Source organism: Mytilus galloprovincialis, chromosome 13 (assembly GCF_965363235.1).
Source record: "Mytilus galloprovincialis chromosome 13, xbMytGall1.hap1.1, whole genome shotgun sequence".
Taxonomy (NCBI): domain Eukaryota; kingdom Metazoa; phylum Mollusca; class Bivalvia; order Mytilida; family Mytilidae; genus Mytilus; species Mytilus galloprovincialis.
Genome location: NC_134850.1, coordinates 64,822,766 through 64,894,854, shown reverse-complemented (window position 1 = coordinate 64,894,854; position 72,089 = coordinate 64,822,766). Strand labels below are relative to the sequence as shown.

Below are 72,089 nucleotides of genomic sequence, written 5' to 3'. Positions count from 1 at the left end.
TACGTCCTTGAGTTGTGGTACACAATTTTTCAGTGAAAATCATGAACATCAAACTCGACCATCATTTTGTCATCAGTAACAACATCTTAAAATTTAATAAGCATTGGTTGAATGGTTCATGAGTAAATGCAGACACAATTGGAAAAGGATTTTTCAATCTTTCAAGAACCATAACTCCTGAATAGGAAAAGTTAAAATCATCATTATTGAACTTGACCTCAATTTGGTTCTCAGTAACAACATATTCAAATAATAAAAGCTTTGGTTGAACAGTTCATGAGTAAGTGCACGAACAACATTTGCCAGCTGCCCGCTGCCCACCCCCATACATCCCCAATATTTCAATGTCATTCAAACTTTTATATTGATTCACAAGAAGTCATCATATTAGCCAATGCTGCTAAATTATCGACTTGAATAGATCCATACTGTCAACTTTTTTATTTCGGTCAACTCTGTTTTGTTTAAAATTGAATGATCTGTTGAAGCAATATTTTGTTTAAAGGGGAGACAATAAATGAAACTTGCAAATTAAGTCCCCTTATTTTCTAGTCCTTAAGCAAAATAACAAATTTATGTCTGAAATTCCTTTAAATCTTTTAAAACAATTTGTTAAACATTTGATTTTTTTCCACTTTAACTGTCGAGTTGTAACCTATATTTCTTCTTTAAATAAAAATCTACATCAAAGAAAATGTTTGATAGTGAAAACATGTTAAAACTTTTTTTCTCTCAATACTGTTGACATATTTTCATAAATGCTTTTGGTGGGGCTGGGTGAATTTGTCAGAAGTTCAGAAGTCTTAACAATGGTAAAATAGATTTGTAAATTTTGAGGTGGATTTTTTCATGAACGCCAATCATGTACATATTTTAAAAACATCCAAGAGTGTCAAAAGTATGGAAAGGGATTAATATAAGTTGCAACAACTTGTTTCCCAATCAAATGTAAGTAAATATGTTTAAACTAAACTAAGAAAAGAGCACTTTTTAAAATAACACAAAAAAAAGAACATTAGGTAGATAACCTAATCCGAAATAAAATTTTTTGTTCACTTTGAGACTAGGTCCCGAAATAATCTTGACTGGATCTGATTTCGTAAACAACACTTTTTAATTAAGGTGAAACTGAGGTGAAAAAAGAAATGAATTCATGTGAACTTTCTTATACAGTGGTATATGTCTTGGCAATTATCAATATGCAGTGCCCACACTTTTTATATGTTTATGAATCTTATATATATGTTTTAAAAACTTTAACTGTAGACTGTACATATGTAATGTTAACTTGAAAAAAAATGGTCCATTTATAAGTAAAATACGAATAAACAGGTACAAAATTTTAACAAAATTTCCTTCTAGATACTAGCTTCTGTTAAGTTTGGTACAAATCCAAAATAGTATAAGAAAGTTATTAAAATTTTAATAACTTTAACCAGAGTGAATGTGTTGTTTCCTGGCATTAAATATAAGTCCATTTATAAGTAAAATAGGGAAAAAATGGTATTTCATTTTTACAAAATTTACATCTGGATACTATCTTATGATCATAAACAAGCTTCCGTCCAAGTTTGGTTGAAATCCAGTATAGTTTATTAAAACTATTAAAGTTTTAAAAACTTTAACCACAGAAATTAAACTGAGAATGACCATGGGTGCAAAATACCAATATAAGTTTTGTGTGTTTCTGTAGGGAGTTTATTTTGCACCCTTGAACTATGTATCAAGAGACCTTACATACATTATGTAGCACTCATTTCAGCTTTTTCACAAGAATGTGCAATAATCTACTGGTCAGTACACTTTTTGCTTGTTTACTAATCATTGAGGTTACATTTTTCTATGAAAAGAGATTGTAAAATAATATAACTTACCGTGGAGCAACTGGAGGTAGGCCGTTTCCTAAAACTGCTACTAAGTCGTTTACTGTGTCCATTGCCATGTCTTTATGTTATTCGCTATGTATTTTCTATATGTGGGCTGAAAACAAAAATTGAAACCAATGGTGAAAATTTGTTCATGAAAAAATACAATCTAAAAAATATATGAAACAATCCTTAAATGTAACCACTTATTGTTAAGTTTTTACTTTTTTATAACAAATTTAAACACCTCTCTTAAAAAGTTGATAAAAATATTAATTTTCTCAACCCCAAAAAGGTAATTAATTAATCAACCCAACCAAAATAAAGACATATTTTTTTTAAATGTGACAAGAGCAAAACTTAAAAGAAACAAAAAATGACTTAAATTCAAGGACTGCTTCTAAAGACTTGACCACCTGACCACTGCATTCAACCAATCCTATGGCAGTCGAGTTCATCCTGTTTTGTAACTCAAAACCACAGTAATTGAAGACTTAAGCTAGGAGAAGAGGAATTCTGTTTAAACAAAAAAAATGTTATTTTCTCAAAAAAAAAGAAACCAATAAAAATATGTATTCAAATAATTCTATTGACCAAAGTCTACATATCTACTGAAATGACTGTTAAATAAAATATTAAAACTATTTAATTACCAATTCAATGACCAAACATTAGAAAATTCCTAATTCATTAACTGTTTTTGTAAACAATTGCAGATTGTTATAAATATTAAAATTTGAACGTACAAATTTCAAAATTATCACTTTTTACTAGTCCTGTTTTTATTTTCAAGCACAAAATAAAGAATTTAAATGAAAAATTATTTATATTTATTTTAAGAAATTTTTGCACAAGATATTCCTCCTCCTAAAACTGATGTATTTGATGAACATGTATTCCAAGGACAGACACAGTAGTACATCAGCTACCATTCATGGGGGCCCACCCCCCCTTTTGATGGAAAAATTTGGTTGATTATATAAGGAATCACTGAAGCATGACTGGAGCGGGCCCCACCTTAGGAAAAGTTCTGGATCAGCCACTGACTGCACATCAAGTGTTATTCCTTCAGCAATTGCATAACTCAATAAAACTTTTCATTCATGATAACACGTGGTCTCACAATAAAGTGCATAGGTGAATTAAGTAAAACAATTATAAAATTCATGTTTTCATGATCCTAGCTAAAAAATGTAATTATAAGTATTGAATGCTTCTTTTTGTAACTTCATAGGGTTGTAAAGGCGTTGAACGTGCGCACATTTTAACTAGAGGCTCTAAAGAGCCTGTGTCGCTCACCTTGGTCTATGTGCATATTAAACAAAGGACACAAATGGATTCATGACAAAATTGTATTTTGGTGATGGTGATGGTGATGGTGATGTGTTTGAAGTTCTTACTTTACTGAACATTCTTGCTTCTTACAATTATATCTATAATGAACTTTGCCCATTAGTAACAGAGAAAAATATTTTGTAAAAATTTACATAAATTTACCAAATTAATGAAAATTGTTAAAAATTGACTATAAAGGGCAATAACTCCTTAAGGGGTCAATTGACCATTTAGGTCATGTGGACTTATTTGTAGATCTTACTTTGATGAACATTATCGCTCTTTACAGTTTATCGCTATCTATAATAGTATTCAAGATAATAACCAAAAACAGCAAAATTTCTTTAAAAATTACCAATTGGAGGGCAGCAACCCAACAACCGGTGGTCCAATTCATTTGAATATTTCAGGGCAGATATATATTGACTTGCTTAACAATTTAACTCCTTGTCAGATTTCCTCTAAATGATTTGGTTTCAGAGTTATAAGCAAAAAACTACATTTTACCCCTGTTCTATTTTTAGCCGTGGTGGCCATCTTGGTTGGATGGCCAGGTCACGCCACACATTTTTCAAACAAGGTACCTCAAAGATGATTGTGATTAAGTTTGAATTAATTTGGCCCAGTAGTTTCAGAGGAGAAGATTTTTGTAAAAGATAACTAAGATTTACGAAAAATGGTTAAAAATTGACTATAAAGGGCAATAACTCCTAAAGGGGTCAACTGACCATTTCGGTCATGTTGACTTATTTGTAAATCTAACTTTGATGAACATTATTGCTGTTTACAGTTTATCTCTATCTATAATAATATTCAAGATAATAACCAAAAACAGCAAAATTTCCTCAAAATGACCAATTCAGGGGCAGCAACCCAACAACGGGTTGACCGATTCATCTGAAAATTTCAGGGCAGATAGACCTTGACCTGATAAACATATTTACCCCATGTCAGATTTCCTCTAAATGCTTTGGTTTTTGAGTTATAAGCCAAAAACTGCATTTTACCCCTTTGTTCTATTTTTAGCCGTGGCGGCCATCTAGGTTAGTTGACCGGGTCACGCCACATTTTTTAAACTAGATACCCCAAAGATGATTGTGGCCAAGTTTGGATTAGTTTTGCCCAGTAGTTTCAGAGGAGAAGATTTTTGTAAAAGATTACTTAGATTTATGAAAAATGGTTAAAAATTGACTATAAAGGGCAATAACCTCTAAAGGGGTCAACTGACCATTTCGGTCATGTTGACTTATTTGTAAATTTAACTTTGCCGAACATTATTGCTGTTTACAGTTTATCTCTATCTATAATAATATTCAAGATAATAACCAAAAACAGCAAAATTTCCTCAAAATGACCAATTCAGGGGCAGCAACCCAACAACGGGTTGACCGATTCATCTGAAAATTTCAGGGCAGATAGATCTTGACCTGATAAACATATTTACCCCATGTCAGATTTCCTCTAAATGCTTTGGTTTTTGAGTTATAAGCCAAAAACTGCATTTTACCCTTATGTTCTATTTTTAGCCGTGGCGGCCATCTTGGTTGGTTGACCGGGTCACGCCACACATTTTTTAAACTAGATACCCCAATGATGATTGTGGCCAAGTTTGGTTCAATTTGGCCCAGTAGTTTCAGAGGAGAAGATTTTTGTAAAAGTTAACGACGACGGACGACGACGGACGACGGACGACGACGACGACGACGACGACGGACGCCGGACGCAAAGTGATGGGAAAAGCTCACTTGGCCCTTCGGGCCAGGTGAGCTAAAAATGAAGCGTGTATGAAGCGCAGAAACAAAATGTACTTTGGTCAACACTTTTACACCCCAATGAAGTTACAAAAAGAAGCCTTCAATTCTTAAATATTGTAGCTTGTCAGTAATCTCCAAACTTTCTACAACAGCTTGAAACATCTCCAGCCAGTAGTATTTGGTATAAATATTCATTACTACAAAAGATTATAAACACAGCAAAAATTAGATGCATTTAACACTGTAAAATAGAAGTGTTTTGCTTGTATGTATATTACATTTAACTGTGTTTTAAACAGGTTTCTTTTGCATAGATTTAAGTTTGTTATGTTTTGATTTAATATTTCTGTGAATTTGCCATTATTTTGTCTGATCATGTTCGACTTGTGGTCAGTGATTTTGCATATAATGAGGGTTTGGATGGGGTTAAATGATTAAAGAATAATGCCCTTAAAAAATGAAGATTAGAGAAAAAAAGGGTTTAATTTTTTGAAGATTAGACAAAAAAGAGGTTATTTTTTTTTAAAGATTAAAGAAAAAAATTTGTAAGGGTTCCGCGGAACCCAGTGTCTCGCCTATTTTTGCTGTAAATCACAGGCTCAACAACAATGAGGAAAAAAATCAATAAAAATATTCCTCTTGTTACTATTTTATGATTGTAAGAAAATCTAAGTCCATTTGAAAGTAAATTACAGAAAAAAACAGAGTAATCTTTTTACAAACTTTACTTCTGGATACAATCTTATGATCATAAATAAGGTTATTTCCAAGTTTGGTACAAACCCAGGATAGTTTAAGAAAGTTATTTAAATTTTAAAAACTTTAACCACAGAGTGAATGTAATGGTTCCCTGCAGAAAAAACTAAGTCCATTTATAAGTAAAATACGGAAAAAATTGAATTTTATTTTTACAAAATTTTCTTCTGGATACTATCTTATGATCATAAACAAGCTTCTGTCCAAGTTTGGTACAAACCCAGGATAGTTAAAGAAAGTTATTAAAATTCTAAAAACTTTAACCACAGAGTGAATGTAATGTTTCCCCGCAGAAAAAACTAAGTCCATTTATAAGTAAAATACGGAAAAAATGGAATTTTATTTTTACAAAATTTACTTCTGGATATTATCTTATGATCATAAACAAGCTTCTGTCCAAGTTTGGTACAAACCCAGGATAGTTTGAGAAAGTTATTAAAATTCTAAAAACTTTAACCACAGAGTGAATGTTTTGTTTCCCCGCAGAAAAAACTAAGTCCATTTATAGTAAAATACGGAAAAAATGGAATTTTATTTTTACAAAATTTACTTCTGGATACTATCTTATGATCATAAACAAGCTTCTGTCAAAGTTTGGTAGAAATCCAGTATAGTTTAAGAAAGTTATTAAAATTTCAAAAACTTTAACCACAGAGTGAATATTTGTTGACGCCGCCGACGACGACGGAATGTAGGATCGCTTAGTCTCGCTTTTTCGACTAAAGTCGAAGGCTCGACAAAAAGGGGTGAAAATTAAATGTTTACAGAATAACAGACCCCCCATCCAGACCCTCATTTAATTTGTCAAGTCTCTCTTCATCAGTGGTCAGTGACTTTGCATATAATTTGTCAAGTCTCTCTTCGGCTAGTGGTTGGTGATTTTGACATTATTTTGTCCGTCCCTCTTTGACTTGTTGTCCCTTTATCTTCAACCTTTTTTGTTTTACGATCATGAAAGTTATCTCATATATATCTCTCAACAATTTTATATATGTATATTTCATTTTTTTAAGGAATTCTGTGTACAAAATCTGAATATGCTCAATATTTGATCAGTCCTAAAGAAAAACTTGTCAAATAATATATTTTAATCATTGTTGAGGGTTGTGAAGCCAGAAATTATAGAAAAATGTTTATCTCCAAATTGCATTTTTCCATCTTTAATTGCACAAAACAAATTAAAAGTAAACTAACTGTTCATTAAAATTTGAAAATTAATAAAAAAAAATTGCATACAAATAAGTTTCACAACTCTCAATGAAATTTTAAATACCACAGAGGAGGGAAACAAAAAGACAGGTCTTCAGCAACATAAATATGAAAACCAAGTGTTGCTCGAGATAAAAATTCAGCAAATTTGTGCCAAATTGTAACTTGTATTAAGCATCCAAAATATGCTTTTCCTATCCACCAAAGGCAATTAAGGCTACATAAAAAAGAAGATGTGGTATTATTTCCAATGAGAAAACTCCCAATATGAAACCAAATAACTTCAGTTTAATATTTTTGTGTTTTTCCATTAATGATTTTCACACACAAAAAAATCCTCTATGGTATTTAAAACAATATAGAGCTATACTCATGAAATTGATCAAGTAGTCAGCAGTCCAAAATCATGAAGATGTCCACATCTCTGTAGTTTCAATCTTTTAACAAAACAAATACACATCAACCATATTCTTGTTCATTTTTGCATCTACATCAGTTTACGAAATCGCGAACATAAAAATCAACAACAAAATATAAACATGTTAACACTTCAATTACCTATTTTAATTTGCAAAGATTTCCGGCGCGAAATCATTTTTATACCACGAGATCACATGACCAATTTTTGTAAAGTTTTGGACCGTAAAGTGTATACTTCACAATATATATAATATACACAATTAACAGAGTTCAAATTCGGAATCCCCTTAAAAAAATGAAAAAACAATTATGATAAATAAAAATAATGATCAAAATGTTAATTTCAACCTGTTTGCGGATAAAAAGAAATGGGTTGCCTGAATCGCCGATGACCTTGAACTTTGTTTGATAACTCAGAAACTGTATATAATCCGATTTCTAGTTCCCTGCTTTAAAAGCATCGGAGTAAACATAAGAAATTGACTCACTCTTATTTCTTATTTCTTTTTTTAAATGCTTGAAAGATGCAAGAACAATAATCATAATCTAATCAGTATAGTAAAGAACAGAACATCAGGAATACCCTCCCCCCCCCCCTAAAAAAAAACACAACAAAAAACTTAGTTTTTACAAGAATACGAGTAAGATCTTTCTAATAATTCACTTTTCAAGTTAGCGGTTTTATTTGTTATAAAGATGCACATAAAACGGATTATTTACCGCCGATCGAATCGATACGAAAAATCTTGGACGATTTATGCTAAAACATCATATAATCGTAAATCATTATGAAATAACTTTTCGGTGAACAAAGAGGGTTTGTACGCACTTTTAACGTCCCTGGACTCGCCACTGATTGTTAGAGTCGAGCGCACCTGGCACGTGCTGATTTGCACAAGATTTCCAACGATTACGGATAACAGATCATTGAAAAGACAAAATATACCATAATCTACATGAATTCCTTCGCTAAAGACAGATTAAATTATAACAAACAACATTGATCCAGATGTTATACCGAGACAATTAGACCCACTTCAATCTGTTTGAATACACGTCTATAAAATTATTGGGAAATCCAGCGGTTTTAGCCAAGAATATGATTCTGATCTCCTCTTATATTTTTGTCCATCTGATGAGTTAAGCCTTTTTCAACTGATTTGTATGGTTCGTTCTTATCTGCTTATGTTGTACTGTTATACCACTGTCCCAGGTTTAGGGGGTTGGGATCCCGCTAACTTGTTTAACCCCGCCACATTATGTATGAAGAAGATGAAGAAGAAGATGCTTTATTTCCATAAAATGGGCTCACATGGAGCATAATATCATCATAATATTATTCTTTTACGATTTCTTTTACAAATACGTATGTATGAGCCTGTCCCAAGTCCAGAGCCTGTGATTTAGTGGTTGTTGTTTGTTTATGTGTTACATATTTGTTTTTCGATCATTTTTATAAGTTATATCCGATTCGTGTACACCATACGAATCGCCGTTTTTAGTCAGGGTGAACATGTTGATTGCAGAGTTTGTTGTTCGTGCTGTATGAATGCTGTAGAATTGTAATGTTTATATTATATCGTCTTATATTTTACATGTGAGTGTTATGCAGTATGTTTTTTTTCTCATTGTTGAAGGCTATACGGTATGTATAATATATGTATCTGCCTCTAATTACTTACACCCCCTTCATTTGAACTGCGAAGGATAGTTGTCTCATTGACAATCATCACATCTTCTTATTCTTAAGTTATACTAGAACACACCCGTGATATCGCGGGTCCGTGACTGAATTAAAGTATATAACTATGCGCAAGCCTTATTTTAGTATAAGTATTGTCATCTGATAAAGTCATGCCGATTATAAGATACACAGTTTTCTCTGCTTTCAAATCTTTCTGTTTGAACGCGTCGAACTGGAAGTTATCAATTATTGGTAATATAAATTATTTGGAAAACAAAAGGTCCTGGAATGGAGTATTTTTTAATCAACAGCATTGTCCTATATTAGTTATAAATAAAGTTGAATTCTTTCATTCGCTGTTTTACGTCATGCCCGCTAACAAATTGAAAACTGTACCTATACGCCTTATTTTAGTCCAGATTTTTAGTATGCGTATTGTTATCTTAGAAAGTCTTGCTGATTAAAATACTACAATAGGTAACAATTTGACAATTTAGTAGTGTCAACCCTGTGATTATGACCCGTGTATATAGCATATTAATCCTGAATACACCGTTTGTTGGTGCGCCTGTCAGATGCGGAACGTACAAATAAGGTAATAGGTAACAGGTGAATATACTATTGGTATCGGTATCGGACTCGACCCGGAACTTCTTAATTATTGGCAATATTAATTACGTGGAAAACAAAAGGGCCTGGAGTGGTGTAATTTTTAATCTACACCTTTGTACTATATTAGTTATATATAAAGTTGAATTCTTTGATTCGTCGTTTTTACGTGATGACGACTGACAAATTGGACCTCGTAATTTTAGTATTATAGATGTATGGTGTATCTATTACTAGTAGTTGAAATTTGGCTTTGAACTACTTCTTAGTAACCAAGTACCGTGACAGTAGGCCTAAGCTTTGAATCGTGTATTTTTGGGATCTGCTTGTTGGCTTAGTAAGTTAGAACAATCTAATGAAAAGTAAGCTCTTTCAAACAGATATATACAGTTTCTACAATTTGTTTTGATACACCATAATCATTGCCCCGGTAGGCTACGGGAGGGTTTAGTGCTCATCAACATGAACCCCGTAACATTCTATATTCTATACGTGCCTGTCCCAACTCAGTAACCTGCAATCCAGTGGTTGTATTTCGTGGCTATCAGACGTATTTGTTTGGTGTACATTGTTGTAATACAATCAGGCAGGTGGTTTAGTTTTCCAAGGAACAGTTGATATTTTGCATACCTGAGCCTTTTATAACTCGCATACGGTGTGGTTTTGGTGGAGATGGTAAATTTACCTGTGTTTATTCACATATCTCTTCTTTGATCATTTCGGATAGTTGTCTCATTGGTAATCATCTCTCTTCTTTGATCATTTCGGATAGTTGTCTCATTGGTAATCATCTCTCTTCTTTGATCATTTTGGATAGCTGTCTCATTGGTAATCATCTCTCTTCTTTGACCTTTTTGGATAGTTGTCTCATTGGTAATCATCTCTCTTCTTTGATCATTTTGGATAGTGGCTCATTGGTAATCATCTCTCTTCTTTGACCTTTTCGGATAGTTGTCTCATTGGTTATCATCTCTCTTCTTTGACCTTTTTGGATAGTTGTCTCATTGGTAATCATCTCTCTTTGATCATTTTGGATAGTTGTCTCATTGGTAATCATATCTCTTCTTTGATCATTTTGGATAGTTGTCTCATTGGTAATCATCTCTCTTCTTTGACCATTTTGGATAGTGGCTCATTGGTAATCATCTCTCTTCTTTGACCTTTTTGGATAGTTGTCTCATTGGTAATCATCTCTCTTCTTTGATCATTTTGGATAGTTGTCTCATTGGTAATCATCTCTCTTCTTTGACCTTTTCGGATAGTTGTCTCATTGGTAATCATCTCTCTTCTTTGACCATTTTGGATAGTTGTCTCATTGGTAATCATCTCTCTTCTTTGACTATTTTGGATAGTTGTCTCATTGGTAATCATCTCTCTTCTTTGACCATTTTGGATAGTTGTCTCATTGGTAATCATCTCTCTTCTTTGACTATTTTTGATAGTTGTCTCATTGGTAATCATCTCTCTCCTTTGATCATTTCGGATAGTTTTCTCATTGGTAATCATCTCTCTCCTTTGACCATTTTGGATAGTTGTCTCATTGGTAATCATCTCTCTTCTTTGACCATTTTGGATAGTGGCTCATTGGTAATCATCTCTCTTCTTTGACCTTTTTGGATAGTTGTCTCATTGGTAATCATCTCTCTTCTTTGACCATTTTGGATAGTTGTCTCATTGGTAATCATCTCTCTTCTTTGACCATTTTGGATAGTGGCTCATTGGTTATCATCTCTCTTTTTTGACCTTTTTGGATAGTTGTCTCATTGGTAATCATCTCTCTTCTTTGATCATTTCGGATAGTTGTCTCATTGGTAATCATCTCTCTTCTTTGACCATTTTGGATAGTGGCTCATTGGTAATCATCTCTCTTCTTTGACCTTTTTGGATAGTTGTCTCATTGGTAATCATCTCTCTTTTTCTGACCTTTTTGGATAGTTGTCTCATTGGTAATCATCTCTCTTCATTTCGGATAGTTGTCTCATTGGTAATCATCTCTCTTTTTTTACCATTTTGGATAGTTGTCTCATTGGTTATCATCTCTTCTTCTTTGACCATTTTGGATAGTTGTCTCATTGGTAATCATTTCTCTTCTTTGATCATTTTGGATAGTTGTCTCATTGGTAATCATCTCTCTTCTTTGATCATTTCGGATAGTTGTCTCATTGGTAATCATCTCTCTTTGATCATTTTGGATAGTTGTCTCATTGGTAATCATCTCTCTTCTTTGACCATTTTGGATAGTTGTCTCATTGGTAATCATCTCTCTTCTTTGACCTTTTTGGATAGTTGTCTCATTGGTAATCATCTCTCTTCTTTGACCTTTTTGGATAGTTGTCTCATTGGTAATCATCTCTCTTCTTTTACTATTTTGATTGATTGATTGTTGGTTGTTTAACTTCCAGTGGCAATTGTTTCATGCATGTTCAGGACGAGAACAAGTTAAGAATAAATACAATAGGTATTGTCATAAAAGAGGCCAGCTGGGATGATGGTCGGGGAAATTTTGACTACCACTGAAAAATGAGGGTATATTGGATAGGGACAGAAATTTTGCCTTGTAACAGACCACCTACGGACCCAAAGTGTTGTTGCAAGGGTTCTTAACGTGTAAAGAGCGTGGCACTCTCTTAACACGCGACATAGGATATAACGTCCCCATTCTGACCGGACGTGACTCTCTTCTTTGACCATTTTGGATAGTTGTCTCATTGGTAATCACGCCTCATCTCCTTATTTTCATACTTAATATTTACTAGTGGATCAAGGTCAGATGAACCCTATAAGACGGACTAGTATACCGTATAATAATTTTATAAACCAAATATAGATGATCAATTATCTACAGTTTTTGAAAAACTGGCCTCATAAAAAGATTAAGCCATGAAACTGAAGTCAAGGTAAGATCCTAGTTAAAAATGTACAGTGTACAAGGAAAAATGAATCCAGTATATAGTGAGCCCTGTTATCAGGCATCATTTTGCTAACAGAAAATAGTGCCGACTTAGACAAACCAGAAGTCAAATTACTAAAACAAAATACAGTATGAAATATTAATTAAGTCTAGATTTATTCATCGATCGCTATTGTTGAATAGTACAAACGAGATCATGCCTACCTGGAGAAAATGGAAATAAAACCTGTAATTACTGTGTAACACATATTAAAATGTACTTATCTTTTGCTGTTCACACTCAACCTAATTTAAGTTTACGAGATAACCACAAAAAAACTTAAAATTTACATTTCAGGGGCTGCAACTCCAAAACAGTTTGAAAAATTTATGCAATTTTTAAAGAAGTTAAATTCAGCTTTTTGCTCGTTTAAATGAGCCCTAATCCTTTCTAGAAAAAAGCACACAAAATTGGAATATTGGTATTTCAGGCATAATAATTTCAACAGGTTAACTGAATTTTTCTGAAACTCTCAAACGAGATCCTTAAGTTTACGCAGGAACATATATATTAACTTAAATATACTGTTCCCAGCCTTATCTTTGGAAATAAATGGAGAATGTGTCCATGGGACACAGATAAAATTATTTTATGTGGTAATAATCATTGTATATAAGTTTCATAACATTTGTTTGAGGCAAACTTAACTTAGAGATTGGAAACCCAAACATTTAGCATGTTTTCCATTTGTAAAGGGGCATAACTCTAGAATGGTAAAAGTGACACTACCCAAATTCTGACTTGATTTATGTTTTGCGGTAATAATCATTGCATATAAGTTTCATAACATTTGTTTGAGGCAAACTTAACTTAGAGAACGGAAACGCAAATATTTAGCAATTTTCCATTTGTAAAGGGGCATAACTCTAGAATGGTAAAAGTGACTACCCAAATTCTGACTTGATATATGTTTTGTGGTAATAAGCAGTGTGTATAAGTTTCATAACATTTGTTTTAGGCAAACTAAAATCAGAGAACAGAAACAAAATAATCAGCAATTTTTCAATATATAAAGGAGCATAACTCAAAAATGGTAGAACTAACACTACCCAAATTCAAACTTGATCTGTTTTTTGTGGTAATAATCATTGCATATAAATAACCTGAAATTTTTTTGAGGCAAACTAAAATTAGAGAACGGAAACAAAAATTTCAGCAATTTTTCCAGTTGTAAAGGGGCATAACTCTAGAATGGTAAAAGTGACACTACCCAAATTCTGACTTGATTTATGATTTACGGTAATAATCATTGCATATCAGTTTCATAACATTTGTTTGAGGCAAACTAAACTTAGAGAACGGAAACGCAAACATTTAGCAATTTTCCATTTGTAAAGGGGCACAACTCTAGAATGATAAAAGTGACACTACCCAAATTCCGACTTGATATATGTTTTGTGGTAATAAGCAGTGTGTATAAGTTTCATAACATTTGTTTAAGGCAAACTAAAGACAGAGAACAAAAACAAAATAATCAGCAATTGTTCCATATATAAAGGGGCATAATCCAAGAATGGTAGAAGTAACACTACCCAAATTCAAACTTGATCTGTGTTTTGTGGAAATAATCATTGAATATATAAAGTTACCTGACATTTTTCAGGCAATTTAAAGTAAAGAGAACAGAAACAAAAATTTCAGCAATTTTCCATTTGTAAAGGGGCATAACTCTAGAATGGTAAAAGTGACACTACCCAAATTCTGACTTGATTTATGTTTTGTGGTAATGAGCATTTTGTATAAGTTTCGTAACATTTGTTTGAGGCAAACTAAAGTTAGAGAACAGAAAACTATTTTGAGATGTACAGACGGACAGATATACAGACAGAGTGGAACCAAGTGCTCCGCAGGACTCAGCTTTATACGACCGCAGAGGTCTAACCCTGCACAGTTGGGGCAAGTATGGACTCAACATTTAAGCTTGATACAGCTCTGAATTTAGATTGTGATCAAAATTTTAACATAATATTGGTTTCTGACACAAAACAAATGTCAAGCTCTTACAAATCTATTGCACAACTTTGTGCAATTAAAGATTTCTACTACAAACTTTTCAAAAATTGGGAATTTGAGAAATTTGGAGAAAAAAAATTGAAAACTACTACCACCCGCCTTTTTTTAAAAAATTTATCCAAAACCTGTCATTTCTTTATACATAATTTACAAGAAGGGTGAGGGAGGTAAATCTGAACATGCCCAACATTGTGTTTGTTTTTGAATTACCTACCTTCACTGCTTTTAAGTTGTCTTAATTGTCCATTGACCAGAAAAAAAAGTTTTTACCCCTTTTTTGCCCCTAATTACAAAACATTTTGAGCCATAACCCTCCAAAGTCAATACTAACCATCCCTTCATGGTATGGAAAATTGTGGTCTAATTTCAGAGAGATTCATACACTTAAACACAAGTTATTGTTCTGGTATAAATTTATAAAGATCCGTAACTAAAACTTAAGTTATTCTGGAAACTAAATGCGTCCTCGGACTACGACGCAGGTGACATGAAAGCATTATACAACGCAAATTTTGTTTGCAGTCGTATAAAAAGCCCATATGGGAAATAAATAGAGTGGAAATTGGCCCTTTTCTGCAGATCAAAATCCTGATAGTTTATAATATGGACTGACAGACAGATAATTTGGTAAAACACTATGCCTCATTCATTTCTTGGTGGGAGAATATTTAAATTTCTGAAAAGTACTCATCTTTGGCATCTTTTCCTGTATTCGAATGTTTACATTTTTGTCTTGCATATTTTAGGATTTGAGCATTGCTCGTGAAAGAATATCCACACACTTGTATTCAGTAAGAATTTTATTCAACGTGCCAACCATACAGACTGGAATAGGTGTTGTATATAATATGCATTAAAATGGAAAAAATAAGGACAGGAAGAAAATTTGATTATAAAGAACTTCATTACTATATCTATGATTGAAGCCTTCACAGAATTCAAAATGGTGACTTCTCTTTGTTAATCCAATGAATTTTCAGTTCAGATAGATGTTTTGTTTATGTAAGATAAATAATAAGACATAATATAAGTTTCATCGTTTATTTTACTCTTCCCCTTTTTCACATTACAGTATCATATACAATATCTCATTTGGAAACAAACTAAGAAATAAATACCTATTTATAACATATCAAATGTCAAATACTTCATTCAGTCAAGTATTTTCGAATTTTTATTTCAGTGTTAAAAACACTAAGAATATTTCACTATACATAATTATTACACATCCAAAAACAACTGAGTTTTCAAGAGCATCTTAGTAAGTGGGAATGACTTCAATCATTAAACCTGGATTTTTTAAATAATATTGCAGTAACATCTTCAACCAGAGGGGTTTAATGCAAAGTATTGCTGTCTTACAAAATAAAATGTAGGGTTCCATAAAATTTCTCTTCGTTTGGGTAAATATGGTTAGTTTTTTTATATGGTATTAAAACTGTTGATTTAATGGATAAGTTTTTTTTAGCCTTCAACATTATTTTCTATTGCACTAAATGTACTAAGTATGGTTGAAATTCCAAGTTGTATTATTTACTTAATATAGCTTGTTCTGTCTTGTAACATAAAAACATATATTTCACAATAGAAATTCATTATTCCATGACATTAAAATATGAAGACAATAACAGAGCACTTAATAATAAATATTCTTTCAACAAATGTCATACAATGTTTATGATTGGTGAAATGTAACAATGTCTATGATTGGTTCATTTCCTGATCACATGATTATAAGAGTTCAATCCTCCAGTAGGTCTTCATCTAAATTCACATCCTGAAAAGATATAAAAATAAACTTTTACAATGGATATAGTATGATATATCATCTTTCCAAATATGGAATACAAAAGTAGTCTGTGACTTTATAATGTTACAAGCTGGACATAAACATAAGAGTATCTCAAATTAAGAATTTCAGCTACGAAACTATGAAAGGTTTTCAATACACTTGACATCTTCCCAAATTTATTTTCAAGAGAAATTCAATATAAATCTCCAATCCAAGCCAGCGGAATCTTAAAAGAGGTTGGTAGAGGGTTATTTTTTGTGCAATATTTTCTGCCTTTTTATTTCATGTATTTTCGTGTTTTGTGGTTTTAATTTTTCATTTTCCCGTGTTTGGTTTAATGTGCATGCTTCGTGTTTCACCTTATATAATTTTCCGTGCTTCATGTGTGTACTCTTAATTTCTCCTGATTGTCCCACATTTGATTAACCAGGTGCTCCGCAGGGCGCAGCTTTATACGACCGCAGAGGTCGAACCCTGAACAGTTGGGGCAAGTATGGACAAAACATTCAAGCATGATACAGCTCTGAATTTGGATTGTGATCAAATTTTTGACATTACATGGTTTTTTTTACACAAAACAAATGCCAAGATTTTACAAATCAATTAAAGATTTCTTCTTCAAACTTTTTAAATCTAAAATTAAATAGTTGACACAGCATAGGTTTCTGACACAGAATGAATGTGGTCTAATGAACTTAAAAGGTTTTTTTTGCCTTTGAGCAAATCACTATGCTGTTGAATATTAATCCTCTCAAAAAAATGTTTGAAGAAATTTTCTTTTTATTTATGAAATCTGAAATGAGAAAAATTTAACCCCCCCCCCTTTTTTTCACATCCCCGTTTCCCTTTTTCAAAACTGATATCAATTCAAATTTCTAATGGAGTTTGCAACAATAACTACTCATTTAAATACATCATAAAATATTAAGATGTAAAAAAACTGCTTGTTATCACTGAATGGTAAAGATTATTTAAATTTATCAGTTGGTAGTAAAAAGTGTATATACATTGTATATTGTATATAACAAAGATTTAAGTTGATTCTGGACAAAGAAAGATAACTCCAATTAAAAAAATTCTTGCTATTGCACAAATAGGATATTTCTTGCTTACTATTCTGGACAAAGAAAGATAACTCTAATTAAAAAAAAATTTGCTATTTCACAATATTGTGCAATTAGATATTTCTTGCCATTGCACAATACTGTGCAATTGAAAAGACTTGCTATTGCACAATACTTAATATAATAATTTTAGATCCTGATTTGGACCAACTTGAAAACTGGGCCCATAATCAAAAATCTAAGTACATGTTTAGATTCAGCATATCAAAGAGGCCCAAGAATTCAATTTTTGTTAAAATCAAACTTAGTTTAATTTTGGACCCTTTGGACTTTAATGTAGAATTTGAAATTTGAAAACAGGACCAAAAATGAAGAATCTACATACACAGTTAGATTTGGCATATCAAAGAACCCCAAGGATTCAATTTTTGATGAAATCAAACAAAGTTTAATTTTGGACCCTTTGGACCTTAATGTAGACCAATTTGAAAACTGGACCAAAAAAACTTTAATAATCAAGAATCTAAGTACATTTTTAGATTCAACATATCAAAGAACCCAACCGATTCATTTTTTGTCAAAATCAAACTAAGTTTAATTTTGGACCCTTTGGACCTTAATGTAGACCAATTTGAAAACGGGACCAAAAGTTGAGAATCTACATATACAGTTAGATTCGGCATATCAAAGAACCCCAATTATTCAATTTTGATGAAATCAAACAAAGTTTAATTTTGGACCCTTTGGGCCCCTTTTTCCTAAACTGTTGGGACCAAAACTCCCAAAATCAATACCAACCTTCCTTTTATGGTCATAAGCCTTGTGTTTAAATTTCATAGATTTGTATTTACTTATACTAACATTATAGTGCGAAAACCAAGAAAAATGCTTATTTGGATCCCTTTTTGGCCCCTAATTCCTAATCTGTTGGGTCCTAAACTCCCAAAATCAATACCAACCTTCCTTTTGTGGTCATAAACATTGTGTTTAAATTTCATAGATTTCCATTTACTTAACCTAAGGTTATTGTGCAAAAACCAAGAAAAATGCTTATTTGGGCCCTTTATTGGCCCCTTATTCCTAAACTATTGAAACCAAAACTCCCAAAATCAATCCCAATCTTTCTTTTGTGGTCATAAACCTTGTGTCAAAATTTCATAGATTTCTACTAACTTAAACTAAAGTTATGGTGCGAAAACCAAGAAAATGCTTATTTGGGCCCTTTTTGGCCCCTTATTCCTAAAATGTTGGGACCAAAACTCCCAAAATCAATACCAACCTTCCTTTTATGGTCATAAACCTTGTGTTAAAATTTCATAGATTTCTATTCACTTTTACTAAAGTTAGAGTGCGAAAACTAAAAGTATTCGGACGCCAGACGACGACGACGACGACGACGCCGACGCCAACGTGATAGCAATATACGACGAAAATTTTTTCAAAATTTGCGGTCGTATAAAAAGTAAACCGGGACTAAATTCAAAGTCAGACCGAGATTGTATTAAATTATGTGTTCCCAGGCTATTAACTTATGAATAATATTTTTCTTTCAAATCAGTTGAAACTAGCGGACCCTAAAATGTGACTGCAGGGTCCTCATGTCTATTAGTAATGACTGCATGATCTCCGAAAACGGCTGAGTTATAACTTCTATTACTTTTTACCTTGATATTTATGTTATTTGATGTTCAGAGCCCTCCTCCCCTCTCTCCCCCTCCCCTAACCACCCTCTTAAAATAGCCATGTACCAATTAAAATCTTAGTTCCTTCCCATAAATGAAAATTTAATTCATACTTTATGTTGTATATTGCTAAAAAATCATAAAAGGAACAACATTGTAAAAATTCATTTACAGTTTTTGATTTGAAAAAGTATCATGGTGTATCATGAAAATTTCTTAGTGATCAGCATATGTTTTTAAATGCAGTTTCATGTCTACAAATTAAAGCACAAATTGATTAGGAATCCCCTCCAACAGCAATAAATCTTTGCAACAGTAAGATACAAATTGTTGCAACAGTGTAAATACTGATAAATGCTTTTGTGTATTTTTTATCATTTTTTTTACATCAGGAATAAGAATTGAAAAAAAAATCTTTTGAAAAAAGTATTCAATAAAGTTGTACTGTATCTACTGTCCTTTTTCAATTAAAGTTTTCATCGTATTTTAAATTGTGATGTCGATAGCCTGTCTGTGAACCCTGACTGACCCTTCTAATAAACTGTTGCCAGTATTTCCATAGCAAATGAACTTTGTAACTGCTCTATGAACTATCCCTAACCCAAGCAGCTGAATTAATTTTACATAAAATTAGAGATGTGAGATTTAAAGTTGTTGCAAAAAATAATTTTAAGTAAAAAAAAGAATGAAAATATAAGAGGGAACTGCATTTCAACAATTGTTTATTTCAGACATTTCAGCAACTCTTTTGAGGTAAAAGCCGAAATTTTACAAAAACCATTACATTTAGTGTACTGTAGTTTGATCGATATAATTTATATTCGGAATCATTCCCTGGACAAATAAGTTTATATATGATAGTTGGATAAAACAAATTCCTGTACTTAAATGACACAGTACCACAACAGATATTCCAGATTTATTGAAAAGCTTACACAAATGACCAAAAACAACTTCAAATATTTAAAAGGACAGGAACATGTCTTTATATTTTGTTGATTAACAATTCAAGAGATAATAATTTGGATGCATCATTTATTTTGCTGGGTTTTTATTTGATTTGCTTTGGATCAATTTTTCTAGATTGGTAGAACTCTGATTTGATCACTTGCTTGTAACAATAGAATTGTATACTGATTCAATCCACTTCATATTAGGTAATCTTAATAAGCAAGTCATTTAAATATTTAAGGACAGTAAACTGGGTTGCTAATTTATTCTCTTTTTAAGTTGTCAGTAAAAAAATATAATACAATATAATGCAATGCTATCCACCAGCTTCTTATCATGTTCATAAAAGGTTTAAAGGTCACTGGGGTTAAATATATACATATTTTAAATGATGACCAGCTGACACTGGATCGTTTTAATACAAAAAATTCATGAATATTAATAAAGGTCCAGTTATACATTATTTGACAGTTGAGAGTACATTTCTAAATGACAAGTAAAGGCAAAACATACATAATTTTGCAGTACTTAAATTTGTACAAATTTGGAAATCATTACAGTTCTTCTATTAAAGCATGCAAAACAAACAATTGATCAACTTGCTTGCTATATTTGTTTGGATGTTTGTAAACAACAGGTAGGTAGTCTATTTCAGTCTGTTTACTATTTACTGGAATATGATTGGACAATTAACATTAAATTCATTTCACGTCGATTCTTATTGTCCATTGACTCCATTCAAATCCCAGTATATATAAAAACAGACAGAAACTCTGCCTACCTATATTTTGCAAACAACCAAGCAAACTTAGCCAGCAGGTTGATCAATGTTTTGTTTTGCATGCTTTTATAGAAGAACTGTAAACTGCATCTGAATATTGAAAATAATGGAGAAGGACACAGATCTGATGATGCCCAAGCTTGCATACAACATTATAAAGGGACAAGCACATTAAAAGAGACGCTACCCAAATTTGATCTGAATTTTGTGGTAATAAGCATTGTGTATAAGTTTCATGACATTTGGTCGAGGCAGACTCAAGTTAGAGAACGGAAAATAATTTTGGGACGTACTTACATATAGACTGACTAGGGTAAAACTTAATGTCCCCTCCGCTACAGCGGGAGCGTAAAAAAATTTGTATAGCTTGTATAGGGTATATATATGAATACCTACATCATATAGTTTGTATAGGGTATATATATGAATACATCATTTAGTTTGTTAGTAGAAATTTTCAGAACAATCCTTTCATATCATGCTCTCTGGTATCTAAGTGCAAAATGGTGGCTTCTCTTAATTACAAAACTAAACACCCTTAAAATTTATGATGTCATCCAATCAAAACTGTTGTTACAAAATAAATTGCATTAGAAGGAACACATGTTAGGTTAGATTTAACATACAGTGACAAGAAGAACATATAATAAGTTCCCATTAGAACTAATTTCCTAATGCATGTAGAGTAAGACTTTGGTTAGCTTGTTTGCTTTGTCTGTATATTGTATTTACAATTGTAACTGAGATAACATTCATTCAAATTTAGATATAATATATACAGGTTTAACTCTGCCTATTGATATTGGTTGCAGATGTCATAGCAAGCAATCCAACCGACGTTTTACTCTACATTAGCTGGAAATTCCCCCAACACACTAAGGTTATCTATGCCTCACTCAGTCAGCATTAATATTGATTGACTTTTTTCAGGCACCAGACGAGTATTAGTATTATGTATATATTTTGAATAATTAATAAATATCGTATAAAGTATCAATTAATTATTATGTTAATACATTAAAATGAGGGATGCATTCATCCAGCACCCAAAATCTGTAACCAATTTCAAATTTCAGATTAAGTAATGAACAAAAATATGGAAAACTTTTTTGGCACAATTTAGGAATGTATTTTTCTCAGGCAAATCTCTAAATCTTCATCAAGGTTTGGCTGTGATTTTTGTTCTATTTTTTTTTTAGCATTTTCAATAAGGGATTAGATTCAAGATTCCTAAACATTTTGGTTTTGAAAATTACTGAAGTTATTTTATAGTAAAACTGTGGTAGAATGGCAGTAAAACTGCGGTAGGATGGCAGTTGTTTTTAAATGTACATTGTACATATAAATATTCATTTCATTTCCTTGAATCTGAATAAACACATGATCATGAGTAACAAGGGTTACATTCATTTGAAGGCTCAACATCCAACTATTAATTGAGTAAATGTTAATTAATTTCTCTGAAGGAATGATAATGGTAAATAATAATTGTTAATACATTGTTAAAAAAGATTTGTCTAACAACCAACCAAACCTGGGTCAAATAGGAAGTATATAATAATAAGGGACCTGTCCAACAACCAAGCAAGATGTTTGTTAATGAAAATATTCAATAACAGATCAATAAACTGTTTAAAATGCAGGTGCCTCAACATTTTGATAATGAAGAACTCTTTACAAAGGGAAGTAATCCAATACTCCTTTACAAGAACTAACTAAAACTACAGAAATATAAACTGCCATGCAGAAAACAGGTGCCCTTTCTTACCTCTGATAAAATTTTTTGGTCATCAATTCCCTAAAATGTAACAACTAAATAAACATGTGGAACTTCAACAAATCTATATTTGGGTTAAATGGAATTCTAACTAATGAAAAAATAACCATAAACTTTCATATGCTGATAATGAAAAAGTAAAACATCAAATTTAATAACAGAATATGAATGTTTAAAGGTCACCCTAGACTCTGGGCAGCTACTCTTACTATAAAGCAAGCTCTAACTTTCTGAGTCATCCTACACATACTACATGTATTATCATATGTTGCCAAACAGCTAAAAATAATCCTTTTATAAACTTACAGATGTATCTATATCATCATCAAATTTCATATTTTCTAAATCCAGTTCTAGTTCTTTCTCTATATCATCCATGCCTGCCTGTGATAGAGGTTTCCCTGAGGGTTCAGGTGGGGGCTCTGTAGTCTGTTTGGGTTCTGTAGATTGTTTAGGTGTAGCAGGCTTCTGTAATTATACAACAAAACACTTGGAGAACAATTCCTAGACATTATTGGATGTTTTATGTTGTGGTTCATAGGTACACTGTTTCAACAGAATAGCTTAAATTTTTTCAATGTTAACTAATTCTTTATCTAAAATAACATTGTTATATTATATAAATCTGGTCATTAGTTTTCATGCACATTTTGTCATGTCAATGATGTCAGGACCTTTTAAAGCGATTAATATTGGTTTTCTCATTGTTGAAGTGTATGGTGACCATAACTGCTAACATCCATTTCATTTGAACTCTGGTTGATAGTTGTCTTATTGCAATTATATCATACTCCTCAAATAAGAATGTTGACATAGTGAATTGATTGTAGATTGCCCCTCCCCTTCCCCCAGTTTCACATATAGTGGATTCATTTAATTTTGTGGACATCAATTTTCATGGATTGAGGGAAACTTGCATTTTCTGGGATATTTGATATCATGGTTTTGCAACATATAAAGCCTCTAGAAAATTTGTAACTCATTGAACATTTAAATTCGTCAATCACCTGAACCCATAAAACCCACGAAAATTGGTATCCAACAAAAAATAATCAATCCACAGTATATGGTATATGAGTTTTCTCATTGTTGAAGATTGCATGGTGACCATAATTGCTAGCATTCATTTCATTTAAACTCTGGTGGAATGTTGTCTCATTGGCAATAATATCATACTAATTTAAAAAAATGTCGACATGGAGATTGAATTAATGATTGCCCCTCCCCCTTTCCCCCAAGCTTCACATATGGTATTACATCCGTACCTGAGTAACTTGAGATACTGGAACGTCCTCTGCCTCTTTGAAATCCTCCTCCTCCTCCTCCTCTTCGTTTTCTTGTAACGTATCTGATACAAAAACAAATGAACCACTTTGTTCAGCAGCCTGCATCTCTTCTACTGGGTTACGTTCGTGATTAGACTGGAAAAAAATATAACAAGTGTAATAGTTGCCACTCTTTAACAAGGTTTAAGCCAGGATTAGATTTGTATAAAAGATTGAAAAGAGATCTATATTTGGTCCCTTGTGGATAATTGTCTCATTGGCAATCATACTACATTTGCTTTTAATATATGGTGTACTAAACCATGATACAAAATACCTATTGGCACCTACCATAATGTACAACACTTAACAATGTATTAAGGTAAAACATGACTGGTTTCAATCTAATATCTTTATTCTCATAACAATTGCAGATACTTAGGTACAGCAAGAGTGCAAAATATGTACATGAATATGTTCATCATAATCATTGCAATTACAGGGTAATTTTCAAGTCAGGAATATGAAAGTTGTTATCCAATCATGAAATGAATGTGAGCTTTTGATTTGGCCATTTGATTAGGGACTTTCCATTTTGTATTTTACCTGGAGTTCAGTGGTTTTTTTTTTATTTTACTTTATTCATATGATTAACCTGTATTTTGTTTGTAATATTATGAAGTCTCACTTTTCATAATTTTTCAAGACATTGAGACTCATAACAATTTATTGGAATAATAAAACATGAAAGACTAGTCCACAACTCATAGAACTAAAATCTTTTGTCCTAATCTGTAACAAGGGACTTAATAAAGCTGAAAGTAAACCAATGGATACAAACATCTTGCCTCCAATCAACAATTAATAAAAACTTACAGGAACTTGTGGGTATTTATTAGCTGGTATTAAACTTTTTCTTTGTGGTCGTAGAAACTGTTCTGTTTTCTGTGCCTCAACAAAGCCAGGGAACAAGTTCTCATATTCCTCTGGATCAGCCAATGAATTAGCTGCCTTGTTGTTTACACTGCCTAAATTCTCCCGCCATAATTGTACAACCCTGTAAAGGAAACAAGATTTATTAATTAGTGTATAAGCTTAATATTTTTAATTTCATATCTGATCGTAACAAATTAGAAATATATTTTTTTCAGGTCTGTACAATTCTGGTAAACAGTTTTAAGATTCACATATTACTACTAGAAAATTATGTAAAAGAACAGAACTTTAACAGGGAATATTTGTGAAGACTGTATTGTATGTTGACCCCTATATGTCTATTGATAATTAAAAACTTTGAATAACTGTCTGACTGATGTAATCTCTTTTATACACAACTTTAAATAACACTACAGTTTTCTTACCTTATTAATTACCTTGTTTATTCCAAAAAAATAAAACTATATTATGTTTGAAGTAAATTGTATCATGCATGACTATCTAATTTATATTTTCAATGAATCAAAAAACCTGCTTTTACCTAATTTGACATATATTTTAAAAGGTTCACATACTTAATTCCAAGATGATGTGACCTTTCTATGGTTAACTACATTAAACCTTATCTTTATCCAGAAGCAGGACTAACAGGAAAAAATAATGCACAACAAATGTAGATGGGACATAATAAAGCTAGATATTTTTTCAAACAGATTTTCTGTGTACATGAAACAAAATTTCAAGATTTGATTACGATAAGCTTGTTACCTGGAGACTTGACTAGGTAGGTATGTTCTGGAGAAGAATGCAGCTTCAGGCAATCTCCCTGTGTTTATCAAAACCTCTAAACATTCTTCCAATCTGAAATAAAATAGTGTAATGTTATAGTCACAGGTTTCAGTTGATACTCCTTACATATGCAAATTGAACAAATCTTTGTATCAATTAGATGAAAATGACAATCATATTTGGGGGAATCTTCCATTTTTTTTCATTAGAGAAATTTTCTTTGTATTTCAAATGAGTCCAACATATATTGACAGTTCTATTTGTTTTAGATATTGTAAAATATTAATGACATTATATCAAAATCCTCAAAAAAATTGTATTATAACCTGACCAAAAAATCTACATATAATTTCATGCTCCAACCCTATTAAAATGAATAGATGTGGTATGATTGCCAATGAGACAACTATCCACCAGAGTTAAAAGTGGTAGTAAGCATGTATAGGCCACCATATGACTTCAATATCTAGTTCCTTTCACCCTCCTTAATTCTATCTTCACCTACCTTCCCAGTGAGAAGTACGATAAGAATGCCACATTATTTTGTCCAGATTTTTCAGCTGTCTGTGCAAGTTTGGCCACCATGCCAACATTTCCTGCCGAGGTGGCAAGAAGTAAGAGACCACCATAGTCGTTGGCATTGTGTAGACATTCCTGGGCCAGTCCAAACTCACATTTACTAATGGCTAACTCAGCCAACTGTTTCCATTTTTGTTCACTCTGGAAAAATATCAAGAATTAGAATAAATATTACACTCAAGTCTAATGTGTATTTGACAACAAAATAGTTTCCTATTGAAATAAGCAAGAATACTTAAACCCAGTTGTTAAATTGAAAAACATTGTAAATTTAAGACACTGACAACATTTTATCTATTGGAGTTGTCAGCTTCAACCGAAGACCTAAATTTATCTTGAATGCCCCCACTGTAGGTAATGGGAGCATTAAGTGTTACCCTTCCATCTTTTTCATTCTCATTGCAAAACTTAAATAAGTCATTCATATTATCAGACACATGTTTTGTAATTTAAGACATTTTCTCAGAAATCAAAACGCATATGTCTTGAGTAGAAAGTTTCAAGTTATTTGTATTCAGGATAGTTTTCTTTATTTATGTACCAAATTATGTCTTCCATAGATAAAAAAAGATGACATAATTTACCTCTGTTTCTTTGGCTATTTCATAAGCAGCTTTTAATTCTCCCAACTGTAACGCCAACTCAAACTTATGTTCAGGGTCATAGGTTACTGCCATAGCTTGTGATTTAAATCCCTGAAATTCAAAAAATTTAGCATGAAAGGAACTTTGAGAATCAGTTTTTATGAAAAGATCTTATATATATGAGTTTGTTATTTGCAATCTATATACATACATTGTAGTATAATTTATACAAAGATAAAGTGTATAATTTATACAAAAAGTCTTCCAAAGTTGTTATCATATGAAAACATGAATTATGATTGTTACCTGTTTTTCTAGAAAATGTGCCACTCTTGTTCTGTGTTCTCTAGGAATTGTGGGTAAAACTTTATCAGCCGTCTCAAAATCCCTCCTCATAACAGCAGTCTGATATTCTAACACAGATAACAGTAGAGAGAAACTGACGATATTTAATTCTTTGTCACCCAAATACAATCTGTTGTCTTTAGGTATGTAACCAAGGAGATACATCACTCTGAAATAAGGAAATTATATTCATTTTATCACCTGTTTAAATAACTTTGATTTCAGCATGCACAACATTTTTTTTAAAAAAAGTATCCTTTCTACCATAGGTTTGGACAGTTAAATGTACAAAAGTTTTTAAACATCAAACTAAGATTGGTTTTAAAAATTAATACAGGTAAAATGGTCTACAAACAATTTAGCATTTTTGAAAGGTGTGAACACTTCATCACAAAAATTGCTGAAGAAAAACTGTCACAATAAAAATCAGTGATGACAAATCTGTGCTATCTAAATGCTGTTATTTTCTTATTGGAATTTCAAAGAGTTGTATTTACCCCATCCTTTATTAATGTCTAAATATGCTCAAGTTATAATTTCTCTGCAGCTAGGAAATATTAAATGACTGCTTTATTAGAGGTCAGTAGGCAGGTTATGTGAAGGTCATATTTCTGCCTCTAGTCTAGGATCATGTATTCATATTTTACAATAAAACTCACCTGTCTAAATGTGCCACTGTCACGATCTCTCCACCAACATAGTAATTCAGTCTGTTTACACTGTTTGTATATATAAAACAATCTCCAACCCAGATTCCTGTTTTCACTGTTTCTTCTATTTCACCAATCACCTACATTATAATATTAATTTGAACTTGGATTATAACAGTTAAAATGGAGATGTTAAATCTGATACAATGTGTTAAAATAGTGGCCATTCTGTGTACATTGAAGAATCATCACTTAAAAGTCTGAAGGTGGTTTATATTTCTGCCCCTAATCAATATTCCTTTTACTCCATATTCTCTTACTTTCCATTCTGGTTAAGCTTAAAATAAATAAATTTATAGAACATGTAACCAGAATATTTATAACAAGGTCATTTTGTTGCAGTTAGAATGTGTTTAGGGGAGATAACTTTCAAAATTTTGAAATTTTTCATTTGTTTAAGTGGGTTGACACTGTAAAACACAAATTTTAGGTTAACTGAGAAACTTTTACATTACTTCCCTTAAATAGTTAATTTTTTGATATTATATATTTTGAAAATTTGCAAACATGCAGGAAAAAACTTTAAGAATAAATCATTTATATCTGTACCTCAAAAGCATCTTCAATACCATCCTCTGTGATGTCTTCTTTACTTCCAGAAGATCTGGCATTGTCTACTGCTTCCTGGTTATATTTCAATATAAAGAAGGATTCCTCTGTGGTGATACAAACAAGTTCACCATTTTCACTCCAAAATATCTGTAATATAACAAAAACAAAAAGATTAGATAAATATATAACAGATGTGAATAGTCACTGTTCCTGTGTACAGGACTCATGTTTCTGGATGCCTTCATTAAAATAGAACTGTTCAAAAGTCTTTCACAGGAATGAATGTAGTTGACAAAATTAATCAAATATGGTTGTTTCCTTATAATTTTGTAAGAATAAAAAATAAAATGATGTTTTTTAATTTATGGGTGGTTCGGATCTTTTAATAGTACCTCTTATGCGTTTAATTCTTAAACAGCCATATCAAGCTGAATGCATGGAATGTTAAAAATATAAAATGTTTTAGACCATATCAAACAAGGGTATAAACAATCATGATTGATTGAGCACAGTAATATAGAATTTAATGCCTGTAAATTAACAGACAAATCATGTAAACTTTTGAAGCACTGACTACATACTTGGCTGATGGTACTCTGAATGCTGGTCTGTTTACTCCAGAGTTAACTTACATTTTTAGGTGTGATCTCAATCCTTCTGACTAGTTCTGTTGTATCCCAGTCATAAAATGCCAGTCCACTCACAGATCTAACTCCTAACATATTTCCTCCATAAAGACCTAAAACATAAATAGATTCATAGATATCTACAAATTCAGATATGTACATCTTTCATATCATTTTCACTAAAAATTGAAAAATAAATTTTACTGTAGCAGATCTTTAAAGTTCTTAATTAACGGTCACTTTGTGCACAACATACAGACAAAATGACTCCCTAATGACTTGATAACTTCCTTGAAAGACAATTATATTATAGCCAAAAATTCTTGATAAAAAAAAATAACTAAAGCTATTGCAAAATTCACATTAAGATCTTTTTGACAGACAGTTTATGAAGCTAATCTTAAAAGTATTAAGCTTATATCTTATTATCTGAGAGAGAATATATATTATTAATAAATTACCTTCAGCTCCAAAGTCAGGCTTGAAAGCCTTTTGCTCTTTGAAATTTTTGTAAATTTTTAGCATGCTAGAACTTTCTCTAATGGCGTACACTGAAGAGTCATTACTCCATATAAACTCCTGAGCTGAACCAAAACTTTTGTTTCTAAGAGCCATAGCTGTATATATTATATATTCTCCATCTCCACAAACAACCACAAATCTGAAACAAAATCAAAGTGATGAAAGTACTAATAGACAATGTCAAAAGTAGTTTTACATACACAAACAAATAGACAATTTTCAGCCGTTGTAGTTGGTTGCTGTTTTTCATATTGGTTTTTTGTTTATTGTTTCATCATTTATCAGTGCATTGGTCTTCTCATTTCATCACAAGTGATTACTTGTCATTTGTGTTTTTGGATTGATCTATATTGAAGTTTACTCTATATTGAATTTCAATTATATCAATTGTGGATATATATGATTAACTGTTAGCAATTGTAAACTTTAGTGTAAATTCAGAGCATTTATTTTTTGTGATTTCGTCATTTAGGACTTAAATGCAATTCTATGTTTAATTCAAAATGTGAGTTTAAATGATTGGGATTTTATATATATCTTTATTAAAACCGTCACATATTTTACATTAATAAAAACTTCGCAATAGTTTCTGAATTTACAGTAGTTTATATTATGAGTAATAGTTTGTTCATATAGTTACCTTCCATTGGGGTTGTGAGCAATGGTTTGTGGGTAGATTTCACAACTTCCCATATCTTTAACAGCCAGTGGTAGCCTTTCTCCGTCTTTGATTTCTTGGTCCGCTATAGCTTTGATGTTGGCCTGTTGTATCTCAGAATGTTTGGCCCAGATGATTTTACCACTACTGTCCATAGACATAGCGGGTTCTTCTCTACCCAACTGTTAATAAAAAACATTAATTTTTTCATTAATGTTGTAAAAACAATATTAGGAATCTTTTTTTTTGGATGAAAATTTATCAGTTTCGTAGAAAAGTCTATAAATGAATCAAAAAAATTTAATAAACAAGAGTGCACACGCTGAAATGTCTCGCCTTCTATACAAATCATTGATATTATGTTGATAGTCCTAAGTATAAAGCTAAGCTTTATTACAACTGTCACATAAACTTAACATTAACCAAGATAACTAAACAAAGACCAATGAACCTTGAAAAAGAGGTCCAAGTCAGATGAACCATGCAAGGCAGACAGGTACAGCTAACAATGCTTCTATACAACATATATAGTTGACACACTACTTATAGTTTAAGAAAAATAGACCAAAACACAAAAACTTAACACTGTGCAATGAACCGTGAAAATGAGGTCACGGTTAAATAAAACCTGCTCGACTGACATAAAGATCATAAAATATTTCCATACACCAAATATAGTTGACCTATGGCATATAGCATTAGATAAAAAGACCAAAACTCAAAAACTTAACTTTGACCACTGAACCATGAAAATGAGGTCAAGGTCACATGACATCTGCCCGCTAGACATGTACACTTAACAATCATTCCATACAACAAATATAGTAGACCTATTGCATATGGTATGAGAAAAACAGATCAAAACACAAAAATTTAACTATAACCACTGAACCATGAAAATGAGGTCAAGGTCAGATGACACCTGCCAGTTGGACATGTACACCTTACAGTCCTTCCATACACCGAATATACTAGCCCTATTGCTTATAGTATCTGAGATATGGACTTGACTACCAAAACTTAACCTTGTTCACTGATCCATGAAATGAGGTCGAGGTCAAGTGAAAACTGTCTGACAGACATGAGGACCTTGCAAGGTACGCACATATCAAATATACTTATCCTATTACTTATAATAAGAGAGAATTCAACATTACAAAAAATTTGAACTTTTTTTTTCAAGTGGTCACTGAACCATGAAAATGAGGTCAAGGACATTGGACATGTGACTGACGGAAACTTCGTAACATGAAGCATCTATATACAAAGTATGAAGCATCCAGGTCTTCCACCTTCTAAAATATAAAGCTTTTAAGAAGTGAGCTAACGCCGCCGCCGTAGCCGCCGCCGCAGCCGGATCACTATCCCTATGTCGAGCTTTCTGCAACAAAAGTTGCAGGCTCGACAATAAATGAATCAAAAAAATTTAATTTACAAATGTTTGCATGAATTATTTTCATACTTCAATTTGAATGACCCTGTGGCCTATATATATTTTTTCGTAAGGGATATATAAAGCTTTACATGTATAGTAAATCAAGTGTTAAAGTCAATTAGAAATCTTTTGTTTTCGGTTCATTAATGTTAAAAGAGATTAAAACTTGTGTCCTATCTGCTTATAAAAGCTCATGCACAATAACAGAAAAGAAGACCTTATTAAGAATGAATTAAAAGCTGTCAGTATTGAAGCTAGTTATTCGATCTTTTGAACTGATTAATCTTTGTAGCAGATTCAACCAGGTTAGACTGATTGACAGACATCATTAACATATTTGTACCAAGTGTTGTTTTCATAACAATATCTGTTATGTCCGCTTGCTAGAGATGTCTTCAATGCTAATGAGATTAACTTGAGTTAAAGTCATGATTTCTAATATTGCTTTTCATTTAGAAATACAGTTATGATTTGAGGTATCTATCTGTTGTCTGTAAAATCCATGTTATACAGTGGTCCTCTACATATTCTAATCATATACGTATGCAAGTATGGTAATCAATTTATGAATATAGTTTCCTTAAAATTTTCGCTGTCGTTTTATTTTTGCATTTCAAGTCTTACCGCGAAAATTAAACTGCCGCGAAAATTTCCCTATTTACAGTAATTGAAAAGATTTTCAAACTGATGAATTGAAATCAAATTTTATAGTGATTTCTTTTTACCCGGTAACAAATAAAATGTACAATCTTATAACAAGATGATCAGATAATATTATTCAAGTAATCAATTGTCAAATAGATTCTTACTTTAATCATGATACTGCCTTCATCATACCCTAACGCTACATTATTGGATCCCCTCTGACAGGCAATGGTCCACACTCTCTCTAATCCATAGTTTAATGTACTCTCAAGTCTGTATGTATTGGCATGCCATACCCTAACAGTGCCTGAAAACATATCAAAAAAAGGTATCAATTGTTTACCTCACACCAGACTTTTTTTATATTTCAAAAAAATGAAACAGTTAGAATCCTTGCATCATAATGTGGCATTCCTTCAAAATTACATGAATCGTTTAAAGGTTCTGACCTAAGTTCAGATGACCTTACTAATTGAATTAATTCAAGATCATCTAACCACAATTTTTGTCTCTTTTACTATTAACGAATGAATGGTGTGTGAGGTCTGGAATGATTGTAACCCAAAATAATCTCTTCAAAATATTCTAATTATTTGAGTTGTCTCCCATTTCAGAATATTTTTTTTTTTAAATCAATCAATTCAACAGAACTCTAGTACAAAGAAACATAAAACCATAAAAATAAAAAATTCTTTCATGAATAATAAAATGCTACATATTTTTTAAAGTTTTGTTTTTATCACAGTTTTCTATAATATTATTTTACAAACCATCTTCACTGCCAGTGAGAATTATGGGTAATTCTGGATGGAATCTGACTGCTGAAATGTTCTGTGCATGTCCTTCTAAGGTCTGTACACAGGTTTTATTCTGTAAAAGATCAATTTACCCTTTTAATGTGATTTAAAAATGCAATAAAATTATTAGGTTAACCCTTTCACCGATTGCTGCCCAGACAGAAGCAACTCTGAGACGATGGCTTCTCTGGCTACCATTACTCAAGTGGAAGATCTTCATAATAAATGTCAATAAAAACTTGTTTGTAGATATTTGTGTATTTTTTTCATTCACTAACACCATGTTCACAGTTTTGTTCATGGTTTGATAATTTTTTCTTCATAAAATATTCAAATTTTCGGCATTATCTAGGTGAAATTCTCAAAATTCTGCTCTTTGATCCCAAATCGTAATTTTTAAAAAACCAAAACGGCAAAATTAGGCTGTATAAATTCCTCACATTGAACGATGTCCATTCCAAGTGTTTGGTACATAAAACGACATTTTATGTCAAAAAAGTATACTAGTTTGGCTTCAATTCTTCCATATTCTTTCAAAAATTAAAGAACCTTAGTGAGCGCGCTCACATATCCCACCGTCCCCACATTGTCATTGGAGAAATGAAATAAGTGTAAGAAAGGAAAATTGTATAAGAAAAAACAAGTGAAACTGCGAGCTACTGCTCACTGATGATACCCCCGCCGCAAGTGGATAATATTAATAGTGTAAAAATATGCAAGTGTTCGGTAAACAGGAAGTTGTCGAGTGATGAATCTGGAAACGCATCACACGGTATAGATGACTTATATAAATCCTGAAACCAAATTTCAGAAATCCTTGTATTGTAGTTCCTGAGAAAAATGTGACGAAAATTTTCAACTTGGCTTCTCGCTACATTGAAGACCTGTTGGTGACCCTCTGCTGTTGTTTTTTATTTGGGCGGGTTGTTGTCTCTTTGACACATTCCCCATTTCCATTCTCAATTTTATTTTTTACAGAGTTTGTCTTTAGTGCCGTGTGGAGGCAGTAGAGTGCCTCCCCGTGCTTCAGGTTTATGCTCTTATAATATACTAGATTATGGAGTGTGTGTCTGAGCGAGAACTACTCTAATTCATTACTTTAGGAATATTTATCAAAAAGTAGTATTTCAATATTCAGCCCCATTCTACTATTTAATACTGATAGCATTTGATATTTTTAGCCGAACAAATTTATCCATTTTATATACTTCAATTATTGTATGCTGGTTCATATTCTGGACGCCAATCTTTGCTCCTTTATTATATAATTTTGGAAATTAGTATGGCGTTCATTATCACTGGACAAGTATGTATTTGTTTAGGGGCCAGCTGAAGGACGCCTCCGGGTGCGGGAATTTCTCGCTACATTGAAGACCTGTTGGTGACCCTCTGCTGTTGTTTTTTATTTGGGCGGGTTGTTGTCTCTTTGACACATTCCCCATTTCCATTCTCAATTTTATATCATGTGTAAAATCATACAAGTGTTCGGTAAACAGGAAGTCAATGAATGATGAATCTGAAAACGCATCACACGGTATGGCTGACATATATAAATGTTGATACCAAATTACAGAAAGGGTGGATGTGTAGTTCCTGAGAAAAATGTGACGAAAGTTTCATGGGACGGACGGACTGACAGACAGAGGTAAAACAGTATACCCCCCTTTTTTCAAAGCGGGGGTATAAAAATTGAATCATAATTTTCTGTCAATATGCACATCTACATAGTATGTCGTTATTATCTACAAAGTTTCATGAAATTCTGTTGTGTGGTTTCAGAGGAGTTGCGATGACAAACTGTTGCAGAAGTACATTGAAGCAAATAAGTTCAAAGGAGCATAACTCCTAGAAAGAAAGAAAAAAATCATAATTTCCTATCAATATGCACATCTACATAGCATGTCCTTAAGCCACGGTTTTTTAATTTGTTGCTTTACGGATTTTCCCCATGAAAAAGTCGGGTCGGTCGGTCGGGAAAAAAAAAGAAAAAAAATCATCTTTGAAGACAGAAAAATATGTAAAATCAATATATATTTCACCTTTCTAACAATATGTTTGTTATGCCATTTTATCATCATTTCTTAAATTTTAGTTCAATGAAATATTATTGCTCAGCTGTTATAAACATCGCATGACATTGTCTAATAATTTACAGTAAAAAAAAGGAGGGTGCACGGACAAAGATGAAATTAAATCGTCATTTCAGAAACAAGAAAAATAGATTCGCGTAGCTCTTAATCAATTCCAGAAAACTTGGTGAATAATGATCTTCAAGCACGAAAACTGATCAAGAAAAAAAATGTAAAAACGTCGTACGAAAATAAGTTTCAACACACGTGTCAAAAACCTAATAGACTCGTTCATTGGAAAAACGAGATTATCGGGTCAATCTGTTGTCTCGCATTCCCGTTTTTTATCCAAATGGACGATAATTTTTTTATTATCTATGAAACAAGAAAATTCCAAATGATTTGTTAATATTCAATACTTCAACTTGATGCCTTCAACCTATCCACATTTGGACAAGTCTATTTCTATGAGATGATGCATCTTACGGACTGATGACAAATAAGGGAAACGAACTTATTGTGTAATTGGTTTTAAACACAAGTTTCGTTCCGCAAAATTATTTGTGCAAACGACATTTCAAGGTCAGTTATTATGATAATTGATTTGTCTATATTTAAAAACGTAAACTGGAAGTTTTATTTTTTCACAACAGCAAGTGTTATCAATTTTGTTAGTGATTAATGCATTTCATTTCATAAAAAAAAATTATTTTAATTATTTTTCAGGGATAATGCATTTCTTAGGGTCGGCGGGAATAAAAAAGCATGAAAAGTCAATTTTATTTTTATTCTGGAAATCGGCAAAATCGGGTCGGCGGATCCGTAAACCAACAAATTAAAAAATCCTGGCCTTATTATCTACAAAGTTTCATGAAATTCTGTTGTATGGTTTCAGAGAAATTGCAATGATGAACTGTTGCAGTAGTACATTAAAGTAAATAAGATCAAAGGGGTGTAACTCCTGGAAAAAAAATTGAATCATAATATCCTGTCGATATGCACATCTACGTAGTATGTCCTTATTATCTACAAAGTTTCATGAAATTCTGTTGTGTGGTTTCAAAGGAGTTGCGATGACAAACTGTTGCAGTAGTACATTAAAGTAAATAAGTTCAAAGGGGCGTAACTCCTAGAATCAAAGTGATGGATATCACTCATGGAAAGATTGGAAGAGTAGTTTGAATAATTTCATATCAAGGTATGGTGGGGACAAAAAAAGGACATTAATAAAGCACTAATACTGAAAATTACATTTATTTATGTACTTTTCAACGTAAACAAATTAAAAAAACTTATTCTATTGAAATGTGGATTTTATCTTTCGTGATTGCAAAATTATATATTCACTTCTTCTATATATTCATCTGACTAAAATTGTTAATAGACATTTGTCAAGAGGAATAAAATTTAAAAAATAAATTTTTTGTTATACATGTCTGAGACTCCTGTGTTATAGTAGTCTCAGAACATGTATAATAAATTAAAACTTTTCAAATTTTACTAACTGTTTCAAGCCAATTACTGATAAAAAAAAAATATAAGTGAACTAACCTAAATTGTTGATTTTAAAGTTACAGATGATTATTGGAAATTTATCAAGTAAATTATAGACCTTACTTGAATACCTTTACATTTTTTTTTAAAGATCTTGTTAATTCTAAATTAATCATTTATCTTTCTGACATAGTTTACAGAGTCACTTTTGTAAATTCACTTTATGTAGTGTAGATCAAAAGTAATGGGCAATGGATAAATCTATCATCCTTATATGTATACAAACACCTAATATATATACATGTATTTGTGTATTCAATTATGAGGTCAAATATTTGTATATTGGTCTGTATATTGGTCTGTATAATTATGTAAAACTGAGATTGATAAGTAATGTGGTCAATTTGATTGGCAGTTAAGGAGGTGGGGCATTGTAATTAAAGGTCCACCTTGTCTCTGATTGTTTGGTGATAATGACAGTTGTCAATCATACTAGTATTTTATCAATACTCAATCAAACTCATTAAAAAAGCCTGCACATGCACACATCTTAATGACATACATTCTTGAATGAACTGCTCCAAAAATATACCATTTTTTTCACAGTTTATATGTCATGTGTATTATGTGCAAATACATGAGAACTATAGGGAACTATATTTCAGTGCAGTGAATACATTTAGTAGCTAACCTGTCGTGTTGTTAGGGAGGCCAGTGCCTTAAGAAAGATTTAGAACAAGTTCCAATCTTTCCAAAAAAAATGGAATCGCAATTTCCCGTCGATATGCACAACTACATAGTATGTCCTTATTATCTGGAAAGGTTTCGTGAAATTCTGTTGTGTGGTTTGAAAGGAGTTGGGATGACAAACTGTTGCAGTAGTACATTAAAGTAAATAAGTTCAAAGGGGCGTAACTCCTAGAAAAACTAGAGGCTCTAAAGAGCCTGTGTCACTCACCTTGGTCTATGTGAATATCAAACAATAGACACAGATGGATTCATGACAATATTGTGTTTTGGTGATGGTGATGTGTTTGTAGATCTTACTTTACTAAACATTCTTGCTGCTTACAATTATCTCTATCTATAACAGTACTTTCTGTGGAAAATGTTATTGAAAATCTTCAAATTTTAAGAAAATTGTTAAAAATTGACTATGAAGGGCAATAACTCCTTAGGGGGTCAATTGACTATTTTGGTCATACTGACTTATTTTTAGTTCTTACTTTGCTGTACATTATTGCTGTTTACAGTTTATCTCTATCTATAATAATATTCAAGATAACAACCAAAAACTGCAAAATTTCCTTAAAATTACCAATTCAGGGGCAGCAACCCTATAACGGGTGGTCCGATTCATCTGAAAAATCATGGCAGATTGCTCTAAATGCTTTGGTTTTTGAGTTATAAGCCAAAAACTGCATTTTACCCCTATGTTCTATTTTTAGCCATGGCGGCCATCTTGGTTCGTTGGCCGGGTCACCGGACACATTTTTTAAACTATATACCCCAATGATGATTATGGCCAAGTTTGGTTAAATTTGGCCCAGTAGTTTCAGAGGAGAAGATTTTTCTAAAAGATTACTAAGATTTACGAAAAATGGTTAAAAATTGACTATAAAGGGCAATAACTCCTAAAGTGGTCATCTGACCATTTTGGTAATGTTGACTTATTTGTAGATCTTACTTTGCTGAACATTATTGCTGTTTACAGTTTATCTCTGTCTATAATAATATTCAAGATAATAACCAAAAACAGCAAAATTTCCTTAAAATTACCATTTCAGGGGCAGCAACCCAACAACGGAATGTCTGATTCATCTGAAAAATTTCAGGGCAGATAGATCTTGACCTAATGAACAATTTTACCCCCCATGTCAGATTTGCTCTAAATGCTTTGGTTTTTGAGTTATAAGCCAAAAACTGCATTTTACCCCTATGTTTTATTTTTAGCCATGGCAGCCATCTTGGTTCGTTGGCCGGGTCACCGGACACATTTTTTAAACTAGATACCCCAATGATGATTATGGCCAAGTTTGGTTAAATTTGGCCCAGTAGTTTCAGAGGAGAAGATTTTTCTAAAAGATTACTAAGATTTACGAAAAATGGTTAAAAATTTACTATCAAGGGCAATAACTCCTAAAGCGGTCATCTGACCATTTTGGTCATGTTGACTTATTTGTAGATCTTACTTTGCTGAACATTATTGCTGTTTACAGTTTATCTCTATCTATAATAATATTCAAGATAATAACCAAAAACAGCAAAATTTCCTTAAAATTACCATTTCAGGGGCAGCAACCCAACAACGGAATGTCTGATTCATCTGAAAATTTCAGGGCAGATAGATTTTGACCTGATGAACAATTTTACTGTGTGTCAGATTTGCTCTAAATGCTTTGGTTTTTGAGTTATAAGCCAAAAACTGCATTTTACCCCTATGTTCTATTTTTAGCCATGGGGGCCATCTTGGTTGGTTGGGCGGGGCACCGGACACATTTTTTAAACTAGATACCCCAATGATGATTATGGCCAAGTTTGGTTAAATTTGACCCAGTAGTTTCAGAGGAGAAGATTTTTCTAAAAGATTACTAAGATTTACGAAAAATGGTTAAAAATTGACTATAAAGGGCAATAACTCCTAAAGTGGTCAACTGACCATTTTGATCATGTTGACTTATTTGTAGATCTTACTTTGCTGAACATTATTGCTGTTTACAGTTTATCTCTATCTATAATAATATTCAAGATAATAACCAAAAACAGCAAAATTTCCTTAAAATTACCATTTCAGGGGCAGCAACCCAACAACGAAATGTCCGATTCAACTGAAAATTTCAGGGCAGATAGATCTTGACCTGTTGAACAATATTACCCATTGTCAGATTTGCTCTAAATGCTTTGGTTTTTGAGTTATAAGCCAAAAACTGCATTTTACCCCTATGTTCTATTTTTAGCCATGGCGGCCATCTTGGTTGGTTGGCCGGGTCACCGGACACATTTTTTAAACTAGATACCCCAATGATGATTGTGGCCAAGTTTGGTTAAATATGGCCCAGTAGTTTCAGAGGAGAAGATTTTTGTAAAAGTTAACGCAGGACGACGACGACGACGGACGACGACGACGACGGACGACGCCGGACGCCAAGTGATGAGAAAAGCTCACTTGGCCCTTTGGGCCAGGTGAGCTAAAAATGGAATCGCAATTTCCCATCCATATGCACAACTACATAGTACGTCCTTATTATCTGAAAAGGTTTCGTGAAATTCTGTTGTGTGGTTTGAGAGGAGTTGTGATGACAAACTGTTGCAGTAGTACATTAAAGTAAATAAGTTCAAAGGGGCGTAACTCCTAGAAAAAAAATGAAATCGCAATTTCCCGTCGATATGCACAACTACATAGTATGTCCTTATTATCTGAAAAGGTTTCGTGAAATTCTGTTATGTGGTTTGAGAGGAGTTGCGATGACAAACTGTTGCAGTAGTACATTAAAGTAAATAAGTTCAAAGGGGCGTAACTCCTAGAAAAAAAATGGAATCGCAATTTCCCGTCGATATGCACAACTACATAGTATGTCCTTATTATCTGAAAAGGTTTCGTAAAATTCTGTTGTGTGGTTTGAGAGGAGTTGCGATGACAAGAAACAGGACTGACGGACGGACAGACGGACGGGTCAAAAACATTATACCCTCCGCATCCCGTTGCGTGGGGTATAAAAATGTTCCCTCCTTTCAAATTCTCGTAAATTCCGTAAATTTACACTGATTTTTAAAGGTTTTTAACAAACGGAAGTGTCAGGTTTACACTTTCATCAAGGTATTCATCAAAGAAAGATAACTCATGTTTGCACTGTTCTGAGCAGAAATATAAAAGAGGTATTCCGATCCCGGTAAAACGGGACTCATCTTCAGCTGTCGGAAGCGTGAATCCCGGTAAACCGGAACTCATCGGCGAATAGGTTAAAGAAAAAACATTCTTTATCATGTTTATATTGGATATAAGAAACAGGTATATTTTATTTTTTGCTTGTCTCTCCATGAATGTATTTTTAAACTCTACATGTTTATTTCGGTCTAATAATTTGATGTCGTTTTAAAATATCTGTTTGTTTCTGTTGAATTAATGTACACATTGAATAGACTTGTAAGAATATAAATTTTGCAACCTCTAAATGTGTGTTGGTTTATAGTTTTAAAGAAGCTTTGTCATAATTTGGGATCATGAAATGACCTCTAGGTGAATTGCCTCATGGATATGGCATCATCCCTTTATTGGGACCACACAGTGACCTTGAAATATTTTATATTATGTATAGGGCACCTGCCCTCAACTATAATCACACAATAACTCAATGCATATTTTTGTAAATGTCAGGTATCTTAAATTGACTCTTCTAAACCTCAACTTTTATTCAAACAATTGGCCTGAGACAAGATGGATTCCTGAAGGATAAGTAAAAATGTTTTTGTAACACATCATCCTGGTTTATTAATTTATTTATATTCCTATACCCTTCTGAATTTTTAAATTTCAAACATATCAATTACAGTTAGCTAATCATAGGAAGAATTTGAAAACTTGTCCAATTCAAATATACTTTCATTTTGTTTTTCTCTTTATCATTTGTTAATTTACCTGATAATCCCATATTTTGATCAATCTGTCATCAGCTCCTGATATTAAGTAAGGTTTATCTCCCCCTGAATAATAATCTACACAGTTAACTCCCTTCTCATGACCTTCCAGGGTAAAGTTTGGTGTTGGAGATCCTAGTTGCCATACCTATAATAGATAACTTTATTGTAAGCATAAATATTTCATTTATCATGTGTTTCCCAGAAAATAACAACTATTTGTAAACAATTTTGAAATGTTCACAATTATTATATTTTTATAATACATTTATGTTAAAAAAAATTAACACAGAACTTATCAAATGAAAAAGTTCGCATGAGAACTGGAACTTCTAAAGTCCAGAAACACCTCATAATAATCAATTCAGATTATGTTATAATTGCTGCCTTTGGAATCACTACCACATGTATTGTAGCCTGAAGGATGAATTACCTTGACTGTTCTGTCTAAAGAGGCACTGGCAAAAGTATTGTTGTCTTTTGGATTAACTACAATCTGCATCACATAATGAGTATGTCCTTCAAACACTTGTGTGCATGTCCATTTTTTGTCCCAGTCCCACAACTTAATCAACATATCATCTGAAATAACAAAGTAGTCAATTAGTGTGTCAACTAATAAAGAAGATCTGTGACAGTGTACCTATTCTAAATGTCATAACAGCTTATTATTAAATAGTTCAAAAATTGTAAACTTTAACATGCCTCAAATTGATACAGTAGGACTCTAGCCACTAAAGTTGCTGATCTGGAGAATGAATTGTGAAGGATGGGCTGCTATCGAACTAAAAAATCCAATTAGATCACTATCCCTTGTCTAAATATTACCTCTTAATGTCTTATCCCTAAGTTACTACTACTGCTAACTGAGATTTGAAATAGATAATCCCTCAATCATGAGTATTATATTAACCCTAGTGTAGAACTGATGATCTTATGTAGTCTGAAAGGGCTTAAAAATAAAGAACCTTGTTTAGAATATATTCATAGCAATGAACCCTATTTACTGTATAGTATTTAACATATACATAATAGTGATGGACCTTACTTAATAGTTGCCTACATGAACTTACCACTACTGCTCAGACAAAGGGTTGTATAGGATGAACTGCTAAAGATCTTATGGAGTCAGAGATGGGTCTAGTTTAGCATATACATAATAGTGATGGACCTTACTTACTTAATAGTTGCCTACATGAACTTACCACAACTGCTCAGACAATGGGTTGTATAGGATGAACTGCTAAAGATCTTATGGAGTCAGAAATGGGTCTAGTTTAGCATATACATAATAGTGATGGACCTTACTTACTTAATAGTTGCCTACATGAACTTATCACAACTGCTCAGACAATGGGTTGTATAGGATGAACTGCTAAAGATCTTATGAAGTCAGAGATTGGTCTAGTTTAGCATATACATAATAGTGATGGACCTTACTTACTTAATAGTTGCCTACATGAACTTACCACAACTGCTCAGACAATGGGTTGTATAGGATGAACTGCTAAAGATCTTATGGAGTCAGAGATGGGTCTAGTTTAGCATATACATAATAGTGATGGACCTTACTTACTTAATAGTTGCCTACATGAACTTACCACTGCTAGTTAAGATGAAAGGCTGTGTAGGATGTACTGTGATAGCTCTAATGTAGTCTGAATGGGCTTCAAATTGATGTACCCTCTCTAGTGTATTGTAGTTATAACATCTTACATGCATATCATCCTACAATGAGAGAAAATACACAAATTCAATAATCAAGTAATCTAAAATAGCATATTATGTTTTCTACTACATGAAATTTAATATCAAAGCAAACAGTCATGACTGTTAAGCTTTTAAAGGCTATTTATATGTGAGTAGCAATTCATGGTACAATCTATTTGATAAACTAGGGCCTCAAAGGGGACTGACTTTAATGAATCACTGTTAAAAAGAAAAGTTTACTTACTCATGTGTTACAGTTATAGTAGACATTACCATTTCAGCTAATTTTTATATTATCTTATGTTGTGATGTTACACCAATGTCCCAGGTTAGGAGGGTTAAATGCTCACAAACATGTTAAACCTTACCACATTTTTCATGTGCTAGTCCCCATTCAAGAGTCTGTAGTTCAGTGGTTGTTGTTGGTTTGCATCTGTCATATTTGTTTTTTTTCATAAATTGCTTATTATTAATAAGGCCGTTAGTTTTCTCATTGTTTCATATCCTGTCTACTATAGGGTATATGACTCATTATGTTTGTCTGATTGTTGAAAGCCATACAGGTGCCTTTTATTGCTTACATCCAATTTATTTGAACTTCAGTGGATAGTTGTCTCATTGGCAATCATACCACATCTCCTTATTTTTTATATTGACCTTCAATTTCTCTGTACTGTGTCTATAGTGTCTTGACACAACAATAAATAACTTACAGATCCCGTGATAATCCAGTTCTTCCTAGGAACAAATGCAGCAGCTCTCACAGGCAGATCACATACTTCAAAGGACTTGATTAAAGTCTGAAAAGAGAGGGTATTTAATTCACACTGACAGGTATTCATGACTAACTCTAAAGTGCGTGATTTTTTATTTAGTCTTGGAATGAACCATATTTGGATTGATCAGAATAATATTGATATTGTTAATGTTATAAAGACACGCATTAAAGACCAATATCTACAAAAATGGTCAGCAGATATATGTGACTGTGAGAAATTAAGTGTGTATAGAAGTATAAAGTTCCATTTTTGTCTTGAAAATTATTTTAGCTACATTAATAATATTAACATTCTTACAAAACTACGAAGTGGTACATTGAAACTTAATGTTGAAGTTGGTCGCTTCTCTGATATACCAAGAGAAATGCGTCTATGTGTATGTTGTAACATGCAATGTGTTGAGAATGAATTCCATTTTGTATTGGTATGTCCAGCATATAGGGCAATTAGAATATTGTTTTTGCCACGCTATTATTGTTCATGGCCTACTATTTTTAAACTATCTTGTTTGTTGAAAGCTAATTCTAGATCACTAACAATTAAGCTCTGTAACTATTTGAAGAGTGCATGGAAAGCTAGATCTGATATTATTGGTTAGTTACAACATGTATGTTATTATTGTATTGTTCTCTGTTACCAGTCTTTTCTCACATTATGTATATATTATGTATTGCCATAGCATGTTATATATGCGTTTGCAAATAAAATATTCATTCTTTCAACTCAAAGGTGTCATCTATGCACTCAAATCTTGATTAAGACAATCACAAATTTTGAGTTACAAATTGTACATATGTATGTAATAAATGGTTTACACTGTTTTTTATTAACAATTAAATCATGTAACATATAAATATATTAATAAATTTTATTCTCATTTGCTAATAATATATTAATTCTGAAAATTTAACTGATACCTTTGAGTTCTAGCATTTAAATGGTTCTTTTATAAAAATTGCTCTTGAATTATAATACAAAGTAAATCTACAATTATTCCTCTTTAATATTTTTTTAAAGCATTTCCAATAAAAAAAATCTACCAAACAGAATTCAATGATCAGATAATGAGTCAACAAGAAATTATTCATTTAAATGATTTTAAATCAAATCATCATGTTATGCAATTGTATGATTTGTTTGTGAGGTAATATCATGTTATAATTACTGCAAATTCTGATATTTTTCCGTTTTGGTAATTAATAACAAAAGCAGTGAAGATATATATTTGACATCCAATATCCATATCATTATTAGATATAAATCTAAGTAACCCATATCCACTTAAATAAAATATTCCATAACCACAATAACCATAATAATACAAAGAGAAAATACAAATGTTTGATAACTCAAAATTCCTGAAATACAAGGGACTTAGCTGACAAAAACAATGATAAAATAGTGTGAAAATATACTGACAAGATCTTACTTGAATATATACTGTCAATTGAGTATTTATCTTGTAATATGTTGAATTTTAGATTCTAGAAAAGCACAACCAAAGCTTAATATATTTAATAAGTTACAGCAAAATTGCATTTAAAAAGAATAGCTATTTGAAGTGTTTTAAATATATCAAACTGATATTTTTTCTTTGAATTTCAAACAATACGTTCATTATAAGTTTGTTTTCTTTCATTAAACAATATCAAATGGCACAATCAATGTATGCACAATCTAACAATACTCTTAGAGATAGAGTTGTTTATTCCTTTTGGACTGTTTTGTGAAAAAAAGCTAAAAGGAAGAGGTTCTTCATAGCACATAATTCCAAAGTTACAATTTTTTATTCTGATCATTCTTTAGGTTTTAAAGTAAAATTTGGATTATTCTAGATCTGATCCTAATAATTTCTGAAACACAAATTCGAAACTGTCTGAAATATCTGGAGAAAAAACGATATATGTCATTATGTCTGAGCACAGTAAAATAGAAAGAAAAAAATTAATACAAACATATTTTTCATTTGTTTTTGATGTCAAATAGCATTCATTAAAACATGTAAAGCAGGTACATTGGTTAGAACATGTAGAGGTATCTGGACAAAGGTATGGACAAAACAATAGGAAAAACATGCAGCATATTATACCAGTGTTACTTGGAGCATATATAGTGGTACACTTGCTCACATGCTAGCTATAGCCTAGAGAAACTTTGAGATACCTGGGATTCAAAATTCCAAATGTGTACATTTCCATTGTATAAACTGGCTAACATCCATGGCTCTGTAGGGTGCAAGTCCACAGATTTGACACGATCAGACCTAGCTGACAGCTTCCGCTTTATATCCAAACGTAGCGGCTGAAAAGAATAATAAATGTCAATAGTTATATACCTGAGATTCAAAATTCCAAATGACCACCTTGCCATCATACAAACTAGCCATCATCCATGGTTCAGTTGGGTGCAGACCCATGCTTTTAACACGATCTGATCGGGCTGTCAAAACCCGCTTTATATTCAAACGTAACGGCTGCAATACATAATTCATTAGATATTAGATTCTGATCATGTTTAAGTATATGTAAGAATGAACAGTGTAGAGCTGTAAATATTAGATTTCATATTATTTTAATACTATATCCTTCCAACTGTTGTTTGGTAGTTCCTTTTAACCCATCACAGAAGTTCTCCAGATACAAGAGTACTTTTTCCATAACAAGAAGAAGAAGCATGCACAAACTTAATAACATGACATAAGAAAGATACATGTAAAAGACCATTTTTTAATCAGAAATATATTATTAAAATTTCTGGTTTTTAATATTATCAACATAGAAGAATAATCAATGCTGGGCTTTGTAGATAAGGTAACTTTACAGGACAGTTGTCACTTCGACAGGTTTAGCTCAAAGTTTAATAGACAGTTTGGCACCGTAGGAGACATATTTAGTAGACAAGATTGATAGACACTTTGGCAAGGCAGGAGACATTTCGGGACCAAGACAAATCAGTACCTCATTTTCTTTCCTTATTCTGTTCTTTATAATAAATACCATATACTGGTAATTTTTTCACAAAAATATTTTTTTTTATTTACCATATTTTTTTTTATTAACCATAATTTCATAAAATTCACAAAATCATATTTGATCACAGGTAAAAAAAAAAAACAATACTTGCAATATGGTGACCTTTAGTTGTTAATTTCTGTGTCATTTTGGTCTCTTGAAGAGAGTTGTCTCATTGGCAATCAGACCTTATCTTCTTCTTTTTATTGATTGCATTTGAATAAACTTTTTTCAACTTAAAAAAAAACAGGATACAAATCCAATGAGTGTACAGGCCTATCAGATGGTGCCTCATGTTTAGAGTCTGATGAGACTGGCATTGATGAAAACTAGAACCTAAGTCCTGTGACATGACTAGATTCAGTTGTACTTGACTCATATTTTTGAAAAGTATTTCAAAAGAAATACATCAAATTCTGTTCTATTGTTTAAATTCGTTTTGTTCCTTTAATCAACTCAAAATGTAAAAAGGTTATTTTTAATTAAAAAAATTTGGACAAGTAACAATTTTATTCGGACTAGTAAGTTTTGGTATGTACTTGTCCTACTGGACAAGTTGAAAAAAAAGTTATTGTAGAGGCCTGTACTAGTACTCCACATGCACTTATTGTACAATTACTCAATCATGATTAAATTAATAACATTCAAGTGTTTTGAGTTATTGTCCAACAAATTGACGACGGAAGGACAGACAACGGTATACCATAATACGTCCCATAAACGGGCGTATAAAAACAAACAGATTTGATATTTTTTAAATATCACAATCATTTACCAAGACTCATGGTAAATGAGGTGGTCGGTAAAAGTGGTAACCCGAACCTGGACCCAAACCGGAATTTGCCGGAAATTTGCCGAAACGGAAATTTATTTTACATATATTATGATCTTTGCGTTACGATTTTTTCTACTAACGTTTATGCATTTGATGAATAATTAGATTTTCTCTTATGGTTGGGGCCTGTTATCTAACTCCCACGTGAATAGATATTTTTCGTATCACACCGTACGGAGTGTGATATGAAAAAGTGATATCAAAATTACGTTAATTTGATGATCCCTAGACGATTTTGGTAAATTTTACTTTAAAAAGTTATAAATATCTGTCATAAGTAAACAAGTACGCTTTGCAAAGAAAAACGGTCGTAGCAACACAACTCGCAACAAATAGGCCACGCACATACAACTTTTTGCCATAAGAGAAATAGGTTTAACAACTTGTGAGAATTAGATATCGCTTGATATCTACTCTCGTTATTTAATTTCAATAATAATAAACTTGCCATAGGCTCGTTTATTATTATTGAAATTAAATAACTCGAGTTGATATCAATCGATATCTAATTCTCACTCGTTATGAAACCTATAACTATCTCATGTATGAAAAGATTTTTGTTCAAACATCACTATCAAACAAAAATTTAAGGTTTATTTATTTCCACCTTGGTAAAAGTGGTAACACGAACTCGGCAACCTATTTTTCTTTATATCTCTGTATTATATGAATTCTTGAATGGACACTCTGACTTCGTTTGAAGAATATCATCTTTCATATTAATAACACAAAGATTTTTTTCAAGCTGTATAATATATAAAACCAGCAGATAGTTACGGTTTCTGTGGACAAAATCTTTTAATTATTTTGTCAGGCGTATTCCACACTCCGGCACCGGAGTCTTGTCCGTAGTGGTGACGGTACTAGGGAGAAGAAGAAGTATTAGGTTTAACCAAAGTAGCATAACCAAATCCATATTAATAAATACTGGATGTTGAATTTTTTTATAAATCGAAGAAGAAAAATAAACAAAAACTGTGTTACAGCCAACAAACTAAGAAAATTAATAATCATTTGACAAAACAAAAGCTACACAGAAAAGAAAGAAACAATAATTCAGAAAACACAATCAGCGATCATGATCCAAAGTTATGGTCCGAATTTGGTATAGGCCGACTTTATAACCAGTAGCATCATTATCGACCCAAAATACAAATAGAGTTGCCTCCCTTTCCAGTTCGGGCGATCATTTTTTTGGGGAATTTCCACGTTTAAAAGTTTACCGCAAAGTTGTAAGAATAATTTTTGATAAAAAAAGGAAGATTATTACATTCAAAACATAAAATAAAAAAAGCAAATCAAATAACTTATGCAGATAAAGTTTTGGTTAAAGAAAAACTTTCAGATTCGGGTTACCACTTCTACCAAGGTGGAAATTAATAAACCTTAAATTTATCAGTGTCAGTCATGTTTGGACAATAACCTTTCCATACACTAGATAATATTTAATTATACATCAAATGCATTAACGTTTGTAGAAAAAAACATAAAGAACATAAAATGTGTAAAATAGATTTCCGGTTTGGCAAATTTCCAGCAAATTCCGGTTCGGGTTACAACTTTGACCGACTACCGGTAAATGATACAAAATAGTTTACATGTATTTAGTTCATGAGGGACGAATTGATAGATGCTTTGGCCCATAGGCATAGGGTACGAAATGGCAGTGCCCCAGTGCCAGTGGTACAAAAATGATTAGCTTACAACCAATAATGCATTATGACCACATTTCATAAATGACTATCAAATTAGTGTCGTTTTGCTTTACACTTAATGTCTAATTGCAATAATTTCGGTAACCTACAAAATATGTAATGTTAAAAATGTGTCAACAATGGTCCATATCCCCCCTTTTCACATTAAACGTTGATCTTTTCTATATTTCGCCCCTAAACCTGACAGCTTCTACATATCGAGAAGCTCATGCGTTATAAAATTCTAAAATAGTAATTCGTTACCATTCTCTTGGGTTATAAGTTTGTAAACAAATAAGTTTCGCCGGTTCAGTTTCAACCTGGATGAAGAGACGTGTCCACAGTGAATGCGCAAGCGTGACCGGACTCGGAAGTTAAACATGATTTGTTTGAAAATGGCCGCCAAACAAGCTTAGACATACCAATATTTTTATACTTATGCATTGTGTACATCGTGAATAGCAAGTTGTCATCAAAGACATAACCATTTTATTGTAAAAGCAAAACTGAATGGTTACGCATATTTAAAGAGTTAAAAAACTTACATTACAACTTACAAGGAATACATACACTTCAGATATAGTCAAAATGAGAATAAGTGGTCTTGTTCCAGCAAGATTTCTCACAATTGTCGCCCATCTTGTGATAGTCATAGTTTTATTTTGGTCAAAAGTAAGTAAACTTTACACAATAATACTGTTTACAATACACCTTGTCTCTATTTTGTGATACACCTTATCGCTATTTGTCTGCCATTACAATTTACTGGACATCATACAGGTTCACGTAAAATTTTGATGTCATAATACAAAATATCTGACGCCACAATGGAAAAGCGATTGTAGTATGACGTCAATAGTTCAAGTGGGACAGATTCTGGGGTCAGACGGGATTAGCAATAAGGTGTATCTGTCGGTATCAGGTCCGTTTGCGCCCAATACACTTTCGCACCCTACACGTTCGCTCCTCGCACGTTCGCACCCAAGGTCTGTTCACACTCTACACGTTTGCGCCCAATTTTAGATCAAATTCCAGTTGAATAATTAGAAAATCATGATTGTTGTTTTAAATTGCTTAGGTTTAAATACTGAATGTATTTAGCTTGGTATGAGTAAAACATTGAAGATTTTAAATGAAAAACACAAAAGATAATTGTTTTTAACAGCTTGGTCCCTTTGATCTGAAACAATGAAACAATAAAATATAGCAATACACTTTTATAACCAAAACATGATAAAATTTATTCAACACACAAAAAAAAAACGTAGTCAGAATCTCACTTTATTTTGAAACAAGTCAATAATTGAAACAAAGTTATAGCGATACACTAACCAAAACATGATTAAGAGTTATTCAGCACAAAATAAAACGTTGACAGAATCCCACTTTATTTAGAAAGGATTGTTATTTTTTTTTAACAATACACTATCCAAAACTTAAATAAGATTTATTCAACACAAAAAATAATGCTGTCTCACTTTATAATGAGACAATGACAACAAATATACTTATAGGAATACACTGGCCATAACTTGATTACAAAGTTGTTAAACACAAAACCAATAAAATTTGGGCGCGAATGAACTTTGGGTGCGAACATGTAGGGTGCGAAAGTGAAAGGAAGCGATCATGAGTGGGTGCGAACGTGAATGGGCGCGAACGGACCTGGATTCGTATCTGTCCAACCTGCAGTGATTTTGCTAGCGTTCCATCATTTCGTCATTCACAAAATGGTTTTCAAAATGTTGAAACGATTTCAAATCAATTTCGTCTCTTAAATCATGACATGTTTGAAGGTCTAATAATATTTTTGTATTAAAAATCTAATTGTGTTCATGTTTCTGACAAGTTTCTGAACCTGAGCCGGTAATTAACATTTACAACAGGTGTTACAAGTTGTGATTTGTAACAGCTTATCCGCTTATCACCATCCGATTGGTCATTAATGGATCAAATTTAACCACATATATAATTATGATAATTAACCTTCTTAATTGTTTTCCCCAGAAAAATCGGTCAGTCAGCATTTGAACAACCACAATGTAGTTTAGTCATGTCATCAAAATTGTTTCTTCCAGACAGTTCGAATTTGAATTTCAATATTCCTCAAATAGTAACAAACTTTTTGAAGTTTCTATGTCATTGTATGTCATGTATGTACAATGTAGTTTCTTTATTTGAACGTATTTTCAACAAAATAAATATTATATTGAAAGTCAATGTCATCTATTCTTCATTTTTTTTACAACCTCCTTACAGTCATTTTAATCGCTCTAATGAGTATTTGTACAAATCCTTAGTTCCAATTTACATGATTTATAAGAATTGTTTTTTTTCAAATTTCGATTTTTATTGTTTTATAAGAATAGTGAGATATTCATTTCTGCTGTGATTCCTGGTGTAAAAAAATGGAATCAAACTTTTATTGGAAAAAAATGAAGTTAAATTGTGACTTAGATTTCCCGATCTCATATCAGTTTACATGTATCTTTATGTAGGCCAAACCAGTCAAATCATGCAATAACTGCAAAGCATGTCCAAGTCCTTCAAAGTCTGACAAGGATGTATACATGTAGCTGGTAATATTGATACTGTTACACAAAATAAGGTTAATTTTCATATCATGACCCGAGAATCTGTCTTGCTTGAACTTTTGATGTCATACCACAATCACTTTTCCATTGTGGCTTCAGATATTTTCTGTTATGACGTCAAAATTTTATAGGAACTTTTGTGATGTCCAGTAAAGGCCGACAAATAACTATAAGGTGTATAATGTCAGTCAGTCAGGACTTATTTAAATGAGTGATTTTCTAAATCACTGAATCAATTAACATTATTTCCACTCTACAAATGTTGGAAGTAAGAGTTTTCTTTCTTTTATTCACCATTAAGATAGAAGTACAAATTATCACTAGACTAAGTGATTTAATTTTATTGTAGCTTTTGGTTTTTGCACCATAACTTTAGTATAAGTAAATAGAAATCTATGAAATTTAAACACAAGGTTTATGACCATAAAAGGAAGGTTGGGATTGATTTTGGGAGTTTTGGTCCCAACAGTTTAGGAATAAGGGGCCCAAAGGGTCCAAAATTAAACTTTGTTTGATTTCATCAAAAATTGAATAATTGGGGTTCTTTGATATGCCGAATCTTACTGTGTATGTAGATTCTTAATTTTTGGTCCCGTTTACAAATTGGTCTACATTAAGGTCCAAAGGGTCCAAAATTAAACTTTGTTTGATTTTGACAAAAATTGAATCCTTGGGGTTCTTTGGTATGCTGAATCTAAAAATGTACTTAGATTTTTGATTATTGGCCCAGTTTTCAAGTTGGTCCAAATCGGGGTCCAAAATTAAACTTTGTTTGATTTCATCAAAAATTGAATAATTGGGTTTCTTTGATATGCCGATTCTAACTGTGTATGTAGATTCTTAATTTTTGGTCTCGTTTTCAAATTGGTCAACATAAAGGTCCAAAGGGTCCAAAATTAAACTTGGCTTGATTTTAACAAAAATTGAATTCTTGGGCTTCTTTGATATGCTAAATCTAAACATGTACTTAGATTTTTTATTATGGGCCCAGTTTTCAAGTTGGTCCAAATCAGGATCCAAAATTATTATATTAAGTATTGTGCAATAGCAAGAAATTTTCAATTGCAGAGTATTCAGCAATAGCAAGAAATCTTCAATTGCACAGTATTGTGCAATAGCAAGAAATTTTCAATTACACAGTATTGAGCAATAGCAAGAAATCTTCAATTGCACAGTATTGTGCAATAGCAAATATTTTCAATTGCACAGTATTGCGCAATAGCAAGAAATATCTAATTGCACAATATTGTGCAATAGCAAGAAATTTTCAATTGATTGGAGTTATCTTTCTTTGTCCAGAATAGTAGTTGAGTCAACTTAAATCATTGTTTTATACAATATACAATGTATATTTAACAGACTATTATTTGAACTTGGAGTTATTTTTAATCATGGAATTTGCTTGATTTCTTGTTATTGAAATTTTTAATAAATTCCATGTTGATTCTGTACTGAAATGTTCTGTGCTGCGCACAACACTTTCTATTACAAAGAAAATAGTATATTTTCAATAGAATGTACTGTGCCGCGCACAACACTATCTAACCAAAATACATTGTATGGAAAGTGTTATTAAACGCTCAAAAGATTATAATACCAAATAAACATGGAATTTATTAAAAAATTTTAAACACAAGAAATTATGCAAATTCCAGAATTAAAAATAATTCCAAGTTCAAATAATAGCCTGTTATTTTTACTTTTACTACCAACTGATAAATTAAAACAATCTTTACCATTCAGTGATAACAAGCACTTTTTTTACATTTTAATATTTTATGATGTATTTAAATGAGTAGTTATTGCTATTTCTTCAATTTTTTTGAGAGGATTAATATTCAACAGCATAGTGAATTGCTCAAAGGCAAAACAAACATTTTAAGTTCTTTAGACCACATTCATTCTGTGTCAGAAACCTATGCTGTGTCAACTATTTATTTAATTTATTATATATATATTATTTAATTACTAAAAAGGGTTAAAATATTTCGCTAAAATGGGCTTTGACAATTTTAATTTTCACTAAAATGGGTTCTACTTTGGCGCTCAAACGTCCTATTGTTTTTTGCTCAAATGTCCTATCAATGCGCTAAAATGTCCTCCGCCGGACTGTCAGGTGATAACCTTGTACTTAGTCTAGCAAAATGACTAGTGAGATAATGACATGAAAATCACTTTTGTATCATACCTAAATTTTCTTCCAAAAAATCACTTCTTTCATCATTATTTTAATAACCCCCACTAATTTCAACACCCCTGAACAGTGAAATTTTGATCACGAACAGTAGAATTTTATTACATAATCTGTAAGATAAAACCTTGAATTTTACAGAAAAAATAATCTGGTAAGAAAGTGATCAGTCACTTCATTTCATTATGTAAAGACTTTATTATAGCATTTTTTCAACTAATATAGAATTTACAGCTAAAATGATTGCATCAAAGGCAATAAACCTTGCTACTTAAAAGAAGAAAAAGGTTCATTTTTTTTTATTTTACTAATGAAAAAATATTATCTCAACCTATGTGTTTAAAATTTTGCTTAGTTTTCATGTATTAGTTCTTGTTAAAGTCAATGGTATTTGGTATGCAGTTGTATTAGCATTGGCACATCTCATTTCCATGGAAATTTATTAAGTTAGCCATGTACCATCAGTCATGGTTCATTGACTTTGAATATTTGCAAAACTTACATGTTAAAGTGTTGCTATTTTAATTTCAACATTTGCATCATTGAAATTACAAAAAGTGAGAAAAATCTCTGTGATAACAGTTTATTTTTTCTCAACTCAATAACATTTAACTTAAAAACAACAATTTCTGTTTTGTGTATGCAAGTTCCTTACGTAACAAATTTGATGGCTGTAATTATGTGAAAACATAACTAGCCTTCAGCATTGAATTATCAATACAAACCATTAAACATATACATCATCTACACGTACCAGCAGTTTTATAAAACAGCAATGTAGAAAAATAAAACATGAATAAATTAACTATTGTTGTTTTCTTTTTCAGGAGGAGAATATAAAACAATGTTTGCCCAGTAGCTATACTCAGTCAGAATATGATGATAAAGATATGCAGTAAGTACACTATAATCTTAATAATGACAAACTAATCGTATATACACATGATCAAGAGAAGAATTCTGGCTATTATTCTGATACAGATTTTTTTAATTTTGTGTTTCATGTACCTGTAAACATTGCAACAATTTACAGTATTATTCATGCCACTAAGATAATTATAATCTTAAAAAAGATGATATGACAAGTGTTTTACTGGTATTGACCTCCAGGGCAATGTCCTTCAAGAACTCTGCAAAGAGCAATCTAATACCAGGGAACAAAGATAAACCATCAAGACAATAAAATAGTATCAAGTGCAGAGATTTTTTTGGCTTTTGTTTTGTAATGTTTTTGTTTCAATGAGTTTAACTTTTTTTTACTGATCAGATTTAGGAATGATTTATTGAACTGATGATCATATCAGAATGATAATTGGTTTTTCAGTAGCTCTAGGATTGTTTGGTATAGAGCTGATATGATTCATCAGTGGCATCTCTGTGTTTTTAATATAATTTTTATCTATTTCAGAATTTCAGAATGATAATTGGTTTGTCTTTTGCTCTAGGATAATTTGGTATAGAGCTGATAAGATTCATAAGTGGCATCTCCATGTTTATTCTATAACTTTTATCTATTTCAGAATGATAATTGGTTTGTCTGTAGCTCTAGGATTATTTGGTATAGAGCTGATAGAATTTATCGGTGGCATCTCCATGTTTATTATATAACTTTTATCTATTTCAGAATGATAATTGGTTTGTCTGTAGCTCTAGGATTATTTGGTATAGAGCTGATAGAATTTATCGGTGGCATCTCCATGTTTATTATATAACTTTTATCTATTTCAGAATGATAATTGGTTTGTCTGTAGCTCTAGGATTATTTGGGATAGAGCTGATAGAATTTATCGGTGGCATCTCCATGTTTATTATATAACTTTTATCTATTTCAGAATGATAATTGGTTTGTCTGTAGCTCTAGGATTATTTGGTATAGAGCTGATAGGATTCATCGGTGGCATCTCCATGTTTATTATATAATTTTTATCTATTTCAGAATGATAATTGGTCTGTCTGTAGCTGTAGGATTATTTGGTATAGAGCTGATAGGATTCATCAGTGGCATCTCTATCTTTTTAATATAATTTTTATCTATTTCAGGATGATAATTGGTTTGTCTGTAGCTCTAGGATTATTTGGTATAGAGCTGATAGGATTCATCGGTGGCATCTCCATGTTTTTACCTATGCAAAGCATGTTATGTATCCTTTTCATCATAAAGTAAAGTAAATGATGGGTTAAAAAATAATAACATTAATGGGGTTTAGTTGACTTATCATACTCTATGTGAGTTTGTCAGTATCTTGGCCAGTAACTGGACAAATGCCTTAAGCTTGCTTTCATCATTTATAGAAGCATACCTAGATGTGGTAAAAAAAAATATGCTTTTTTTCTTAACAAAAGTCAAAAATGTTTTGAATTATTTGACAATAATTTTAAGTAGGTTCAATCTTTCTTACAAAGCTGACTCTTCAAAAGTACATAATACAAAAGTACAAAGATAACCATGAGGTGAAATATATACATCTTTCCTGAGTTAGACAACCCATGCGATAAAAGATTAATAACCTACTAAAATATACAGAGTACAAGCTTCAAATATGACAAAATAAACAGAAGCCTATTTTAACTCTTTATATGTTTGATGAAAAATTCAAAAATGACTTTGATGTTGAAAAATATTTTACTCATATTTTCTTTTATTAAACTTGATTGAATTCCTTGACTTTTGATTAGCAATAGCAGCACATTCAGGGGCAGCGGTAGCATTGTCATATTTTATATTCCGATCCTGGCCTTGTTATCGCTACTGGTATATCTTCAGCTTCTCAAGTGCTCTGCCGGCATTTACAGAAATCTGTGTTATGATTTTGATTGGATGTTGTAGACGAGGACTTTTATAACCCTTATCATTAGTACTAGTGTTTGTTATATTTATACTGTATAAAAATTCTCCAAACATGGTGCAAAAAAGTTTTATAAAAAGAAATGAATACATAGAACTTTTGAAAAGTGATCTGAATCTAATAATTGAGTATAATGGTATATATTATTTATAACAAAAGTGACAAAGTATTTCTGTTTGGATATAGTTTTAACAAATGTTTAAAGATGTATGCGTAAAAATGAAATTATTTGATGTTAAAAGCTCCAGTACAATTGTTAAAATATTGTCAGATAATGATTACCAAACAACTTGCTAATACAATTACTTCCCTTGGCTAGTCTGCTAAAGGGAGATAATCATACTTACTACAGAATATTATCCTTGACAATTGAACAGCTTGTGCAGCACATGCGTCTGGTACCGTGGCATTAGTTTACTTCCTGTTTCAGTTTTGGCCATGTGACTATTACTGGTACATCTTTGGATTTTGTAGTGCATTCCCAGCCTTTATGGAATTATTATCAATGTTGGGTGTGGCTTGTTTCCATGTGGAATTGTGATCTTATACAGAATTATTGATTTTAGGTGTATTGTTAAATTATTGCAGTAAACATGGTAAATGGAAGCCGAAGAGAACTTTTTTACAATTAGAAACTATACGTTTGTTGGCCTATTTGGCCCATTCAATCCACCGAACATGAAATCTTATGAAGTGATGGGATACAATTAATCATCTTAATTTTGAAACTTTAATTCATGGATTTATGTTGAAATTTCACTGTCACTTTATCATGGAAATATACCTAATTTGAGTAAAAAGTAACATTATACCCATGATTATATTTTGTCTTGAGTCTAGAATCACATATCATACAAAGATTGTGCTATAAATATATTATGTCAAATGGTAAATATATTTTGTTAAGTAACTTTTATTACTGTAATAATGTGTAAATGAAGTACATTGCCAGATTGAACGTCATTTAAAAGATATTTGAATCATGTTTGAATTTTGGAGTAATAACGTTGTTATGCCCCACCTACGATAGTAGAGGGGAATTATGTTTTCTGGTCTGTGGGTCCGTCCCTCCGTCCGTTTGTCCTGCTTCAGGTTAAAGTTTTTGGTCAAGGTAGTTTTTGATGAAGTTGAAGTCCAATCAACTTGAAACTTAGTACACATGTTCCCTATGATATGATCTTTCTAATTTAAAGCCAAATTAGAGTTTTTACCCCAATTTCATGATCCACTGAACATTGAAAATGGGACACATTCTTGTTTATACTACCTTCAATTAAATATCAGTTGCAGTTTTTAGATCTATGCAAAACTTAAAAGAACTCAGATTAAAAGTCTACGCAGATTTCAAATTTAGGATTTAGTACAAAAAAATTATTATAGAACTTTTAACAAAGACAATATTCCATGATTTTTTTTACCACAGTTACATATACATGGCATGCTTAGAGATTACTAACTCTATTTAATTCTATAGAGCCATAATCCCCAAAGATCATGAATATAATTCCTCAGTATGAAAAACATTTGCCTTGTTGTGATTGTGTATCGTAAATAAGATTTTTATACCATGCTGCCAAATGTAATATTTATAATGTATATCTTTTGTAGCTATAGATCTGTGTTTTGATATTTTGATAAGATGAGAATTTGTATGGTTAATTGGCTAGTCTTTACTTTTATGTAAAATTGAACTTTGCTAGCTCATAAAATCATTTAATGAAAAGACAATATAACTGAATGTCTTAATTCACATCCAACATTTTATGCAGACATTAACTATGTAGTATAATATTTATTCACAGTGAACTGTACATGACATTTAAATAAGATATACATGTCTATAGTGTTGTAGTCCATGTCCACCTGTAGATGATACTGATTAAGATGAGAATCCAAGAAATTTTTATATCTGGCCTAAAATTAATATGCATGGTCAACAAATTTTACGTAATAAATATATTTATTATATGTGAATTTTGTTATGTATTTGGGAGGATGTTATTCTATATAGTTTAGTGTTTTGTCCCGCCTTCAACCATGGTAATCTACGAGTTGTCAACAGATGCATACACTTTTTGAGAATATCACTTCGGTATTTTCCAATTGTTCTTGACAATATTTTCATGTTTCATTGACTGCATAGAATAACTTATGTTGTAGAATTAAGTGATAGGTATATTTAGTGTATAAAATGATTATAAGGTGTACTTGTCTGTCTTGCAGACTGCATCTCTTATTGAACTTTTTGAGTTAATTATTCAGCTTAAAGTTTTTGTGAGCAATGGGTCAACTTTTTTTAGTTTATAGATTGATTGCAAGTCATATCTGGCTGGATTTGTAGATATATTTGTAATTTTCTAACTTACTACAGACAGGTGTGACTGATCAAATTTTGGCTCTGTTTTGATATAGTTTTTTTTTTGTTGCTTAATGTTTAGTTTTCATGTGTTATAATGTGCAGACATGGATTTGGTGTTTGACACTTATTCTCGTTTTATATCAATTATTTACCGTAAAGCAATCTATATATACAGTACCTGTCCAAAAGTATTCGTCACCTGCATTATTTAGCTACATATTTCATATAAAAACACATTTTTTCAAAAAAATATTTTGAAAGCATTTATTGAGATCTCACAAACATGTTTAACCCTGCCACATTTTTGTGCCTGTCCCAAGTCAAGAGCCTCTGGCCTTTGTTAGTCTTGTATTATTTTTAATTTTAGTTTCTTGTGTACAATTTGGAGTTTACTATGGCGTTCATTATCACTGAACTAGTATATATATTTGTTTAGGGGCCAGTTGAAGGACGCCTCCGGGTGCGGGAATTTCTCGCTACATTGAAGACCTGTTGGTGACCTTCTGCTGTTGTTTTTTTCTATGGTCGGGTTGTTGTCTCTTTGGCACATTCCCCATTTCCATTCTCAATTTTATGGTTGGATTTTTATCAACAAGGCCTTAAAAGATGTAGAATTGTCTAGAGGTATGTTTGTTTATTTGGCCATAGTTTTGTCTTCAGGTGTTTTTGTTTTCTCTTGATGTGAACACATACAATAAAATTTTATAATTTAATTTGGTTGAATATTCAGTGAATTTCTGTACAGAAAATAATATTTGTGTTTATCTTGTGAGAAAATGAAAATGATCCACATACAAAATATAACCAAATAAACGAATAAACCTCTGACAATTCTGCTTCTAAGTTGCTTAAAATCAAACCAAAAATGACCCCTAATATTTTTTGGAAAAATTGTAGTTTTATACAAAATATATAGCCAAAAAAACTTTAGTGATGAATACTTATGGCCACACACTGTATATATAAATAAGATGTGGTAATATTGCCAATGAAACAACTATCCACAAGAGACCAAACATTTTGCTTCAAAACTTGTTTATATTATAACACTGGATGCTGAATTTTGTTAGAAGGTCAAGACCACTGCCTGTTAAAATGTTTACAAATCAGTAAATTCCACATGCACAAAAACATTTAACCAATGTTTTTTCACAGTTCAAAAAATTATATGGACAAACAATAAAGTGCATGTTCCCACATTGTCACTGGAGAAATAAAATAACTAAGGAAAAAAAATTGTATAAGAAAAAAAATCAAATCAAAATTTCCTGTCGATATGCACATCTTCATAGTATGTCCTTATTATCTACAAAGTTGCATGAAATTCTGTTGTGTGGTTTCAGAGGAGATGAGATGACAAATTGTTGCAAAAGTACATTGAAGCAAATAAGTTCAAAAGGGGCCTAACTCCTAGAAAAAAATATTGAATCGTAATTTCCTGTCGATATGCACATCTACATATATAGTATGTCCTTAGGGAGCTACCATTTGATTTTTATGGGGGGGCTAGGATGAAAAATTTTGTCCTGCTTTTTTTTTTAGTTGTAATCTCTGTCCTGCCTTTTTATTTTTTACTCTATTCGGTCCTGCCTTTTTTTTTACTAGCTTATCCTGACTTTTTTTACACAAATTGTCATCCTGCATTTTTTTTTTGACAAGTTTCTCATCCTGCCTTTTTTTTTTACTCAAAACTCCTGTCCTGCCTATTTTTTTCAAATTTCATCCTAGCCCCCCCATAAAAATCAAATGGTAGCTCCCTTATTATCTAAAAAATTTTCATGAAACTCTGTTGTGTGGTTTGAGAGGAGTTGTGATGACAAACTGATGTAGTAGTATTTTGAAGCAAATAAGTTCAAAGGGGCCTAACTCCTAAAACAAAATTGAATCGTAATATCCTGTCGATATGCACATCTACATACATAGTATGTCCTTATTATCTAAAAAGGTTTCATGAAATTCTGTTGTGTGGTTTGAGAGGAGTTGTGATGACAAACTGATGCAGAAGTATATTGAAGCAAATAATTTCAAAGGGGCCGAGCTCCTAAAACAAAATTGAATCTTAATTTCCTGTTGATATGCACATCTACATAGTATGTCCTTTTTATCTAAAAAGGTTTCATGACATTCTGTTGTGTGGTTTGAGAGGAGTTGCGATGACAAGAAACAGAACTGATAGACGGACAGATGGGTCGAAAACATTATACCCTCCGCAACTTCGTTGCATGGGGTATAATAACATTGTATTGGTATTCAATTAAAATGTTGTGAAAATTGAAGGAAAATCTAAATCCTTCCTAAATGGACATCTTGAGTTAACTAAAAGTTCCGTTTGGCAAAATACAAAGGAGCTAGTCTGAAATCCTCCCGAGGAGTTGACAAAACAAAGCCTGTAATATTTTGTGGAAATTGATCCAAATTGACTCTATTAAAGAAAACATTAAAATCGTGTCAAGACTGTTCTATCTATAAAAATGTAGCTTTTAAATGCAAGGGAAAACAAGACAAAATGATGCTCCAAACTCCATTCTGAATTAACTGTATTACATGTATAACAAAGTTAATGTGATACTTTCTTTGAGATATTATTGTCTTGATGCTTCTGCAGATGCAAAGTGTATTTCAAAATACACAAAGTTGAGCATGGGAGAACATTGGTTTATGGTTGACTGTAGAAGTTATCTGGAAATGCTATGCACCTCTTAAACAAGTATATACTCCAAAAATGACAAAGTTCAGCTATCTCCCAAAAGAGCAAGTATCATATCCACCTTTAATATATGTGCAAACAGCCAGAAAAGTGAAAACTTCCTAGCTTTTAAACTGTAGGAAGAGCAGTGGCGGATCCAGGGGGGGGTTGGTTCCGGGGGTGCGCACCCCCCCTTTATTTTTGCCGATCAATGCATTTGTATCGGGACATATGTTTTGCACCCCCCTTTGCCCTGGGTGCCCTGGGTTAGCACCCCCCCTTTCGAAAATTCCTGCATCCGCCCCTGAAGAGTTATTCAGAAATGCTATGCACCTCTTATGCAAGTATATACTCCAAAAATGACAAAGTTCAGCTATCTCCCAAAAGAGCAAATATCAATAAAAATTTGTAAGGGTTCCGCGAAACCCAGTGTCTTGCCTACTTTTGCTGTTAATCGCAGGATAAAAAAATATGATGAAAAAAATCAATAAAAATATTCCTCTCGATTCTATCTTTGATTGTCAGAATCTTCTGTCCAAGTTTGGTAAAAATCCATGATAGTTTAAGACTCTTAAAAATGTTTTAAAAACTTTAACTGCAGACTGTATGTTATGTTAACTGGAAGAAAAATTAAGTCCATTTATAAGTAAAATATGGAAGAAATGGATTTTTTTTTTACAAAATTTACTTCTTGATACTATGTTATGATTAGGAACATGCTTCTGTCCAAGTTTGATACAAGTCCAGGATAGTTTAAGAAAGTTATCAAAATTTTAACAAGAGTGCACACACTGAAATGTCTCGCCTTTTTTACTAATCATTGATATTATGTTGATAGTCCTAAATATAAAGCTTTATTACAACTGTCACATAAACTCAACATTAATAAAGAAAACTAAACATTGCATGATCAATGAACTATGAAAATGAGGTCAAGGTCAGATGAACCATGCCAGGCAGACCTGTACAGCTAACAATTCTTCAATACAACAAATATAGTTGACCTATTGCTTATAAATTAAGAAAACAAGACCGAAACACAAATACTTAACACTAAGCAATGAACCATGAAAATGAGGTTAAGGTAAAATAAAACCTGCGCGACTGACATGTAGATCATAAAATATCTCCATACACCAAATATAGTTGACCTATTTCATATAGTATTAGAAAAATAGACCAAAACTCAAAAACTTAACTTTGACCACTGAACCATGAAAATTAGGTCAAGGTCAGATGGCACCTGTCAGCTAGACATGTACACCTTACAATCATTCCATAAACCAAATATAGTTGACCTATTGCATATAGTATTAGAAAAACAGACCAAAACACAACCAGATTCTCCACAGGGTGCAGCTTTATACGACCACAGAGGTCTAACCCTGAACGGTTTGGGCAAGTATGGACACAACATTCAAGCTGGATACAGCTCTGAATTTGGATTGTGATTAAATAGTTGACACAGCATAGGTTTCTGACACAGAATGAATGTGGTCTTATGAACTTAAAATATTTGCTTTGCTTTTGAGCAATTCTTTATGCTGTTGAATATTAATCCTAAAAGAAGAAATTTTCTTTTTAATTTCTGAAATCTGAAATGAGAAAAATTGACCCCCCAATTTTTTTTTCACCTCCCGTTTTCCCTTATTCCAAAAATGATCTCAATTCAAATTTCTAATGGAGTTTGCAACAATAACTACTCATTTAAATACATCATAAAATATTAAAATATAAAATGTCATACAGTCATGGTTAAAATTAATATTGATTAATAGTAACTTCTAAAAAAAATAAATGGGGAATGTGTCCAAAGGGACACAGATGATGCCCCTGCTAGCACATAACGTTATAAAGGGACATGATTCAAGAACTGTAAAAGTGAAGCTGCCAAAAAATGAACTTTAACTGAGTTTAGGCGTAATAAGCAATTTATACACATTTCATTAAATTTAGTTGAGACAAACTTGAGTAAAGAGAACAGAAACTAAAAAAATCTAAAAAAATTTCACTTGTAAAGGGGCATAACCCCTAGAATGGTAATCAAAGTGATTGTTATCACTGAATGGTAATGATTGCTTTAATTTATCAGTTGGTAGCAAAGTTAATATTGCAGTGCATATTGTATATAGCATTGATCTAAGTTGATTCAACTACTATTCTGGACAAAGAAAGATAACTCCAATTTTCAAAGATTTCATAAAGCATTGGTTTTAGGTGATTCAACAACCATTCTGGACAAAGAAAGATAATTCCAATTTATTTTCTTGAAACTACAAAAATGAAATACATGGTTACAAGGCCGTAGCTACCATTGAGGCAAGTGAGGCAATTGCCTCACTAAAATTTCGACACATTATTTTTTTTTATACATATATATAAATATAATAGTCATTTGTTGTTCTGTCTCAACCTTAATTTCTATAACTTGTCATCATTCCTTTTAAACTATTCTTCCTGGATATAACAATGTATAACTAAGCATCTCAACGGGTGATGTTTCTCGATTACATTAACCTATAGTAACGATAATCATCATGGATCTTGAGTTAAAAACAGGCTGTTGCAGAAAAAGGAAGAGCGACACTGAAGGTAAAGAAGGAACAATTCTAGTAAACTGGTTTTTTTAACAGAGTCTGAGTATAGCATATAACTTCATTAGAACAATAAAAAAACGATAAGTAGACTGACAAATACAGTACTGGTCTTCGGAAGGTGGCAGTCCTGTCTGCGTATTCATTTCTCCGTTTCACCAACTTTTGACAAATCAAGTACTAGGCATCGCAAGGGGGCAGTCCTGTCTGCGTATTCATTTCACGAACTTTAAACTTTCTCTTTACAGATAAATGAAATATAAATAAATTATGAAACATGAATGCATGGATTTGATTTTATCCATGTTTCTTTAACCTTAAAAATTGAAAGAATATCCCATATTCCAATTTGATATTATTGAGGAATGGTAGAACCTTTAACACAGGATTTTGTCTTTACTTATTCGGGACTACGGAATTTCGTTTCTTTATATTCGGGGTTTCGGAATCGGACACCCCCAAACCCTTACCCCTAAACTTATAGATTCTGGAACTAAAATACCACCAACTATTTCCAGAAATAATTTGAAATTACGGAACTACATGTACAAACGTCAAAAAATCCATTCCAATTCTCCTGTACCCATATATACTTACTCTATAGATAGAATCATATACATGTATCTTATCTCATTCTATCCCTAGTTTGTCTACTCTTTGTCAGCATAAAAGCGAGTTTAATATTTTGTAACTGCGACTGTATGATGGTGCTTACAGGAAAGCTTATTTCCCTTTTGCAAACAAAACTGTTACTACCGATGCTGCTACCAGATTGCTGATGGAGAAGGAATTGGAAGAAAGACATAGATCATTGTGTTGATGATGATATGCTACCTTTAGAAACACAGACTGCCCTGAAACAACTGAAAACTTGGAAAAGAGCATGCATGAGTGGCGCGAGATTGTGCGGTCTTGCCATAAGGATATCAGCAGACCAAATTATGATTCTGAAACGATTTGACTGAACCGGCCATAGAAAACTTTGGAAAACTCTACTGAATCGATGTTTGTTCTATGTTCTGGCAGAAGACTCAAATCAGAGATATTTGGATGATTATCTTGCATATAAATTTAAATAAAGTTGTTAAAAATTTGGTGTTAGTATAAGCAAGGATTTGTATAGTAAACTATACAAATCCTTGGTAAAAGTCTAAAAAAATGAAAAATTTATATAAAAAGTGTCCAAATTCAAAACATTATCAAACTCTCTAAAAATGCCTAGAATGCAGGATTTTGCACCATTCATTACATACCCTCCAAAAAAAAATTTCGCCTCGCTTCGCTCGGCTCAATTATTTTGCCTCACTAAAATAAGATGCCTAGCTACGGCCTTGGGTTAGATTCAGCATATCCATATATTCAATTTTTGTTGAAATCAAACAAAGTTTAATTTTGGACTCTGATTTGGACCAACTTGAAAACTTGGCCCATAACTAGAGGCTCTAAAGAGCCTGTGTCGCTCACCTTGGTCTATGTGAATATTAAACAAAGGAAGCAGATGGATTCATGACAAAATTGTGTTTTGGTGATGGTGATGTGTTTGTACATCTTACTTTACTGAACATTCTTGCTACTTACAATTATCTCTATCTACAATGAACTTGGCCCAGTAGTTTCAGTGGAAAATGTTAGTTAAAATTTACAAATTTTATGAAAATTGTTAAAAATTGACTATAAAGGACAATAACTCCTTAGGGATCAATTGACCATTTCCGTCATGTTGACTTATTTGTAAATCTTACTTTGCTTAACATTATTGATGTTTACAGTTTATCTCTATCTATAATAATATTCAAGATAATAACCAAAAACAGCAAAATTTCCTTAAAATTACCAATTCAGGGGCAGCAACCCAACAACAGGTTGTCAGATTCATCTGAAAATTTCAGGGCAGATAGATGTTGACCTGATAAACAATTTTACCCCATGTCAGATTTGCTCTAAAGGCTGCGGTTTCAGAGTTTTAAGCCAAAATCTACATTTCACCCCTATGTTCTATTTTTAGCAATGGTGGCCATCTTGGTTGGTTAGCCAGGTCACTGGACACAATTTTTAAACTAAATACCCCAATGATGATTGAGGCTAAGTTTGGTTTAATTTGGCCCAGTAGTTTCAGAGGAGAAGATTTTTGTAAAAGATAACTAAGATTTACGAAAAATGGTTAAAAATTGACTATAAAGGGCAATAACTCCTAAAGAAATCAACAGACCATTTTGGTCTTGTTGACTTGTTTGTAGATCTTACTTTGCTGAACATTTTTGCTGTTTACAGTTTATCTCTATCTATAATAATATTCAAGATAATAACCAAAAACAGCAAAATGTCCTTAAAATTACCAATTCAGGGGCAGCAACCTATCAACGGGTTGTCCAATTCATCTCAAAATTTCAGGGCAGATAGATCTTGACCTGATAAACAATTTTACCCGCTGTCAGATTTGCTCTGAATGCTTTGGTTTTTGAGTGATAAGCCAAAAACTGCATTTTACCCCTATGTTCTATTTTTAGCCATGGCGGCCATCTTGGTTGGTTGACCAGGTCACCGGACACAATTTTTTAACTAGATACCCCAATGATGATTGTGGTCAAGTTTGGTTTAATTTGGCCAAGTAGTTTCAGAGGAGAAGATTTTTGTAAAAGATGACTAAGATTTACGTAAAATGGTTAAAAATTGACTATAAAGGGCAATAACTCCTAAAGGGGTCAACAGACCATTTTGGTCATGTTGACTTATTTGTAGATCTTACTTTACTGAACATTTTTGCTGTTACAGTTTATCTCTATCTATGATAATATTCAAGATAATAACCAAAAACAGCAAAATTTCCTTAAAATTACCAATTCAGGGGCAGCAACCTATCAACGGGTTGTCCGATTCATCTCAAAATTTCAGGGCAGATAGATCTTGACCTGATTAACAATTTTACCCCCATGTCAGATTTGCTCTAAATGCTTTGGTTTTTGAGTTATAAGCCAAAAACTGCATTTTACCCCTATGTTCTATTTTTAGCCATGGCGGCCATCTTGGTTGGTTGGCCGGGTCACCGGACACAATTTTTAAACTAGATACCCTAATAATGATTGTGGCCAAGTTTGGTAAAAATTGGCCCAGTAGTTTCAGAGGAGAAGATTTTTGTAAAAGTTAACGACGGACGACGGACGCCAAGTGATGAGAAAAGCTCACTTGGCCCTTTGGGCCAGGTGAGCTAATAAAAAAACTAAGTACATGTTTAGAATCAGCATATCAAAGAACCCCAAGAATTCAATTTTTGTTAAAATCAAACTAAGTTTAATTTTGGACCCTTTGGACCTTAATGTAGACCAATTTGAAAATGGGACAAAAAATTAAGAATCTAAATACACGGTTAGATTCAGCATATCAAAGAACCCCAATAGTTCAATTTTTGATGAAATCAAACAAAGTTTAATTTTGGACCCTTTTGGCCCCTAATTCCTAAACTGTTGGAAGCAAAACTTCAAAAATCAATCCCAACCTTCCTGTTGTTGTCATAAACCTTGTGTTTAAATTTCATAGATTTCTATTAACTTATACTAAAGTTATAGTGCGAAAACCAAATGTCTTCGGAAGACGACGACGCCAACATCATACCAATATACGACCGCAAAATTTTTTGCAGTCATATAAAAACTTTACTATAACCACTGAACCATGAAAATGAGGTCAAGGTCAGATGACACCTGCCAGTTGGACATGCACACCTTACAGTCCTTCTATACACCGAATATACTAGACCTATTGCTTATAGTATCTGACATATGGACTTGACCACCAAAACTTAACCTTGTTCACTGATCCATGAAATGAGGTCGAGGTCAATTGAATACTGTCTGATGGGCATGGGGACCTTGCAAGGTACACACATACCAAATATAGTTATCCTATTACTTATAATAAGAGAGAATATGACATTACAAAAAATTAGATTTTTTTTTTTTAAGTAGTCACTGAACCATGAAAATGAGGTCAAGGACATTGGACATGTGACTGAAGAAGTTAGCTAATGCCACCGCCGGATCACTATCCCTATGTCGAGCTTTCTGCAACAAAGTTGCAGGCTCGACAAAAACTTTAACCACAAAGTGAATGTAATGTTTCCTGGCAGACAAACTAAGTCCATTTATAAGTAAAATACAGAAAAATTGGAATTTTATTTTTACAAAATTTACTTCTGGATACAATCTTATGATCGTAAACAAGCTTCTGTCCAGGTTTGGTACAAATCCAGGATAGTTTAAGAAAGTGATTAAAATTTCAAAAACTTTAACCACAGAGTGAATATTTGTGGCAGCCGCCGCCAATGACAATGCTGATGCCAACAGAATGTAGGATCACAATGTCTTGCTTATTCAACTAAAGTCGAAGGCTCAACAAAAAATTCAGACAAAATTCTGTCATAGATAGAATGGTTTACTTTTACAAATTGTTATTTGGATGGAGAGTTCTCTCATTGGCACTCACACCACATCTCCCTATATCTGTTTATAACCCCTAGCCAAATGCAGGTGGTATACTTATATCATTTTCATTGGAAAAACCTGGAAACAGCATGAAGAAATCCTTTAAATACAACATGAAAAATTGTAAATAATATGAAAATATACTTATTCCATCTATGCAATATGTTATTCCTGTCAAGTTTGGATTGGATTATCCAAATAGTTTCACAGAAACAGAACATAAAAATATAAAAAGATGATTACAGACTTCAAATCATAAAATGATCATAATAGAATATATACAAGCAGTGTGGACCAGGTGTTATGTAATTGTAGTAAGTTTCTATGACCACCAACCATAGCTAAATCCATTTATAATAGACTGTTAATCAGTCTTTCTTAAATAAACTGATAAGAATTAGTGTTTAATTGGTTTTATTTGAAGTCATTATACTCATTCATTATCCACCAACATCAATAACATTGTCATAACTTCATAGAAAAAAGATACACAAAGTTTCGTTATTGTAGGTTACATCTAACATTTTAATGTTAATCTTTATATCAGTAATAAAGTTTAAGGCTACACAAAAGACATTGGACCATAGAATATGATTCATTTGACCTTCTAAAGAAATCCCCTCCCATTTCGTTATATTTCTAAATTCTAATTTATAAAGAACAGTTCATGACACATTTGCCACCAATAAAATAGTTGAAACTTTTTTGAACATATATATATATTTGGGTGTAGCTATACATATATACAACTCTAGACACCCCCCCCCCCCCCCCCCGACACGGAACCTTGTCCCTTAATTATTGAAGGAGTTCTGTAAATAGCGAAGTAATTGAAGTATAAGGTTGGTATCATCCCAAGTAATCAGATCTGTTTCTGTTACTCTGTAAATTTGATTTGGATCTCGCTCAACTTTAACCAATTTAATACCATCTGGAACAAAAACGAGGCCCAAAATATGTTCCTGGTTAAATGATAACCCAGCTAGGCACTGCTGTACACACTGATGTGTTGCATGATTCAGAGTTCGTCTAAAATTTGCTTCCCCAAACCTTTGCCAGGAGCAAATTTCCACTGTACATAATAGTGCTGCAGACAGGTTCTGTCCAATATTCTGCTCTTTAACTACTACACAATCTGGGTTGTGTGGTTCAAAAAAGTTATGTAAATTGGGGGCATGCAGATCATAATTATCTGCATCCCCCAAAAAATCATGGATGTCGTTTGGTGGCAACGGTCTAGGTGGTATACGCCGCCTTACCTGTGGACGGATGTCATTTGTAGGAGAAGGGGATCTAGACTTGGATCTTTGTCTGTCACCCATAGCTTTAGGTATAACAACTCTATGAGTCAATTTCCCATCTTCAGTCGCGTAATATTTTTCACGTCCACGTGCACGTTCTCTTAATCTTTGTTCACGTGGACGTTGCATTTGTTCAGTTGCTCTATCAATTTGATCTTCATGAAATCCATAAGTAAGACAGTGCATAACGCCTTCCCTCAATGACTTATTCCTAGATGTTTCCGCTGGTGCATTTATACAGTAAAGGTCTGACCACACTGTACCCAAGCCAAGTAGGTTCGTTAAGAAATCTTGGATAGATGATTGTTCTTGGCCCATACCTTCAGTAATACAAAGGGCAAAGCTTTGTATCCACGTATTTTCAACCTAAAAGAGAATAAATTTTGAGACATTACAGAGCATTTAATATATTAGTATGATTCAAATTAATTATGGCATTTACAGCGATTCCCCTAACACTGAATGCACTGGGTGTTGTGATTTACATTGAATTATACTTAGACTTCTACACATACAATATACACAAAAATGTGCAGATCTAGCCTTGAAAGGTCATCTAAAAATATCAACACATTTGTTTGTACATTGCCATAATTTTAGTCCATTCAATGGCTGTCTATAAATTATTTTTAATGCAAAATGATATTTTTGATGATTTTCAGCCACCTACAAAATTTCTGATTACAACTTAATACTTACACCGAAAGTTTGAAGAAAAAAAATCTTTTTGGACAACAAAAATCCTAATGTTTGTTAAAACTAGACATCAGGGAGATGGCAGCCATCTCGAAAGGCCCCGCCTGATTGAACCCTATTGGAAAAGTCCAAGGGCTGTAACTTGGTTGAAAATCAACGGACCCGAACGAAACTTAAGCTTGACTTGTAACTCATCATACCAGACACACATACAAAATTTCAGCTCAATATCTGCAAGCGTTTAGAAAAAAAGTCAGGAAAACTGATTTGTTATGGACGGACAGACAGACTGATTACTATAAGGCGTCCACAACAAAGTTGTGGGGCCCTAATAAGGGGAGATAATATTTTACCTATATTTAGCATGTGAAAACCCTCATACATTTTACAATGAATTCCTTTTTCAAATTTGGTTGTAGCTAGTTGGGAAAGTCCGAAAACTTTATGAATACAATCTCTAAATGCAAACATAATCTTCAATCCTACTATTCTGAATGCCGCATGTACAATGTCAATATACATGTAATTGGTTTTAAGAGAGATATACATTTTCCTTTGAATTTTTCTCACCATATGTTAGAAACAATAAAAAACTTAGCTTATAAAGATTCCAAAAATGTGATTTTTGTAATTTATCTGTATGACAGACTATCCACCTGAGTTATATATATACAATCATATATATGAGTTGGTTACCTTACAGTTATCTTATACACATTCAGACTGTCAAAGACACAGGCATTTGGGGTCAGAATTGTTCTTACACTTTTGATATACATCACATGTACCATTTCTAGATTTGGCTTCTGTGTGTTATTGAACACATTAAATGGTTAGGAAAGATCAAAGAGTTTTCACTTGCTAAATATAGAGAAAATATCATCTCCCCTTATTTGAACAATAAAAGCTACGCCGAGTGCAGCATGATTGGGGACCATTGTGGATAGTATGTGTTTGTCATATTCATCTCACGGTGGACTGACTAAACATTTTTGTCATCCCTTAAATAAAAGTAAAATATTTTTTTTCAT

The 72,089-nt window shown here is 32.3% G+C and overlaps 3 protein-coding genes across 9 annotated transcripts in view; 1 reads left to right on the top strand and 2 right to left on the bottom strand.

Annotated features, from left to right (window-relative positions):
• Positions 1 to 15,623: 15,623 nt before the first annotated feature.
• On the bottom strand, positions 15,624 to 49,678 carry LOC143057757 (coatomer subunit beta'-like). Of its 3 annotated transcripts, none has more exons than XM_076231140.1 (22): positions 49,578 to 49,678; positions 45,937 to 46,074; positions 43,708 to 43,794; positions 42,886 to 43,012; positions 41,718 to 41,866; positions 41,286 to 41,432; positions 33,060 to 33,159; positions 32,454 to 32,596; positions 30,192 to 30,391; positions 29,491 to 29,690; positions 29,036 to 29,142; positions 28,401 to 28,550; positions 27,801 to 27,931; positions 27,103 to 27,310; positions 26,797 to 26,907; positions 26,139 to 26,353; positions 25,613 to 25,705; positions 24,785 to 24,965; positions 23,909 to 24,064; positions 22,950 to 23,111; positions 22,635 to 22,664; positions 15,624 to 16,373 (listed from the first exon to the last, which is right to left on the bottom strand). In XM_076231140.1, exons 1-22 carry the CDS (start codon positions 49,578 to 49,580, stop codon positions 16,338 to 16,340), a joined length of 2,874 nt encoding a protein of 957 aa, XP_076087255.1. In that variant the 5' UTR covers positions 49,581 to 49,678; the 3' UTR covers positions 15,624 to 16,337. The 3 variants fall into 3 exon arrangements, with proteins under 3 accessions (XP_076087255.1, XP_076087257.1, XP_076087258.1); XM_076231142.1 differs by lacking the exon at positions 45,937 to 46,074 and adding an exon at positions 46,109 to 46,246 and having other exon boundaries at positions 49,578 to 49,666; XM_076231143.1 differs by lacking the exon at positions 22,635 to 22,664.
• Positions 49,679 to 49,685: 7 nt separating this feature from the next.
• On the top strand, positions 49,686 to 58,912 carry LOC143057758 (transmembrane protein 107-like). 5 transcript variants are annotated; one of them, XM_076231148.1, is made up of 4 exons: positions 49,686 to 49,985; positions 54,926 to 54,993; positions 56,139 to 56,239; positions 56,775 to 57,465. In XM_076231148.1, the coding sequence occupies exons 1-4, from the start codon at positions 49,902 to 49,904 to the stop codon at positions 56,939 to 56,941; spliced, it is 420 nt and encodes a 139-aa protein (XP_076087263.1). In that variant the 5' UTR covers positions 49,686 to 49,901; the 3' UTR covers positions 56,942 to 57,465. The 5 variants fall into 5 exon arrangements, with proteins under 5 accessions (XP_076087263.1, XP_076087260.1, XP_076087261.1 ...); XM_076231144.1 differs by having other exon boundaries at positions 49,689 to 49,985; positions 57,322 to 58,912; XM_076231145.1 differs by lacking the exons at positions 56,139 to 56,239; positions 56,775 to 57,465 and adding an exon at positions 56,035 to 56,132.
• Positions 58,913 to 69,458: 10,546 nt separating this feature from the next.
• Positions 69,459 to 72,089, bottom strand: part of LOC143057756 (uncharacterized) — an 18,988-nt gene continuing 16,357 nt past the window's right edge. The window contains exon 4 of the mRNA XM_076231139.1: positions 69,459 to 70,728. Within this exon, the coding sequence (XP_076087254.1) occupies positions 69,856 to 70,728 (873 nt within the window). The 3' untranslated portion in view covers positions 69,459 to 69,855. The remainder of the gene's footprint in view (positions 70,729 to 72,089) is intronic.

What these genes read in the sequence shown, in the direction of transcription:
- LOC143057757 (XM_076231140.1), bottom strand. An exon ending in TTGAGATCACACCTAAAAAT is followed by an intron (nt 28,551 to 29,035) that starts GTAAGTTAACTC and finishes GTTATATTACAG; the next exon opens with ATATTTTGGAGTGAAAATGG. An exon ending in CACATTTTCTAGAAAAACAG is followed by an intron (nt 26,908 to 27,102) that starts GTAACAATCATA and finishes TTTGAATTTCAG; the next exon opens with GGATTTAAATCACAAGCTAT.
- LOC143057758 (XM_076231148.1), top strand. Translation starts at nt 49,902, where the DNA reads ATGAGAATAAGTGGTCTTGTTCCAGCAAGATTTCTCACAATTGTCGCC. An exon ending in TATGATGATAAAGATATGCA is followed by an intron (nt 54,994 to 56,138) that starts GTAAGTACACTA and finishes TATCTATTTCAG; the next exon opens with GATGATAATTGGTTTGTCTG. An exon ending in ACCTATGCAAAGCATGTTAT is followed by an intron (nt 56,240 to 56,774) that starts GTATCCTTTTCA and finishes ACTTTTGATTAG; the next exon opens with CAATAGCAGCACATTCAGGG.